Genomic DNA, 72,089 nt, shown 5'->3' on the forward strand with positions numbered 1-72,089 from the left:
TAAGTATTAGTTGGTTTATTGGGACAAGTAGGATAATATCTCGCAAGTCCTTAACTCTGTCTCCACAGCTGAGTGGTCAGCACGGCGGAATGCCATTTGTGGGGCCTGGATTCAATCCCCTGCTGGGCTGGAGATTTTCTCCGTTTGGAGACTGCATGTAGTGTTTTCTTCCCCATCATATCACACTTATCAACAAGCAAGTCACTGAAGTCAAATCACCTGAGACAACTTGCACCAGGTGACCAGTCTACCTGACAGGAGGCCCTAGCCACACAAAATTTCACATTTTATTTCTCAAAATTTGGAAAGCTTAATAGTTCTGAAAATACAATATTAAATGGAAGGACTATAAAATCCCCATGAAAGTCTTTATTTTTAGAGACACTATACAAAATCGTCACATACAATAACAGTGCAAGGAATCAACAAAGATAATATATAACTTTCAGTCTCAATAAGCAAATATCTTCCACTTCAGATCGTATCACATTCACACTACTAAATCTTACGCAACTAGAAAGTTACATTTTACGAAGGGTTCAAACTGGTTCTGTACAGATATCTTCAGAGGGTTGGTATATCAACTGAGAAATGAGTAATTTGTTTCAAATAAAGTATAAAATATGCAGCTGGCATCTCATGGGGTACAAGCTTCACATTACCAAGCTCATAGTTTTGACATTAGGTTTATGTTTTTTTAAGATCACATAATACACAGTTTATCAGCAGAATTTAAGTGGACCAAACTCAAAATAGCATGGAATGATGTAGACATTTGTTGAAGATACTAATGTCAGTTCATTAATAGATAAAATATGCCTTCAGGAATTCTGTTCATGATAACACCTACAACCAAGAGCTTAATTGTTATCGATCTTATTTCCATACTCTAAGGCTGCAAAGTAAAGCCATGGTAAAAACAGTACAGTGGCTTCAAGGAAACTTTTAAATAACATTACTCTAACAATACTAAACGTACATCAAGTGTGAAACTGGAATAAAAAGGAACTTAAAATTTCTTTGAAGAGTACTCAGCTACATCAAAAATATAACCACTGTAACTTTTGTTTTCAAGTCACTGTATAGCACAATATATACTGGCAACTATGACGAGATGATGATCAAGCTGCCTTGTGAAATTATGTTGTTCTGGTTTTACGTCATGTGCTATTATTTGTTTTGGATAGGCAGCTACTTGTCTCAGTTCCAATACTTTCACATACTCAAGTATCCACGTGCTTGAGACCTACGTCGACCAACTAAGTATCCAATCAAAACAACTGCAACCAGACCAACAAGTGCGCACCCGACTGTTATAGGTACTATATCAGTTGACCTCTCACAGTCTTCAACTGTAAAAGAAAGGAAAGATTAACATTGTGCAGCAAACAGCAGATCAAACTAAAATTGAAGTAGTAAATGAAGGAGAATCATAAGCTGTATGCGTACAACCAAAAATCCCTACTTACTTGCACCAAAATCTGTTGAGTTGGTTTCATGAAATGCTTCCAACTGCACTTTACTAACAGTCAACACTCCCACTGTTTCATTGCTGTTCTTCTTAAACAAATCAACTTCCTGAGACTTCATACACCTATAGGACCTCGTCAAACTTGTCGCAAACAAGTTGTGATTGTGGAAAAAGGTCAAGTTTGTAACACCTATAAAAGAATAGAGTATTTCAATCAAATTACGATAACTGAAGGCTTACTGCTTCTAATATAATATTCTACGTTCTCACACAATATGTTTTGTGTTCACCTAAAAAAAAGATTCAAATTTCAGAATTTATGTATTCTGTCACAAGTAATTTCAAAAGTGTCTGATTTTATGTCAAGTTTAGGTTGATTCAAACCCAATATTAGTGTGTTCGAAGTACAAATAACAGTGTTTCATCCCCCCCAACATGTCTAACTTTTAACTTCTGCCTGCATACATACAGCCGCCTGGAGATTGAACACCTGAAGGAACAGAGCACAGAACAAAGCAATGGAGGCAGTTTGTGGAAGCAGCATGTGATCTGCAAGGCCTGTGACCAATGGATTATTTAAATGGTGTTGAGAAAAATGGAAGGAGGGGTGGGGAGGAGAAGTGGGAATATGACAAATATTAATGAACTTAATGACCTGCAGGTAACAAAACATTGGAGAAGGAATAGGAGCAGTTTACACCAACATTTGCATAAACTGCTGTATAATTTTGTGGATAAACTGACAATATTAGAAGTTGGAGTAAACACCTTGGTTTAAGAACAGGACAGGAGGGTCATCCCATGTCAAGTCACAAATTTGGACAAGCTCCCCACTCAACCATCTCCAATTTTGATGAAATTTTTACAGGATCTACATATAGACCTTACATGAAGCACTGCCAAATTACCTTTTCATAAAGGCTCATTTTTTTAATGAGCCGTTTTGTTTTACCATTGTTCAGGATCTGAGAGACCTGTCTTGCTGAATCTGTGATCCTGTTCAACTTTTTGGGTAGAATAGCTTAGCTGTAAAACAAAAGGTCAAACTATGGTAAATTCATCAGTGTGCTATCAAAGTGGCCCATAAATCTTCTCATACCAAATTAACTTACATTTATAAATACATGTACTAGTCTTACACTTTATGGTTCCCAAGCCAAATATTTCAGTTCTTATTAACTCATTTGCTGAAATTTGTTACTAATAGCAATTACAGTTGATTCTAACAAGTTATAATGTCTGCCGATTCTTCTTTGTGATGGAGCTGGAATGACAGAAATAATATGTTGGTTTGGAATCTAACAAGCATCCTGCCTAGCTGGCCAATAGAATGAATGTGCAGGTCCATTGGGATGCATGAAACAAACATTTTCTTCTTCTGAAACTTCAGACACATTACCAATCCACCATTTTCTATCATATATACAGACAATGTATTGGCCTAGTTGTAATGCTGTAATTTTTCTGAATGAAACTGTTGCTCGACTTTGGTCAACATTTGCCACAAAAAATTGGGTCATTGGACACACTTCTAATACAAACTTGCTTTTCATTTAATGGCACAAAATGGTGATTCTCTCTTGTTCCTGATATTGTGCAGCCATTTTTGAACCTTGCTTCCTGCTCAGTTTTTAATGTTTCAATTCCTTCTTTTGAAACAAAAATGGATTCCTCTGATATTCTTTGCACAGTATTTAAACAAATCAGTTGGTGTCAAAATCTGGTCTTTAGTTGGTCTCTGAAGGCTCACTCTTGCTGCCCGGCACTTTACAGTTCCTCCAATTGTATCACATGGAGATTTTCCATGGCTTGTAGCAAAAATGTTCCATTTAGCTGATCATCATTTTGATGGTGGCAGAGATTCAGAAAATTTTTGAAGTTTTTGTACTACACTGCCAACCCATCACTGAAGTAGTAAATGTATGTGATTTTTCCAAGGAGACGCTTTAGACGTATTAATTTCACTATAAAAGCATGCACAGTGATTGCATCATGTTTCAGGCTGTCGCTTATTATACAGTAGCTGATGCTGCTGATGTCGAAGTTATTTCTGAAGTACACAACAAAAGGGTGTAAAGTTGCTTGGCTATTATTCCAGTGAAGCCCTTCAGCTGCATCCTGGACAATGAAGGAATAATTTTCAGAAAAGTCTTAATATGATCAGTTCAGTTTGCTTACAGCTTTCTTTTATGCATTTTAGGTCTTGCTCTGGCGCTTTGCAACATAATGAGTGGAAAGTTTGACAATTTTTGAAATCAGAACTTCATTAAATCCTCTGTGGTCATCTGCTTGGTTTCTAATGTATATCAGTGTGCACCTACTGTTTGAACTCAATGGTATCATCTGGATCACTGTCTTCAAAACTACTTTCTAAAATCTGTTCCAGTAGTTCTTTTCCCAGCCAGACTTCACAGCGATGAAGCATGCAGTCTTTGGATACCAAATCAGACATTGTTTTAGCAATCAGACTTTTACAATCTTCTTCAATTGGAGTGCTTGCAAGCATCAGTTTCGCATTTTGATGTAAAGCGCAAACGCAGACAGAGGGTTCCTTCAGCACCCACAGTGATGCACCATTTTGCCCTCAATGCGCAAAATTTGGAAAATCCAATTTCAGACCCATGCTGAAGTCCATATGCAGCAAACATTTATTTCAAATTATTCATAAGAAGATGTCTGCATCAAAACTTTCTTCCCTTCTATTCTAATTGATACTGTCTTTTTTTACCTGGACAAATTCAATTAAATTCTTCATTCTGAAAAAATGTTATCACTCTTCTTTTATGGCATCTGGAATCTTCTTGCCACACTTGCTCTTTGGCAGGGCTAATACACCATTTTCTGCCTGTAACTTCCTTGCTGCTTTTACCATCCTCTCTAAAACACCAAATTCTCACTTTGTCTCTTTTATAGTCCAGCTTTATGGTACTAATGTCAGTATCTGCAATTTTTTCAGGCTGTCTTGACAATTGCACCTTATCTTTCAATTCTTTAATCAGCTGCTTATAATCTTCACAATCAGGACATGTATTGCTTGTACTAGGTGTTTGAAGATCTTTTTGAGCAAATCCTCCCAGCAGCAGCAGCAACAGCAGCTACAATGTTATTCGCAATTGCCTCTTGAGCTTCGCTTATTTTTCCTTTTGCGTAACCTTCCACACTTTTTTTGATACTCAGAAATTTTAGAGGGGAGACCCCAAAAGCAGTTAGACTTGAATCGATTGATACTTCTGGATATGCTTCATCTTCTGACTGGTTTGAAGTTGGCTGATTTTTCTGCTTTCTTTGTTAAAAATTGTTTTCTGCAAGCTGGACAGATGATCTGACTGGTTTCACATTGCTCTTAGTCACAGCTTGCACTTCTTTTGCCGTTTCCACAATGACAATCCGTAAACCCTTTTTAACAGAATGGTTCTTTGCACCGAAAGGATTACAACAAGATATCTGTAGAAAGTAATATTTGTCCACAAGTATTGCTTTGTGATGAAAGCATATTTGTGTATTTTCAGTAAGACATATCTTACTTCTTTGGTTTATGAATTCCTGTTGCTCTACTGAAAATTCATTGATTGGAATGAAGCCTTCTTGATGTGTGTAGGTTTTCAGATGACATGCAGAATTATCTGCAAGGCCAATGACACATGGTATTGAAACTTCGTTGATATCCATTGCAATCCAATTAAATGTATGCTTCCAATTGCCATTTGTTTCAATATTAGATAAAGTAGAAGTGGTGTATATTTCCTACTGAAAAATATTAAAACAACCATAGATAATGGAACTTCCTTGAGAATACAACAGAAAAAAATTAAATAACCTGATGAACATTTCTAGAGTCACCCCATACTTCGAATAAAATTTTACTTACTGAAAAAAAGATGTTTATCCAGTAATGACAACACACTTTACATCATTTAACACACACACACACACACACACACACACACACACACACACACACACACACACCTGAACACACTTCACTACACAACACACAACAGTGGGCTTCAGATATTGTTAAAACATATTACCAAACTCCGTTGTTGACACTAAACTGGTCTGCCTCCAAAATAAAAACTACTTTCAGATCAGACAAGGTGTGCTCAGATAACTCAGTTATTATTTGAGCAATCTGGATGCCACACACAGAGCTTTATTACATGCTGACAGGTTGCAGATAAAGTATCAGCTTCAGAAAGTTATTCTTTCAGCAGATACAAGGCAATAAAGTATAGTCAAAATCTGGTACGACAAGATTTATGTGCCACTTTGATAGCACACTATGATGAATTTACCATAGTTTGACCTTTTGTTTTACAGCTAAGCTATTGTACCCAAAAGGTTGAACAGGATCACAAAGTTTCAGCACAACAGGTCTCAGATCCTGAATAATGGTAAAACAAAATTGATCATTTATTCGTTTCAGTTACAATGTCAAAAAACAAGCCTTTACAAAAAGGTGGCTAGTGGCCCCACCACACTACTCACGAAGCTGTAATTTGGCAATGCTTCATGTAAGGTCTATACGTCGTCATCGTCGTCGTCAGTCCCGAGACTGGTTTGATGCAGCTCTCCATGCTACTCTATCCTGTGCAAGCTTCTTTATCTCCCAGTACCTACTGCAACTTACACCCTTCTGAATCTGTTTAATGTATTCATCTCTTGGTCTCCCTCTACTATTTTTACCCTCCACACTGCCCTCCAATGCTAAATTTGTGATCCCTTGATGCCTCATAACATGTCCTACCAACCAATCCCTTCTTCTAGTTAAGTTGTACCACAAACTCCTTTTCTCCCCAATTCTATTCAATACCTCCTCATTAGTTATGTGATCTAACCATCTAATCTTCAGCATTCTTCTGTAGCACCACATTTCAAAAGCTTCTATTTTCTTCTTGTCCACACTATTTATCGTTCATGTTTCACTTCCATACATGGCTATACTCCATACAATTACTTTCAGAAGAGACTTCCTGACACTTAAATCTATACTCTATGTTAACAAATTTCTCTTCAGAAACACTTTCCTTGCCATTGCCAGTCTACATTTTGTATCTTCTCTACTTCGACAATCATCAGTTATTTTGTTCCCCAAATAGCAATACTCCTTTACTACTTTAAGTGTCTCATTAACTAATCTAATTCCCTCAGCATCACCCGACTTAATTCGACTACATTCCATTATCATTGTTTTGCTTTTGTTGATGTTCATCTTATATCCTCCTTTTAAGACACTTCTTCATGCAAGGTCTATATGTACGTCCTGTAAAAATTTCATCAAAATTGGAGAGGGTCGAGTGGGGACCCTTAGCCCACTTGACGTGGAATGACCCAGGAGCACTTAGGGCAGGTTGTTATAACTGAAATGCCTGTGCAGATGCAGCCAGGTGCCTCCAGGCATAGGTTGGTAAACAGCTTGCATGCAGTCAGACCTCAGCTACCTGAGTGCACACAATTAGGGGTAGTCAAATAGGTCACAGACATGTCAAACCAAGGCATGAACATGGTGCAATAGGGCCATGTGGTTGGAAGTGTATATTACCTGCACTTGTCTGTAGGCAGCTGTGCCCTATGGAGCACAGTGGGAACAGCCTACCCAGTACAGTATGGTTTCACAGTTGTATACTAGATAAAATAGTCGAGTTCTGTCAAGACCCAAGCTAAGAAGATAAAAGTAAAAGGAAACTACTAAATAAAAACACTACTGTTCAGGATGTAAATGGAAATGTAAAAGATGAAGTACATTTGATGACAGCAATTCAGACACATTTTGTATCAAAATTGGGTAGCTGAGGGGAAAAACTGGAAAGGATTTTATTCAGGCAGACACAGTTATCAGCACTGTGTAGTATGAAAGGACAGGCATAATAGGTAGAGGGATATCAGTAGAAATGCTAAATTCAGTTTGAGTTACAGGGAAGCGGTGGCTATACCACGAGATGAGGGTAGTCTGGAAGCAGATGACGATCCTAGAAAATTGCAAGAGAGGCATAATTGTACCTGTCTTCAATAAAGGTAACAGGGAAGAATTTAAGACCTACAGACAGGTGACACCATTCTGTCCTGGGCAAAAAGCATTCCAAAAATTCAAAGGATTACAAGGGATCAAGTTAAGCAACTTGGCATAAAACATGCAATTGACAATGAACAATGTTTACCTCTACAGTAAAATCCATGCTAAATAGGAGATGAGCTAACAGATTGCATGAAACATACCTAAGATTGCACATTCTTTTAAATGTCATATTTACTTTTTTTGCGACTGATGTGGATGACCAATTCATAGCAAGGCAGAAAGAGTTGGAGATGGTCACAAGTTAATGGCCTATTAAATTTAACATGAGGAAGAAAGATCATTATTGTGACCAGGACAAGTGAAGGACAAGCCAAACCTCATGCTGATGGGGGAGGGGAGAACAGCAGAGAAAAGTCTGGAGCTTGAAATATCATGGAAGCATAGCAGCAACAAATGAAGTCAATACAATACACTGACAAGTAGTAGCCTTTCAGAGAAGTGCCAGGAACTTTCTATTCCCTCAGGGTAGTGTTTGAACAGCTTACACTGTAGACTCCCGAGACAACAATTCAATTGTAAATTTGACATCACGAACTATGAACTTTTACACATCCACCACACTTCCAATACATCTGAAGTCTGCAAACAGCAGTCTATACATTCACTGCACATACTGCATGGTACATAATGAAAACTGATATCAAACTGCTGTACTTTTCACTTACTTTGAGTTGCGTTAGGGAAGTCGTCTGGATTAACTGAAAGTGTTAAATTAATATTGTGAACCACAAATTTCTTTTCCGTTTCGTTTTTCTCAAAGACCATTTCCAGCATGTTACTGTAACTTTTATTATCTTTCTGATGCATCCATTCAAGCCGCAATGTTTGTGTCTCATTGCCACAAGTTCCATTGCCAAATGCATCTTTTGGGATATTCAGCACTGCAAAACCAGTCTGAAACAGAATGTGTGTTGTAAAAATATTTGTCATGGCAGTACAAATAAGAACACAATAAAACAAAAATACAAAAAACAACATTGACACTGAATATTCATTTTGTGTGAATCTTAAAAGTATTTGTAAAATCGCTTCTGACAGACGTTAAAGGAACACTTCAGCTATGCACTGGATACTAAATTTGCAAGGTATAGTAAGTAGGAAACAGAAAAAATGTTCATTATGTAGTTAGGTTACCACAAATGTAACCTATTCAACTCTTAGGCTTACAAAGTTGGCACTGTTTATTAGTTTGAAGACACTGGTGAGCTATTTAGAGGTGAGTAAGTTTATGCCAAATGAGATTGGGCAAAAGCTTTTTCACTTCAAGTTTATTTTCTAGATACCTTTTGAACTCTTAATACAGAATGAAGATGTCTTATACAATCAAGTTTAAGTATGTGTTATCACCACTAATACTACTGTATGAATTTTACATAGTAGTACTTTACAATTGTATGAAAGCAATGAGAAATTGCACATCAACTTTTCTAACACTTTTCAGCTTATCTGTTCCAGTGAATTTTATAATCTGTCATTACAAACTAGTACCCTAACAAATGTGAAAAAATGCTCCTATCTCAGCTGCATATGTGCACTGCATTAGATGCAACAGCAACATGTGAAAACTTGTTCCAGACTGGGACTAAAATGGATGCTCCACAACAGTTCACTTAACCACCTTTGCCATTCAAGAACACCTCCCATCTAGCCCAAATTCCCACATGCCACACACTATAAATTTAGTGTTCTCCATCTATCATCCATTATTTGCTAGCAGCTATTCAGCTTAGTCCCACAACATTTCGAACACACAAATGCATCCGCACGGATATAATTTCATCGTCGACGTGCATATGTGTACATATTTATATAGGGTGTTCAAAAACTCCCATTACAAACTTCTAGGACTTGTAGAGGGGAGTGAGTAGGTAATATTTTGAATTGCAACCCATGTCCAGAAACTTACATTTCTGTGCTACAACCATTTGCAAACACGTTGCTAACATGATCACTTTTACAAGTAATTGATTAGGCGTGACAGAGTACATCACTGTTTTACAATTCCATTCATTAATAGCTAAAGGAATAGGTTGTGTACTCATTGATGGATCCTCTCCAACGTGATTATGTATGGCCTTTTCCAACTCCACTGTGCAGCATCTAGGAGTACCACAGTTACACCTGCTGAAAGTGGAAGTACCCTTTCTTGAAGCCACCGCATAACTGTGGGGAAAAGGATATGCAACAGAAAGAAATTGTTGAGAACAACCTTCAGAAAGGCAACAAGAAGCTCTTCCATTACCATGAGCTTTGCCATTCAGAAGGATCATGCCAGTGTATTCTGCAAATGTGTACTCAACAATGCTGCTGTAACACACAAACAAGTGAATGAGGCTCGAACCAGGTCAGAGAGGTAGGACGGATGTCAAATGATATCAGCACATCCGATGTAGCACCTAGTGCCTCCCGCCCCTTCCCCCTGCACCACAAATACCTTGTTACGTATCTACCTCGCAAACATGTAAAACAAACGGCTGCAGCACAGAAAAACCCCCCCCCCCCCCCCCCCACACACACACACACACACACACACACACACACACACACACACACACACACACACCCTTGACAGCGAAATGGTAACTCCAGTGCAGAGGCTCTCACTCGTAGAAATGCTAGCATGACTCAGTTGAATCGAAACCTCCGAGAAAACAAGGCCAACCAACAGGGGTTGCTACGTCATCGTGACGTCACGACAAGCGGCCCAATATGGCTGTAGTATATTGCTGTGAGTGGATTGCTTTCAAGTGTCGAGCGGTGAGTTGCAGAAACTGTTCTTATTTTGATACATCTCTTTCACCACCGCAAAGTACTTGTCTGTTACACTATGGTGAATAAGTGCTGTGTACCAGGCTGTGCTGGCAACTACTGGACTGGGAAAAAGATTGTGTTCAGATTTCCAAAGGACACTGAACTGAGGAAGAAGTGGACACATGCTATTCGACGGCAGAACTTCACTCCCTCTGAACATTCAGTGGTAAGTAGTAACAAGTCACATTATTAACAAAAAACCAAAGCTAATTTCGTAAGAATAAATTACAACTACGAAGACTCCACTGTTTAAACTATTTTTATTGTTCCAATTTAGAATGTTTCAGTATGTATTTACTGTAAAGTGTGTAAGTTAACGTAAAACTATAGATAACAATGTAAGCAGTTTATTTGATTTAGGCTAGCAGTTATAAATACAAGTCAGGCTACCAAATGCCCTTGCCATAATGTTTTTTTGTTTGATGAGTAGCATTTCTGCATTACTAACAACAAAACATTTTAAGGTAGTGTTAAGTACTTATCTCACATTGTGTCAAAGATGTGCGGCATACTTTTACTAATGTGAAATCTTTATATCCTAAGAACAATTAATTAATTTCGAAATTATTATGAAACAATTTTCTTTTCATTTCCTTTCCAGGTTTGTCAAGAATACTTCAGTCAGAGTGACCTGATTCTTCAAAGCACAGCAGTTGACTGGAAAACAGGGAGAACGTTGGCATTGCCTCTAGAAAAACCAAGACTGAAAGAAAATGCAGTGCCATGTTTCCTCCCAAACTGTCCCAGTTATTTAAGCTCAAGACAAGATGTTCAACGAGAGCCCCAAGTCAAAGAAGACAACAGCTAGAAGCAGATGCCTTAAGTAAAGCTATATCTGAAAGTACAGAAATACCTTTTGCACAAAGGGAAAATGACAGTTTTCAAGATCATAGTGAATTTTTGGGGGAAAAAAAAACAAACAAACAAACAAACAAACAACGTGAGAATGTTACATTAAATCAACAGTGGAGTAAAGTTGTGAAAGAAGACTGTATATTGTTCCTCTACCTTAACTTTGAGAAAACTCCACATGATATTGTGTATTTAACAGTTTGTAGAAACCTCCGTGTTAAATTGTATGTAAATGGTGTTGAGATAGTTGCCAGCACACTTCCACATTACCAGTGAAAGAAGGTAAGAGGAAAATTGTTTCATTCTTGAGGTCACAATGTGCATTATGTCTTCAATCCAAGGCACACCATAAATCTGATCCAGATATTTGATTCTTTGTTCTGTATTGTTTACAATTTCTCCACATGCTTACAAGTTTTTGCAATCATCTGGTTTTTTCATTCTACCACATCCAAACACATTAAGGAAGCTTAGTTGTAATATAAAGGTGAACCCAAGTAATCCAAATTTTTAAAGTCATTTGAAAGATGAAGTTTCAGGTTTGGAACCACATGAACTGTTTGTTACCTTTATGCTAGATGAGATCCACATCAAACCATATGTAGATATTTTAGAACTATATGTTCACCCACAAGAGAAGCTGAGAATTGTAGAGATGCATAGTTGCGTTTTTTTTGTGGTTTTAGGGCGCACAACTACAAAGGTCATTAGCGCCCAGACTAAATTAGGAATGCACCGCGAGGCACAAGGTTAAAACAGCGATGAAAAGGGACAATACTATAAAAGACAGACAGGCATAGGATTAAAAAAACGGCATAATCAAATGTCCTTAGACAGATTTGTCAAGTTGATAAAACGAAGAATGCGAGCAGCTGCTCCGGGATCATCCGCTAAAATGGCATCCAGAGTACATGGCAGGCCAAGATCAACGCGCAGTTTAGTAAAAGTTGGACAGGACGTTAAAATGTGGCATACCGTCAGCAATTGCCCACATGAGCAGAACGACACCGGTGCAGCCGTCAGCAGATGGCGATGGCTGAACCGGCAGTGTCCAATTCGTAACCGGGCCAAAACGACCTCCTCCCGCCGGGAAGGGCGTGAAGAGGTAATCCAAGCTGCGGGAAGAGGTTTCAAGGCCCAAAGCTTGTTGTCCGTAAGTGCAGCCCAATCGGCATGCCACAGCAATAAAATGCGCTGACAAATGACCCTGCTACAATCTGATGAAGGGACAAAGAAGCTGTCCGAGGCTGGAGGACCGCAGCCTTGCCCACGGCATCGGCAGCTTCGTTCCCAGGGATACCGACATGGCCAGGAACCCACATAAAGGTAACCGGAGGACCGGATACGTATCACTGAGGCTCTGGATGGCGCTCAGGGAATCGGAGCAGATGACATAAGCAGAATGTCGGTGGCGGCAGATGTAAAGAACAGCCTGGTAGAGGGCAAATAGCTCAGCTGTGAAGACCGAACAATGGCCATGGAGCCGGTATTTGAAACTGTGTGCCCCGACAATAAAAGAACACCCGACACCGTCATTGGTCTTAGAGCCATCTGTATAAATGAAGGTCATATTAATGACCTTCGAACGAAGTTCGACAAAACAGGAGCGGTATACCGAACCGGGGGTAACCTCCTTTGGGAGCGAGCTGAGGTCAAGGTGAATGCGAACCTGTGCCTGGAGCCAAGGTGGCGTTTGGCTCTCGCCCACTCGAAAGGTTGCAGGGAGTGAAAAATCAAGGTGCTGAAGGAGGCGACGAAAGCGGACTCCAGGGGGTAGCAGGGCAGAGACATACAACCCGTATTGACGGTCAAGAGAGTCGTCAAAAAAGGAATGATAAGACGGGTGGCCGGGCATTGACAACAGCCGACAGGCATACCGACAAAGCAGTGTATCGCGCCGGTAGGTTAGTGGCAATTTACCGGCTTCGGCATGAAGACTCTCGACGGGACTAGTATAAAACGCTCCGATCGCAAGACGTAAACCCCGGCGAGTGTGATTAAAACGCTGACACTGGTAGCAGCGCGTAGGTGTCAGGACATAGGGGCGAACAGAAATAACCTCGGAGCCCACTTTGATGTGCGACGGCAGCTGAACACTATCAAAGGTCAAGAAAAGTGTCCGGGTCAGTACAAGGTCATTGTTTACCTTTTTCATGACCCTATGGACAGCCGTCACACCCTGCTCAGCGAGGAAAGACTGAATCTCATCAGTCAATCCGTCGAGTGATGTAGTATATACCACACCACGCGACGAATTCAAAGTGCGGTGAGCCTCCACCCGGACAGGGAACGTGTACAGGAGTGTGGCCCGAAGCAGTTTTTGTGCCTGAAAGGTGCTCTCAGTTTCTAGTAACAAGGTACCGTTACGCATCCTGGTACAAGACTTGAAAGATCCGGCTACGGCATCTACGCCCTTCTGAATAACTAAAGGGTTGACAGATGAAAAATCCTTTCCGTCCTCAGATCGAGAAATTACGAGGAACTTTGGGGCAGGCGGTAGTACTTTTGTCCCTGGTGGATGGTCGAGTTTCGGTTTTTGGGCAGAAGTCTAGAGAGAAGAAGAAGAGATATCCATATTGGAGGAATCCCCCATGATTGCCAGCGTCTCTGATGGCACGCTCCTTCCTTGTGGGGACCCTCTCAGAGGGCACTCCCGCCTTAGGTGAATGTTTACACCTCAGGTCACACCTCCCGAGAAACAGACGGAGGGACCAATCGGCATGGTCGGAAGGTGTCAGCTCAGGCAATCACCCCTCCCCGGGCCTGGCCTATACCAGGGGGTACGTACATGCCTTACTTGTCTACCCAGGGCAGGGAATTACACATTACCCCGTCACTGGCTACGCATGCGAATGTGTGGGTCGGCCTTCAGGCACGCACAGGGAGGAAAGAAGAAGAAAAGGAGAAAAGGAGAAGGGAGAGAATGGACAGACTGTCTCAAATGCCGAGGCAGAGACCAGAGGGGGACAAGGAGGAGGAGGCAAGGAGGAGGAGGCAAGGGAAAAAGTAAGGAAGACAGTGAGAGGGAGAAGGACAAAGAAAGGAACCAAGCAAAGAAAGGAAGCAACAAGAATAAGTGAAAAACCAAAATGACCACAAAGAGAAGTCGTGGAACCGTCCGTCTCCAGATGCAGGCGCTAACTACCCCCTTAAGGGGGAGGGACTCCTTTTAGTTGCCTCTTACGACAGGCAGGAATACCTCTGGCCTATTCTAACCCCTGGACCCGCAGGGGGAATAGTTGTGATGAAAGTACTGAGAGCAGTGTAAATGATAGTTAATATACCTTTAATGTAAATATCAGTGAAGATGATTTAAAAAATGTTGAATCTGAACTGCCAGTTTTAACTTAGACTGCTGGTTTCTGTTGCCACTCATTGATTAGGAAACTTCAGTGCAGTGACTGCACAGATTTGATACTGGATAGGTCAATGACAACTGAGAAACAGTTTAATTTTATTACACAATTGGACAGAGGAAGTTTGAAATTCCCACATGAATTTCCTGTGACAGTAGTTATGTACAGTTACTTGACTCTCCAAAAGTTGTTGGCAGCATCATCATTCCTGAAGCTGCTGAATCAAAGAGCAGTAGCAGCTGAACTAATTTGGAAAATATGGCTGCTGATCTATTGTGTGAAAGTTCTTGTCCTCAGTACACTGTATCAGAAATGTGAAGAAAATTATATGGACCACTGTAAATACAGTACTAAATAATTTTGTAAAAAGAAAAATGATGAAACTATTGTACAGTCTCTCCAAAGTTCTAAGAAGAGGAAACTTAACACTATGCCACAATTTGAAATAAACTTTTTTAAAATGTAATATCTTTAATCTGTATTTTATTGCTACCTCCTACGGAACTCCTGAAGTCCCCAACACAAAATGTTTTACTCATTGATGAAATGTGTTTTGTGTAAAATCAAATGCAAGTGCTGTACAGTGTCTTCAAAGTACTAACAAGGGAACCTCCCCATCGCAGTCGACTACAGCGCACGGAAGAGAGAGTATTCCTGCTAACGAGACTCCCTGGCTGGCAGTTTACTGTTCGCTACTTTGGACGAGACTGCATTAAATACGTGAGATGTATTCTGTGGGCAATATGAATCCAGCAAATATAGCTCGCGAGTTCAATAATAATCGCACGGTTTTGCAGTGCGATCGCAAAACAGACACTAAACTTATTACAGTGAAAAGGGACGTCAATGAACGAATGGGCAGATCATAACTTTGCGAAAATAAAGAAAGTAAACTTTTCGCTCTAGGGAGGGATTTAATCTAGGCCCTCTCGTTCCACAGCTGCTCACGCTAATCATGGGGCTCCTGAATTCAGATTGCCCTTGATGTTGCACATCTTGCGCATGTACTACTCAGTTTGTATATTTTGCTTATTTTTTCATAGTTCCACACAACTTCTTCCTGTTTTCTCGATTGATCTGTGTTCAGTTTTCTGAGGCCTATCCACTGTGCCAACTTATAACTAAATTTGAGGGGGGTGCGATGGGGAGGTTCCCTTGTAAGAATCAAAAATCTAATTCTTAATGACCACAATTCCACAACATTTTTGTAATATTGCTTAAAATACATTGCTCGCACCCTGTCACTAACCTCCAGATAAGTAAACTGCTTTTACCCTTTAAATGAATGATGTTATGCTCTGTCAAGTGTTAAACCAAATGCAAGTGCTCTACAGTTTCCTGAAAATTGTAAGAAACAAAACAGTCTTTTTGGCAAAGCCTTAACATATTTTATTGCTTAGCATGAATTGATTACTACCTGTCATTAGCTTGCATCTGAACCCACAGTAAAAAAATTCAGAAACTTCTGACTAACAAAGTAAGGAATATGTGGTATAATTTCCTGGATAAGTTCATTACTTGGTTGGACAAATGTAGAAGTTTAAAATTGCAGAATGGTAAATTGCCCCTAGAGGAATATACAGCATTTAGGGTTACCACATATGGCTTAGTGAAGATAAATCATTACTGCTGTGGAGAACTAAGTATGTCATATATCCTGCAAGGTAAATTTCAAACTGACTCACTAGATACTGGTAGCTTGATTTGAACTTTACTGGCAACTGTTCTAGGGAGGCAGGGATGTGAATTCGAGTCCCAGTCCAGCACAAATTTAATTCAGTGCCCATAAACAGCTGATATCTGAAAGTCTTTCATTCTGTATATACAGCTGCTTAATCACCCAAAAAGTGTTTTCTTTCTGACACCTTCAGAAGAACAGACACCAAATGTATGAGAAGGTGCTTTAATATTAGCCATAAAACCAATTACATTTTGTTTGGAAGCCACTGAGCTCTGTTAAATCCACATAAAACTGACCAAGTTATATGTGCTTGCATGAGAAACTAAAATATCTTACCTTATTGTCTGCTTTACTGTATGTAACATTAATCCTTATTGCCATATTGACAATAACACAAGTTACATTTGATGTGTTATTTCTTACTGACCATGAACCTGCAGCAGGTTGAGGCATTGGCGTTGGTGAAGGGGCAGGTGCAGGAGTAGTAGTATTTGGGCTTGGTGTCGTGACAGGGCCAACAGTAGTTGTGTTTGGAGCTACAGTAGTTGTGCTGGTCGTGGTTGTGTTTGGAGCTACAGTAGTTGTGCTGGTCGTGGTTGTGTTTGGAGCTACTGTCGTAGTAGTAGTAGTTGGAGCTACAGTGGTAGTAGTTGTCGCATTTGGGGCCAGTGTAGTGGTAGTGGTAGTACTAGTAGTTGTGTTGGGGTTTGGAGTAGTGGTATTTGGGCTTGGGGATGGTGTGCTTGGGGGAGGCTGTGGTGGTGGTGCAGCAACATCTGTAAAAAATAAAAATGTAACATTAGTGTCAATTCTTTGAAACTACTTTCGTTACTGTTTGACAAAACAAAATGTGCAACATACAGATATTTCAGTTACAAACAACTATTTCAAACAAGTTTTGATGATGATCATAGTCAAGCTTCCAGACTATGGCTGGGTCTGTCTAGGACATAGGTCTCCCCCTGCCTTTTCCTGTCCTCCCAACATTTTTCTTTCCACTTTGTCCCAATCTTCTCTCTTCATCACATATTCCTTCAGTTAAATGATCACTGTTTCCGTCTTCCTCTAGTCTTGCCACCTCCTGTCATTTCGTAGGCCAGCCTCAGTATCCTGCCAAAACTGTTTTAAAATGTCCATAACATCTTTATCTTTACTTTTCTGTGGTCTCTTGCATGAACTTTTCTTTATCTCTCTCAATGTTTCCATTCCAGAAAGCACTATTCTGCTTTTTTGAAGTTTCATCTCTCAAGCCTGTATCCTGTTCACCTGCCTTTTCTCCATTAATCACGTTTCTGGTGCACATGTGAGTAATTGACCATAATACATTTTTGGTACAGATTCTTACTGCAGACCAGGCTTCCCTACACACTGCAGGAAACCTAGGGCTTGCCTTCCCTTTGTATTAATATCCTTGTGATTCCTTCCACTATGTTCTACTGTTCTCCTCAGGTATTTCAAACTTTACACTTTATACTTGCCCTCTAATATTTATATCCATTGCTACTCTCCTACTCCTCACCACAATCACTTCACACTTCTTTGCATTGAATTTCAGTTCATAATATTCCACCATTCTCTCCTACGCATTTAGGCTCTCTCTGAACCTCTCTTCCATTCCCCATCATCAAATCATTTGCAAATTCCACTGCTTTTATATTTTTAAATATTTGCACTGCCCACCCCTGTTACTATCTCACCCTTAATGGTAATGAAAAGTAGAAGCAGTAGGTTCTGTCAATTTTTCTGCTCAAATGGCCTGTTGCCCAACCCCTTCCCCTTCAGCCCCATTTTTATAGAACTCACTCTCTTCAGTACACTTTTAGTTCTCGTAGTCACCCTTCCAATTCCCCTCTCTTTGGACGGTTTGTGGATTTTTCTCCTTTTCGCACCGTCTTACACTTTCTCAATATCCGTGAATACCACCACTACTAAATTCTTACCAATTCTCAGAGTCTATGAGTTGTGTTACATGAGAATGTTAGACTGACTGTACGTTCCTGGTCTAAACCCATATTGTTTATCTCTTAGTCCTGTCAACCTCTTCAAGAATTTAATTTAATATATGACAATTCCGGAGTATAGTTAATTACAATCCATTGCAAAAAATCACTTTTTGTGTATTAAAATAGTATCTAGTCAATCAAAAGAACAGAATCACCTGTAACAATGAATTATGGTGAAGGAACTGTCCACAGTCTATAACAATGCACATGTTGGAAGGGAAGGAGATGGATTAATTCATAACACTAAAAAGTTGTATCTCATGTGCAGCACTTACTATTATCATAATTCTGTGCCTGCTTTTGCCATAACTTTTGGGGCATACATTTACATTAGCACTGATTTTCAAGTTAGTTCATGTGTAACAACTGCTATATTGACAATGTTGTCTTCATTATGCCCAACAAAACCAACAATAACTACTGCATTGAGACACAGTCTATGTACATAATTATTTGAAAGGAGGCTGTATCAACTGTGTTCCCTGTGACACACCACAGCACCATCAGCTGCCCAAGGAGCTAACAGCACAATGATCACTTGGATTAGATCAGATATACTTTTTGTTCCAACAATTCCTAGTGAAGAGCCTTAAGGAAGTAGACTATATCTAAGCAAGAACACATACTGAGTATTTACATACAAGCAAGCTAATGTATCTTCCACAGATACCCCCGTGAAATGAGAATTTATTTATTTTTTTTAAGAAATTTCATTATGAGGTAATAAATACTGAATAGGAGAACCATTTTATAACACTTACTTAAAATTACCACATTACTGCGCACTAAATTTGTACTAAATTGTACTAAAGTCAGACTGCACTAATATTCACATTATTTAATGTTATTAGTGACACCCCCCCCCCCCCCCGAACACCCCCAAATTCTTTCAACTAAAATTCATCAATGGCGTAGTAGCAGTAGTGTGCCACCAATAAATCTTTTAGGCTCCTCAAACTGAACATTATTGGTAGTTAAAACTTATGGCGGCTGGCTTGGAAATGTGTGTTCCTGAATAATGAACACCTTTTTGGACCAAAGTGACAATCTTTGTGAAGAGTATTCTTATTTCTAGTACCGAGTTCCTGAACTGGGCTGTTTGGGGGGGAAAAAAAAAAAAAAAAAAAAAACATACAATAATAATAATAATCCCATATATGACATTGTGCTTCAGCAGTTCTGTAGTGTGTTCCACCTAGTTGAATTTATTATCAAGCTGTAATCCCAAGAATTTAACACTGCCCACGACTTCCATCAGTCATCAGTTTAGACATATACTGGTGGGAAACCACTTACACATTCTAAATGGCATGTAGTGCTTTTTCCTCCCAAAATTGACTGACAAAAGACTTAGCTAGGAACCATTTATTAATGCCCATGAAAATTTAATGCACCGATCTTTATACGACTACACTTTATTTGCTATTCAATGCCATGTTTGTAACATCTGCAAATGAAAAACTTGGCACCTGGTAATGTTACTGACAGGAACCTCCAAAATCTCATTAATTAGTTCCCACATAGCCTGATAGCTTAATACAAGACTCTTTCCTACTGATGCTGTTGCCTGTCAGATACAATATGAACCATTTTGTAACATCTATTATTACACTGTAATAGTCGAATTTACTTCAAACGATAATGTAATTCACACAGTCAAATCCATTTAACAGACCACTAACACACAGTGTACATAAAGTCCGTAAACACTTTCAATTATTTATTGCGCAAGTACTAAACATTGTACAGATGTCATACAATATTGCATTTTGAAGAGAAACTCCTGAAAGTATCTTTCTTTTCTTCTTTTTTTACAAACATTCGATATGAGAACCACGAGTAACTCGGCAGACGTCAATACGGTAATCGAATTCTTGCCATACCCGTACCAGCATGGCGTTGTCGACTGTGGCAGTCACTTACCATGTTCTCTCCCAGAGCTAGGCTACATCAAGTGGTACAGGCAGTACATACACCAGATCTGTAATGTACCTCCATAGAAAGTCACATGGGGTGAGATCTGGTGATCAATGAGGCCATTTTATGAAACAGCTGTCCCCTTCTGTAGCACAGCCGCCATGTTTGCGACTAGCGCTAACTATCGCCAAATTGCCAAACTTTGCTGTGGCAGTATACTTTCAGGGTTTCTCTGCAAAATGAGATGTACGATATCTGTAGAATGTTTGGTTCTTGTGCAATAAATAACTAAAAGTGTTCCCGGACTTTGTGTACACCCTGTATATACCAGTACATGACTGCTTAATGAATTAAGTAAATTCTTGCAATATGTGTAAGTATCTTTTTCAATATCAGAATCTTTCAGAAATCTGAACTGTAGCTCTCATAATAAATTATTTGTAGAAAGACATGTTTACGCCAGTGACTGTCAAACTTCATTTCCACTATTGCAATTTCGGCCTTAGGCCAGTATCAAGTGCAGATGTACTGGCTTTAAGCCATGTCTACTTTATACAAGCTGACATTTATATGTCGTCGTCATTTGCTGTTATATACATTGACAACAGCATATAAATGTGTCAGCTTGTGTAAAGTAGACATTGCTTAAAGCCAAAACATCCGCACTTGATAATGGCCTAAGGCCGAAATTACAACAGTTAAAACAAAAAATCTTTAACAGTAGCTGGCGTAAACATGATGCCTTTCAAGAAATTTCACGTCACTGAATCCCAGTTATGAAAAGTTAATTAAATTATTTGTAGTTAGATGGTTACGAAGACAGTTATCCAATTATATATCACCTTTTCCAACTTTTTCGTGAATGCTGGTAAAAGTGAAATTAGACGGTAATTCTTTCTTTACCTCCTTTCATAAACAAAGGCTTAACTTAGCCTATTCCAAACACTTTGAAAACCTTACACCGATAAATGACTTGTTACATAAATGATTCAATATGTAAACTACAGCCAAGTTGGTGTAAGCTGATCCTTCAAAGTTTCAGAGGGCTAAGCACAGCACCTTCATAGGCCTACCTCAACCAGTAGCTTAACACTTTTTGTTAACATCTCCAAGGCAATGTCTCAGTGTTGTCACAGCCCTACTGATTTCACCTGCAGCCATTAACACTTCACAGTTGAAAGCTGGCATCAGTGCTGCAAACTGTCGGGGAATCTTCCTACACCATCTGCCCATTAGAATTTCCTGATTTTTAAGTATTTATGGTGGTCTTTAACCCTTAAGCGGTCGCGTGGGGTGTTCAGAACATCCCAGTCATCCTTATCGATGGATTATTACATAATGGATAGGAGTATAACGCCATGTTCTTTGGTACCTTTCTAGGACGTAATATGAAAGCTTTGAGTAACAGAATCTACAATGGAAGCACAAGTTGTAAGAAAACATGCAACAATGTGCCTTGGGGTGTTGTCAGCACCCCGCGTGACTTAATATGTTGCAGTGCTGCGACAAAGTGCACAGTTGTGTTCTGTAGCAGCTGCTTGTAATGTCACTCTGTGCAGTTGAAGTAGCTATGGAGTGTTGCAAAACGGAGAAAAAGAGCGCAAAAGCTTCTGGAAGAGGTCGGGGACGAAACTTTTGAAGGAGGAGAAGAGAAAGAGGAGGAAAAAGACAGTTGTGAAGTTGTCTCTCATCACAGTGACACGGAAACAGAGGATGGACAACCTGGGACTGGAATCTCAAGTGTAGCTGATAATGAAAGGAAGCATAGTTTTTTAATTGGAAAGGATAAGGTTACAAAATGGATGAAAAGTTGTCTTAGTCGTAGTGTAAGAACTAGAAGTGTAGACCCTGTTATTCATCTCCCCGGTGTGAAAGTTATCGCAAAATCTGCTGTGGACTGTTTTTCAATATTTATTAATGACATAATAATTAGAACAATTACATTGTGCACAAATACTTACAACACATTGCATCAAATTTCACAAAAGACCATGATGCCAAACCAACATATGAGGAAGAAATCTAATCTCTTCTGGGTCTGATGATGTTGGCTGGGCATTACAGGGCAGGACACCAAAATTTGGAAGACTTATGGGACACAAACGGTTTTGGAATTGCAATATTTCATGCAGAAATGAAATTACAGCACTTTTGTTTCTTTTTTCAACGATATTCCAGACCGACCACAGCATAGAGAACTTTATCGCCTAACTGTGTTCAGAGAAGTGTTTGAACTTTTCATATCAAACTGTGTCAGTAATTATACTGTGTCTGAATATACGACAGTGGATGAACAACTGGTTGCATTTAGAGACAAATGTAGGTTCCGACAGTAGATCCAGCAAGCCTGCAAAATATGGTTTGAAAATTTTCACCCTATGTGACGCAAAAACACAGTGTACTTCGGGGATGGAAACCTATGTTGGGAAACAGCCAGAAGGCCCCTTTGCACTATCAAACTCATCTAAGGAGATAGTAAATAGACTTGTACAGCCTATCGAAGGTACAGGACGCAATGTGACACTGGACAACTGGTTTTGTTCACGCTGGCCCCTATTTTTCCAAATGACCGACATTGCTTGCATTAACGTCTTCATCATATAAGCAAATAATAACAATGAGAGGATTCCTGAAGAATGTTTTTATGTGATGCCGGAAGGTCATTAGTAAATCCCGTAGTGTGCAAGAGAGCAGCCACTCACTCCCTGCCTAAACAAGTTAGACGAAAGCTGCTAAAATTGCGGGAATTGAAGACAGCAACAATGCACCACCTTCTGAACAAAGAATACTTAAGCCCAGGTGCTGCACAGTTTGTCCTCTGAGTAAAGATATAAAAGTTAAATTGCACTGTGCTCGATGTTTGAAAGTTACGTGTTCAGTCATCTCCACTAATCCTTCACTGATCCGACACTATTTTGCTACCTGTAGTTTGTTATCTGGCATGACTCTCTCGCTAACAATGCATTTGCCTTGCTGTCTGTATCACAAACTTTAATATTTTGACGTATGTCTTAAGAAGCTATATAATGAATATCACAGATGTTTCTGACAATCTGTTTTCTTTTTGTATTACAAAATACCTTTATTCCTTGAGTAATCCATCACAGCTTTTTTGTAAAAACTGTTTTTCAAATAAGGCAAGGACTTTTATTAATGTGTTATTTGTCATTCATGCCGTGAGCAATGTATATGACTAGTTCATGCATCTAAGAGTTCCCTGAAACAATTTTTGGCTTCCTGACTACTTTCAAACTAAGATATAGTTCTGATCAGCATTAACATTCAACAAAAGGAAGTGTATATCATGGTATAAGGTGACTGATGGGTGGTTTTGTAATTTTGTTCGTTATGTCTATCTATACAGATCAGCAAATTGTTGAGAATGACCACTGATATCCTTATTGAGAAGTTTACAGTAGGAATTATGTTAAATGATGTTACAGATTGCAATAAATTCTTATTGGATGAAACGTCAAGAACCTACATTAAAAGCTATTTCTTTGTTTCTGCCGTTAAACAGTGAATAAAGCTTAAAGGTGATTTATGAGCAGATTAAAAATCTGCCTGCAAGTGTTTGGTGCATCCTATTATCAGGTATTATGAAACTTTATGCAAGCAAAATTGTGAGTGTCAAAGATCTTAAATTTATGAGAGTTTCTGACGAATGTTGTAACTACTACTTTCTCAGTACAAGTGAGAGGCTAACCTAAATTCTGTAACACTTAACTATTCCAGAAATCACATGGTAAGAGATTATGTCAACTAGGTTCTAGGACTAATTTATCAACACTGGTAAGTAGTTAATTATACTTCAGTCCTCTAATATTTTGATGCCATAAAACATTTCTGGCAATTGCTGAAAAGTGCATGAAAGTTTAGTTTCATTCTTAATCAAAAGTTTGTTTCCATTTCAACCTGGAACTGTGTCATCCCCACAAAAGTTTTCAACTCCCCCCCCCCCCCCCATTTCCTGTGATCTTTTTTTTGTGTGTTTAGGTGAAGGCCATGCCTAGCATAATCTCATCTACTTACAGATTGACTGACTGAGAAGGGTTATGGAACTAAACAATCAGGTCATCAGTTACACGATTCAAAAGTTACTTGTGTAAGATAGAGGTGTCCGCTAAAAGTAGACTGATCCAGTTGGAGGGGTTAAACTATAAAGCGAGAAAGCTAAACACACATACAGCATAAAGTGATAGGCCAAATCTAAAAACATAGGGACAACAGTGTTGTCTTTTCAAGGGACCAGTGTTGACTTTTCAACAAGAGTGGTCATGGGTCTCAGACCCAGAAAACACAAATAGAGGTCCCAACAAGAACCATCCTGCCCCTGCTCTAGAAGTAAAGTAAAACCTCACAACTGAAAATAGAAACTACACTACTGGCCATTAAAATTGCTACACTGAGAAGAATCTTTCACATGGAGAGACATATCATGTCATAGGAATAAGAAATGAGAGAGGTGAACGACTAATTAGTTTCTGTAAAGAAAATTCATTAGCAGTGGGTAACATTATTTGAACACCACAAAAGGAGACGTTACACATGGATATCAAATTTGAATAGGGAAAGATATCAGCTGGACTACATCCTGATACAAAAAAGGTTTAGGAACTGTTTGAAGAATGCTGAAGCTTATCCAGGAGTGGATATAAATTCAGACCACAACCTAGTGATGGGAGAAATAAAGTGAAGTTGAAAAAAGTCTGGAGAGGTAAAGCAAAGGAAAGACTAAACATAGAAAGACTCAAAGGGGTAGGAAAGACATCAAATTTGGAGAACAGATTTATGGAAAAATGGCAAAGAGGTAGTGTTGATGAAAGTGTTAATGACAAGTGGATAAAAATGAGGGAAGGACTCGTGGACTCTGACAAAGAAGTACTAGGAATTAGAGTATCCCAAAGCACCAGGAAAGAATGGATAACAGAAAACATGTTGAAAAAGAGGGAAGAGCGCAGACTGGCTCTGAGCACTATGGGACTTAACATCTATGCTCATCAGTCCCCTAGAACTTAGAACTACTTAAACCTAACTAACCTAAGGACATCACACAACACCCAGTCATCACGAGGTAGAGAAAATCCCTGACCCCACCGGGAATCGAACCCGGGAACCCGGGCGCGGGAAGCGAGAATGCTACCGCACGACCACGAGCTGCGGACTGGAAGAGCGCAGAAAGTGGAGAAGTGTAGAAACTGAAGAAGGCAAAAAGAGGTACAGGAAACTGAATAATGAATTAAGAAGAGAAACTGAAGAAGCAAGAGAAAAAAGGATGAAACAGAAATGTGACGAAATAGAGAAAATGGAGAGAGAGGGAAAGTATGAAATGATGTATAGACTGGCTAGTGAGATAGTTTTTGAACGTAAAAGAAAGAGGAATAACATGGAAATAGAAAGAGCGGATGGTACTCTAGCAGAAGAACCACAGGAGGTTTTGAACAGATGGCAAGAATATATTGAATGTCTGTATAAAGGGGATGAAATGCAAAGCGAAATTAAGGTTGAAGAGGAGCAATATGTGCCGGAAGATGGAAAGGGATTTACCATCTTGGAAGCAGAAGTAGAAAAGGCACTAAGGAGATCAAGAATAGGAAGGCATGTGGAATTGATGATTTGCCAACAGAACTGTTGAAGAGTCTGGGAAACAAGGCAAGAAAAGAAATAGTCTACCTCTGTAACGAGATATATGACAGAGGGGAATGGCCTGAAGACTTCGCTGCAACAGTTATGATACCCATAGAGAAAAAGAGAAATACTAAAAAATGTGAAGAGCACCGGACCATCAGTCTAATTTCTCATGCAGCTAAAGTCTTGCCGAGAGTGTTGAATAGAAGGTTATATGGCAAGCCGGATAGAGGGATTGCAGAGGAGCAGTTCGGATTTAGAAGAGGAAAAGGAACAAGAGATGCTATTGGCCTGCTAAGAACTATAGGGGAAAGATATATGGAAAAGGGTAGAGATATCTTTGTTGTTTTTATAGATTTAGAAAAGGCTTTTGACAGAGTTCAGTGGAACAAGCTGATGGATATCTTGAAGAGGAAAGGATTAGATTGGAAAGAGAGACGACTGATACAGTATCTATATTTATACCAGAAAGTAAGGATAAGGATTGGAAATGAAATGTCAGAAGGAAGCAGCATTGGTCGAGGTGTTAGACCAGGTTGTTGCCTTTCCCCACTGTTGTTTAATGTATACCTTGAAGAGATTATTGTGAAAAGTTTAGATGGGAAAAGAGGAATATGTATTGGTGGAAAGAGAATAGAATGTACAAGATTTGCTGATGACATGGTATTAGTGGCAGAAAGTGAGCGGACAGTGAATAACATGCTCAAAGATTTGAATGAAGCTTGTGTGGAATATGGGACACAAATAAACACAGCAAAAACAAAGAGTATGGTCATCAGTACAAGACGCAGACTGTCCAATATTAAAATAGGACAATCTACCATTAGCCAAGTAAGTGAATTTAAATATCTCAGAAGCACAATAACTGAAGACTTGAGATGTCACTAGGAGGTGAAAACTCGAATTGCCATAGCGAAGGAGGCATTCAACAGTAAGAGGAGACTTATGTGGCAAATTAGATAAAGGACTAAGGAAAGGGCTTGGCAAATGTTTTGTCTGGAGTGTGGCACTATATGGGGCAGAAACATGGACACTGAGACAAGAGGATGAAAAAGGGTTAGAAGCATTTGAGATGCGGATGTGGAGGAGAATGGACAGAATAAGCTGGATGGAAAGAGTGAGTAATAAAAGAGTATTGGAAAGGGTTGGTGAGAGAAGATGTCTGCCGAAGGTTGTAAGAGAAAGGAAAAATAACTGGTTGGGACATTCATTGAGAAGGGAGTGCTTGCTAGTAGATGCTTTGGAAGGATTGGTTTGTGGGAGAAGACTCAGAGGAAGGAGATACAAGGTGATAGACGACAAAGGGAAGAGGAAATTATGCAGACCTGAAGAGGATGGCAGCACAAACGATTAAATTAATGTCAGAGCACTGGCTGATAGGATGACCATAAAGGCATTGCACGTGTAACAATCGTTCCCTTGAGTCACCGCTCTGTGGGTCAATTTAGTTTGGGCGGATAGTACAAATACTTACCATAATTTAGAGCAACTATGTAAATAGTTGTCAGAGGGCAATATTTTTTGCTGGTTATCGCTAGCAGTTACTGCATTTGTTCACAGTTCTTTTTCTCTGGCAGTTAACAGGCTGTCACTACAGGTAACCAGGTAGTTGGTAACTGTGTTCCTGAATCCATTTAAAGGTTGTAGAACCCGGTGATATTTCCAAAGAGGACAGTAACTGGAGTGAACAAAATATTTTTTTTACTGCTACAGAAATAACCGCTGACCATCGGGGGTTCCAGATAGTTGATCAATGGGATTTTATTCTATCAATTTCTTGCAGTTCCCGAAGAGGTGTCAGTCTTTCTGGTCTTCGGTTGTGTTAGAGGGTATTTACTTTCATTTCGCGTTGTTTTCTGTGTTATTGCCACTAGGCTAGTAGTACTAGCAATAATCTTATACATGGAAAGCTATGAAATATTGTACAGAGTATGAAACATGTTAACATTTTTTAGGGGTTTTATACTTTCTGAAATATCTGAGTACTGTAAGTGATATAAAAATGGAAAATAGCCGAGTATCTTCTGAAAGTATACCATATCCCTAATGCTCAGTAGCATCATTCTCATAAAGTGTCAGTGCTGTATCAGATCAATCTCGTTGAAGTATATCTTATCAACTTCAGTACAAAAAAAAAACTGTGTGCACTTCGGTGAAATATTGCTTTGCGGCTTTACTAAGAGAAAAACAAGTTTTGTCAATTTGTACATGTCCGTTACAAATGGCCTCTTTTTATTTAATTATGGCCATTGACTTTCAGGGCAGGAAATTTTGTTACTGAGAAATTTCTGAAAACTTAAAGCAAATTCACATTCCCACCAGCAATACTATTAATTCAGACTCTCACAATCTGGATATCCAAAGAAGAATTAGATGAACAGAGTACAAAAGATATCTTAATGATGTCTGAGAAGTATAAAACTTGTTACCCTTAGGAGGTCAACACAATCGTCCACTGGAATTATGGGTATAATAATGCCATACATAAGAGACACACAACAAACTGAAGGCTTTGAGAAATTAAATTTAGTCATTCTCCCACCAAAAAATGCAGCCCTTCACAGTAGCTGAAGAAATCCAGCAGTTTTCAAATCTCAGATTACTGTACTCACATTTTCCTCAATCTGACTACCTCGTACAAGACTATACAAATCTATCATGTTACGTATGTTTTTGTGTTGCATTATAAGCCCGTAAACTTATTCTTTTAAGTCAACGGCACAAAAACTTTAGCTTCTAATTTTACCTACAGTATTCAGCTTATGTATTAGTTCATAATTAAAAAAAAACACACATTTTTAATATTTCACTTAAACAGGGCTGCAGTGAAGTTCCATGTACTTTCTTCTGTTGCAGCTGTGAGGGCATTATTTCTAATAGTGACTAATAACCTACATACATATAATATGAAACACCAAATAACGTCCAGACATCTACTGAAATGTACTGAACAGTAAATCAGATAGGTTATGGCACGATTCATACAACATTCCTGCCACTTTGCACTACTCGCAGTTATAATTAAACTGATAAGTAAACTGGAGTAGGTATTAAAATTCATGGAGAAGTAAAAACTTTGAGGTTCGCCGATGACATTGTAATTCTGTCAGAGACAGCAAAGGACTTGGAAGAGCAGCTGAACGGAATGGACAGTGTCTTGAAAGGAGGATATAGGATGAACATCAACAAAAGCAAAACGAGGATAATGGAATGTAGTCAAATTAAGTCGGGTGATGCTGAGGGAATTAGATTAGGAAATGAGACACTTAAAGTAGTAAAGGAGTTTTGCTATTTAGGGAGTAAAATAACTGATGATGGTCGAAGTAGAGAGGATATAAAATGTAGACTGGCAATGGCAAGGAAAGCGTTTCTGAAGAAGAGAAATTTGTTAACGTCGAGTATAGATTAAAGTGTCAGGAAGTCGTTTCTGAAAGTATTTGTATGGAGTGTAGCCATGTATGGAAGTGAAACATGGACGATAGCTAGTTTGGACAAGAAGAGAATAGAAGCTTTCGAAATGTGGTGCTACAGAAGAATGCTGAAGATAAGGTGGGTAGATCACGTAACTAATGAGGAGGTATTGAATAGGATTGGAGAGAAGAGAAGTTTGTGGCACAGCTTGACTAGAAGAAGGGACCGGTTCGTAGGACATGTTCTGAGGCATCAAGGGATCACAAATTTAGCATTGGAGGGCACCGTGGAGGGTAAAAATCGTAGAGGGAGACCAAGAGATGAATACACTAAGCAGATTCAGAAGGATGTAGGTTGCAGTAGGTACTAGGAGATGAAGCTTGCACAGGATAGAGTAGCATGGAGAGCTGCATCAAACCAGTCTCAGGACTGAAGACAACAACAACAAGTAAACTGGTGGATTCCACCTACCATTAAAAATAACGATTATAAAAAATAACTAACCGTGAATGGTTACGCCAAAATAATCGTTTGGCCCACCTCTAGCCAGGAGCTAGAGAAGGATTTCTTCTCTGGCCGAGGAGGAGGAGGAGGAGGAGGGGGTGGTTCCTTCAAGGGAAGGGGTAGGAGCTGCCAGGGGATTGGGGGGTGGGGGGGTGGATGGGGGTAAGGAGGCAGGATGGAGTAAGGAGGAAGGGGGAGATCTAACTGAGGCAAAGGTAGATGAGAGATTCAAGGGTTAAGCCTAACCTCTTCCAAGTCTCAAAGTAGCTGAGACAGTCAAGGATCTCTATCTCCTGAATTCTTCCTCCCCCCCCCCCCCCACAGTGTCTACACAGGACACTCCAGTGAGCAGGGAGAATTTAGACCAGAGCAGTTTAGACAGTTAGGCAGTGGGGTATAAGGGGTCCCCATATGCAGAGGGTGGACCGCCACATATGGGAGTTTTCTTGCATTACAAGGAAAGGTGTCCTAACTTTAAATAGAAACAACGCATGGAAGGTGGAATGAATGGATTGATGTTGCATCTGTATACCATTACCTTGACCTTCTCAGGCAGGGTATGCCCCATGGGCAGGATCCAAGCCCATGTGCCTACACGACTGTCTTTACGGGCTGTAGACAAGCCGGATGAAATGAATGCCAAGTTGTTCCAAATTAGCCCTAAGTTCATCATTGAACTGCAGGAGAATGTCAGTGGGCTCAGCCAGATGAGTGCATAACAGCCCCACCACACAGACTGGCTACCAAGCTGGTGACCTAGCAAGGAAGGAAAAGGGTTACGGCAGGCAGGCAGGCAGGGAGGGAGGGCAGTGGAGATGAACCCACACCAAAGACACTATGGAGAGTTCTTCCCCATCTGGCTCAAACAACAGGTTTCAAATTTAGAGATGGAGGTCAGGATTGTATTGTATTGTATTGTTTGAGGGAAGAGACCAAACAGCGAGGTCATCGGTCTCATCAGATTAGGGAAGGAAGTGGGCCGGGCCCTTTCAAAGGAACCATCCCGGCATTTACCTGGAGAAAAACATAAATCAGGATGACCGATGCAGGACTGAACTGTCGTCCTCCCGAACGCAAGTCTAGTGTGCTAACCACTGCACAACATCACTCAGTGAGATGGATGTCAAATACCTAAGGTGGACCAAATGAGAAAAGCTAAAAAGGAGCAACAAAAAGCAAACAAAACCAAAATAACAAGACGAAACAAGTCAGGATGATAGCCAGGCTGACATTAATAAGAACACCAAGAGGGGGAAAGGGGCAGAGAGAAAGGAATAAGGACAGAGAAGGAGAAGGTAAAGCAACCTGGAAAAGAAAAAAGGCTTTAATTGCTTGGGGACCTGTGCATGCCAAATACGTATCCACAAAAGACCTGTGTGCCCCTGTGGAGCATCTACTTACAGAATCAACAGGAACCATCTCCATGTGACCCTGAACAGGCAGAAGCAGCCATTTACTCCAAATTAGCTCTCCTGGCATCAAATGAGGTCTATAATGGTGTTTCCTAACAGATACAAACTCAACATTGTTAAGTCTATGCTGATGTAATGTTTATTAGATTACACTACACTGTTCAGGATCTCTATCAATAATATTGTCCAACCAACCAACTATAACCAGTGTCTTCCTTGGTGAAAATTTTAAAAGCGTGTTATCCTACATTCCTCGCCATCTGATCCACGAAAGCACTAGGTTCAATAAACCTATGCTCCAGAGTTGTGTTCCTACATCATCCTGCAAAAGTTGGTCAACATCTCTATCCTGAGTATTACCTAACGAAGCTCTTACCAGCTTCCCTATATTTTTGATTTTTAATTTATTGCTTACAAGCTTGTTGGGCACTGTCCACACCAACATTCACTCATCCCCATCTAACTGGAGCAATAGGTCAAACTTATTTCTCACCTTCAAAAAAGCTGTCAATTGCCGAAATAATGGGTCCAAATCCAATAATGTTCCTTCACATCAATTTAATTTAATCATGAAATTTTTGTCTTCTTTAAGAGCAATGTTTCTTTGAACTGACATTTTATGGCCAGATCAAGAGTTGGCCCTTGGTTTGCATTTATCATTCCATGCAATACTATATTATCTTTGAAATAAATTTAGCATGCATGTAAATTAACAACAGTGTTGAACTCTACACACCCCGCCCCCAGCCAAGAGTTCATTAACTCAGTGCCCAAACGTACATATGGCAGGACTGGACCAAGCTTTTGGAGAACAATGAACCTGGAGAAAAACATAAATCAGGATGACCGATGCAGGACTGAACTGTCGTCCTCCCGAACGCAAGTCTAGTGTGCTAACCACTGCACAACATTACAGTTTGATTAGTATCTGTTCTTTTAGTTCATTGTTATTAGCTGTTAGCAACAGTCCACCACTGAACAGCTGGAAATTGAAATTAAACCTTTTTATCTGCTGTCTGACTCATTATACCATGGATAGTATATATAACAAAATATTTCATCATTCAGATTCAAAAACTTGACAGTTGATCAATACACCAACAATCACATCATAATTAAACTTATGCAACACCATTTATATCACAGGGGCACACAATACATTTTCAGCACTATGAGAGCACTTTAATTGTTTAACTTTTATTATTACAACTTTTAAATGTTGTAATTTGTTAATTTTTCTTACAGAAAAATTTTTAGGCACTGGCACTATGAGAAAAATCTTGCCCTAAACTGTCCCTTTCCAAAGAAGAGGGAAAGGCAGACAAGAAGATTAGGATTTAACATCCACTGACATCATCAACAGAGATGGAGCACAAGCTCTGATAGTTTCAAGGCTGGGGAAGGAAACCTGTTGTGCCATTTCAAAGGGAACTTCTGTCATTTTATTGGAGTCATTTAGAAGAAATCACAGAGAGCTTAAATCAGAGTGGTCAGGGACCATCCTCCCGAATACAAGTGCTAACCACTGCGCCACAATGCTCAGTCCTTGCAAAGAAATCAGAGGAAGATAGAAGAGATGTTATTCATTCTGCCATACTGAAGGAAAATAACTACTTTGTCTAACAGGCATGACCACTATTTCTGCAGCATATAATACCACTGGTGTGAATCCAGTAACTAATGGTAAAAGTTCCTCAACCCCCATGCTGATAATTACAACAAGCTCATGGGTGGAACTCATTGAATGGATCACAATATATGTACAGGATACATATCTGAATCAGGAAATGGTACTACACTCTTCAGGTGGTTACTGAATATCTGTGTACACTATGCCTGGATATTCTACCACGAAGAAGGAACTAGAATCTCTCATGTAAACTGTCAAAGCGAAATTGTGCTGATGTACTCTATGGTAGGCAATGTCACCAAAAGGACCAGGAACACTGCATTCCAGTACTCTTAGCAGATGAGTTCCAGACTGATGGAATGAACTATCCAATTGTGAAAATTCACCAGCTCAGAAGTAATGTGTTGGAATAAACTGTACATCAGCACATACCTATTGCAAGACACATAATGCAGGTCTGAGCTGAATGTTTTCCTACTAATCATACCAATTCAGTATTTTTATTTATTTTTAATTCATCCTTATGTTTGTTTAATTCAGTACAAAAATGTTTAACTTTTCATTTGAATTCATGATTTGCTCTCAATAATGCTTAGCAATACATGTACGGTATGGTACATTATATTAAATGTAGAAAGATAAAATCAAACAATGGAAAATCTAGGCTCGAATAATGACAATATTATGAAAAAAATAATTGCTACTCACCTTACAGCAGAGATGCTGGGTCACAGACAGGCATAACAAAGACTGTCAAAGCTTTTGGACACACACACACACACACACACACACACACACACGAGGGAATATATCTACTTTATTTCAGTCAATAGTAAGTGGAAAATGCAGAACTGAAAATTTAAAGGGAGAATGTACCTTTGCAGGGGGAAAAATATAAACAAAAATGGTTCATAAACATTCCTTAAGAGTGCATTTTACTAGAGAAACATTTCCTACAGGCATTTTAGCCATTAAAGGCTTTAAATATTCATTTACTTTAAGGGCAGTACGTGTTGCTAAGCCCCTTTTGCCTTCTGTCAAATTCTTAACTTTAAAACCTAATTTGCTGATATGTGAAAATATTTCGTGCTCACAGTTGTCTGACCTGATCGCACACCACATTCACTTTTTTCTCGTGCTTCCGGAGCATTTTCTGTGCTTGTTTACATCGGAAAGTTTGTTTTTGTGACAAGATGCCTTGAATTGGAAGAGTATACAAGAAATGCAAAGGAGGGCTTGGAAGAAACCTGAAATCAAATGTAGCTAATGATGATTAAAGTGTAAATAATAGGGATTTTGTCAGTGATAGTGCTGCAGGCTGTTCTAGGTTAGATTCAACTCCAACTTCCTCAGTGATTGCAAGTGATATTTCTAGCAGTGAAAATACGAGTATTAGGACCAGTGCTTCCAGATGAAAGCTGAACACTATTCAAGTTCAGAATCATTTGTAAGTACTAAATATAATTATGAACAGACAAGTGGCAATATTATAAAAGATATTTAACTATTGTCATCTGCCATATATTCATTTTCAGTTTGTCATGTTAGTGACAGTTTATTTTGTTATGAAGATACCACTGCAAGGTATGGACTTGCAAGTAAACTATTTTTGAACTGCAGAAACTGTAAATCTCAGTATTCATTTCATTTCATATCAGTAGGTAGATTGACAGCAGCGAGTATGAAACTAACATTAGGTTTGTGTATTGACTGTACACTATAGGTAAAGGTGAATTGTCTGGTAAGACACTATGTGCAGTCATGAATGCCCAAAGTGCCCCAACAAAATTTCAGTAGTACACAGGTACATTAAATGAAGCTGCTAAGCATCGAGCTGTTGCCTCTATGAAGGCTGCTGTCAATGAAGCAATTGAAATGAATGACATGTATATCGCTGTGGCTGTTGATGGGACATGGAAGTGTAGAGGGCATCCAAGACTGAATGGTGTAACTACAACAAGCATGGATAATGACAAAGTGCTCAATGCAGAGGTACTGACTAAGTGCTGTGATAAGTACGGATTTATAAAGGACAAAGGAAAACTTAAATCTTGTAAGGAAAGTTCTGATTGTAGTGTAAATTTTGAAGGGTCTAGTGGGAACATTTTTTCCAGATCAGCTGATATATTTGGGGTAAGGCACGTACAATATTTAGGGGATGGAGACAATAAGCTTCAAGAGTGTGGATGAAGCAAAACCATACGGAGATGCCAGTGTGGAAAAGCTGGAATGTATTGGGCATGTCCAGAAAATAACAGGAACCCACCTTTGTGTTGAGAAAAGATATGAAAGGCATAAAATTACCATACAGAAAACCACTATCTGGGAAACGGTAGGCTCACAGACAAGGAGTTCAGACAGTTTGCAGACTTATTATGATATGTCAATTAAAGGAACTGTGACATTGAGATGAAAATGAAGGATATCTGGGCAACTTATTTTCATCAATTATCAACTGATAAGGAACCTTGTCATGTCTTGTGCCCAAAAGAACCAACATCCCGATGCAAATACAATCATGCTCCAGCAGCTGGTCAACAGTACAGTCATATGCACTCATTGCCTGTTGAAATGTGCAATGTAATGAAACCAATTTTGAGAAGTGTCACCGTTCAAAACCCGTTAGGGAAGTGTTTTCATGGAAAAACACAGAACCCAAATGAATCATTTCCCAGTGCCATATGGTCTAGAATTCTTAGAACAGTATTTGTACATTAAGATACATTGAATTTGGGTGTTTATGATGCAATTCTTTCATTTAATGATGGCAATGTGGGGAGAGTTAGGCTGCTTCAAAAGTTAGGCATACAACCTGGTGATGGTATGTTCTGAATTGGATGCTCTCGGTGTGAAGAAAGCAGATTATGAAGTGACTGTGATAGCTAGGAAGGCAAGAATGCACTCAAGGAATGCTAAGAGCCAGGGAGGATAAAGAAAATGCAGATGACCCAGGATATGGTGCAGGTATGTTCTCAGGTCAGTAACAAACTATGTTCATTTTTAAAGCCAGATTCCTGAGATTTTATTTTTTTAATGATTAGGTAGAACTTATATCATAGAACAGTGAAACTCTCATAATTTACAGAAACTGAGCTGAACATCAATGATGCATTTTTAAAGCAGTTCAGTTTCATATTTTAAAAATTATGAATAAAGCTTGAATATGTGGAAAAAATTTTACAACTTGCAAAAAATTCTATAAAAACAAATTATGCAAGCAACTTATCTACAAAAATAGGTAAATGGAGAGACTCTTCCTTCACCGGCCGTTAAAATTTTATAACATTATCATGAACTGTTCAAGAGATAAATGTACCTAAAATTGAGAAAATTAACATTTTAAGTATATAAGGTATAATCTCCCCCCTCAATTTTGCATAACATGAAACTGTTTTCAATGAATAACAATTCTCGAGTGGATAATAGTCAGAAACCTACTGTCAACTGTTGTCCTGTTTCAAACGGCCTGATTCCTAAATAAATAAATAAATAAATAATATAAGCTGGCCCAGTGAACAGATCCATATGAAATTCAAACTGTTTAAAGTTGCAACCTCCCTATCCCCCCCCCCCCAAACTGATTTGTGAAGATACAATCCAAAATTGGGAACTAGATAAAAACGGAAACCACAGTCTTTCCACACCATTATCACAGGACTTAAATGCAACATATAGCACAGCAAGGGAGTCCTCATTCGCCTAGAGCAGTAATTCAAAATGGGCATTGCACTTTAGAAGCACCACAACAGTTCTGTGTTGCAAACTAGATCTACTGAAATACTGATAAATTAACAACTTTCAGTTTTTTAAAACTTAGTGGGAACAGAGCTATAAAATATACTACCAAACAGCAAACAACATGACTGATGCAAGTGCATTAAAAGTTTAAGTTGTCACAAATATTTATTACATTACTATAAGTAAAGAATATTTCCTCACTTTTGTGTGTTTCTATAGTGTAAACGAACTTGTTTACTCGCAGAAATAATCGCCCATTCATTGTTGAATATGCACCATCTGTGCCGAGTTTGTATTTGCACAAAAATGATTCTGCTGCTGGTTTCCTGCTTTCTCTGCTTCAGATTCAGTATACAGCCTCCAAGAAGGGCTCAAATGCAAGGTTAAGTTGTGATGGATGTAGTGTTGGCAGGTGTTTGTGTGTTCAAATATTACACTTTTTGGCATTGTTATAGAATGTGTTCATGTGTCACATTTCTCAGAGTGTTTTATATCAGATTTATGTTCTGGTTACATAATCCATGCTTACGATAAAACTATGAAATTATTCTGTCAGGTCATGGAAAAAAGATATTTTAATTTGAAGTTTTAAGAGCATGTTCAGCTGAGTAGTTTGGATATTTACCTTAGTGACAGCACAGCATGCCAAAGAACCAATAGATGGCACTTTTTTTTTACCTCAGTGACAGAAGTATTTTTGGAATTAAGCACAACAGTCTTACCTTCACAATTACAAACACTGAATTTACCTGGTTAGGATATACAGATTTTGATTTGTGCATTAAAAACTTAACGGAATTGCTTTGCTTCTTTCAATAGGTTTCGTTTCTATCTGACTTCTTGGCTAGGAAAAATGAATTTATTGGCTCCACATGGATTCCATTTTTACTGAATGAGGTACAGAACACTAAAAAGGAATGGCATACAAAGACTAACTTCCATCGCAATGGATGGTTGTATAGCTAGTTGATTATACTTGTGATCTCTTCGTGTAAGCGATTTCCTTCCCAATCATGTATTGAACGAAGTGGCTAAGATAGTGCCAAAGCATTGGTCTCTTATTTGGGAGGAGAGGGATTTGGCCATTCTAACTTGGATTTTCCCAAGTTAGTAAAGTGAATGCTGCTAAGGCCATGGTGAGCTTTTCCTATCCTACTTTTGTACATGTTTTATATAGAGTATACATTACCTCTTATGTGACAACCAATACTGTTTTACTGTATGGCCTAAAGACAAATGAATGAATAAATAAATAAATCACAAAACCATCAAAACCTGTTTTAATGCTATTCTATCAACAACCACTTTTGGTTCAAGCAACTATCAAGTCACAAATATCATTGGATAAGAGTAAATGAACATTCAATGACAAGTACATAACTGCAGTGTGTCATACACATGTCCACTGTCCTACATGTATTTAATATTAGTCACTAAGTGTACAAGTTGACAGCCCAATGCACTAATCTACATGCTGTCACATCAAAGGCATGTAGAACTGATGATTACATACTTTAAGTCAAGGGATCTTCCTTTAACCTGATGCAATTATAACTGCGACTAAGATCTGCGACTTACCAAAACTGATCATCAATATACACACAGTACCTACTTCATGATGGTGCAGGCAGTCCATTGTTAATGATCAAAAAGAAATGTTTTAAATGATTTGTAAGAGTACAGATAATGTGTACAGGAAATGTGAAATAGACAATGGTGCTATGTTAGTTCTTGATTAGAACAACAGACTATATTAATGTCATTACATATGCTGATAGCACTTCTGTTATAATTAGCAAAACACCGAGAGAACTTGAGAAATGGTAGTGCAATGCATGCAACAGTAACAATAGGTTTACAAATGAAGAAATTCAATCACGAAAACTCAGTCCTACAATGGGAAACTTATTTGAATTTGGGTAAATTGCAGGAAATACTCATCAATTATAAAGTACAAGAAACGTTCTTGATGAGTGTCACAACAACAGAGAAATATTGTGGGCTAACACTTATCTACTTATGTTATTAAAGCTTATTTGAAGCCACTGGACACATTTGAAACATCTAAAACACAACCATACAGGAAGTGGGGGAGGGAGAGATGCTGCCTAGTAAATATAAAATTACTGATCTTGAAGGATGTTAACAGCCTCATTCAAAATAAAAAACTTCTAATACTGGATGGATGATTATCCTGTAAATGTAAAAGTGAGTCAATTGTATTTATGCTTTGTCTTTAGGGCCAACTCATGGGTTACAAAATTCTTATGTAAAGATCAATTATTTTCCAATCGAATTTTTCAGCTATAACCTTTGCCATATGATCATTTCAAACATGAAAATATCCTATCACCCCAAACTAAGTGAATGGGTTCTAAATATAACCCCATCCTGCAACCTGATGAGATTTTCTATAGAGCAGTGTAGTGTGAGTTTGCCAAATTTCACATTGCTCAATTTATTCCTATTGTAGACAATCTCAATCATACAGAACTAGTAATAATCTGTGGGATTATCTGGATAAAGAGGATGACTTTTTGAGCTATACACACTTAAAGAGTAAAGGCTCAGTCATTAACTACTTTAATGCCACAAGAGGTTAAAGTCAGGGAAACTCACCTGCAACAATGTTTCACCCATTTTGTAGCTGCAAAACAGTATTGACGAAGTATTTGAGCTTCCTTTGCCAGTTGCGCACATAAGGAGTTCAATGGAGTTGTGTCTTATTTTAAAGCATTCTAGAACTTCAAACGAAAACCTGTCATCTGAAATTTTTGCACAAAATTTGGGCACGCTTTGATATCAGGTTGCTAAATATTATCACCCACAATTTATTTCTGTCATGGTAAGGAAGTGGTTTCTTTGTAATACTAGAAAAGTTTTTTATTGTATTTCTGGATAAGTCTAGTAAAAATGTGAGCTTTCAAATACTATCAAACATGCACAACTGTTACATTTAATTTTTAATAGAATAAGTGATTTAGAAGCTGAAATTTTGTGAATCTGCTAATGTTTTTATTTTTTATGCATCTGATTCCAATGATCTTTTGCAACTGTGGAAATCTATAATGGAAGCAATTATTAAAAGCGCAAGGATTACCACACCTATAAATTTCCAGGCACAAATTCTTACACACACACACACACACACACACACACACACACACACACACACACAGCATTTTAATTGCTATCACCAAATACTAAAACCACAACCATTATCAATCTCTTACATCTACAGGTGATACGTAGTAAAGTTTTTGTTTTACTGAACAAAAAAAAAAAAAGTATATCAAGTCTAGGGACAGTAAGCATTTGTAGCTCCTTTAGTGTTCAAGTCAACAATAAAAAATAAATAAACTGTATACTTATCAGTTTCAAGATGCTATAGAACATAATATTAAATTTTATTTTGTTTAACTCATGAAGCGAACTTGTTTGACAGTTTGCAACGCTATTTCACCTTTTTAGTAATCAAAACATAATTCAGGTCACTTAAAATTTCATGATGGTGGACAAGACAGATGAATGTTCTGGGCGTAACTTTGAAACAGACTGAATAGTGTGCCTCAGTCATTAAGCTTTGCTTCTCAGTTACTGTGAAGGTACTGCTGAGGTCTTGTGTAAACATTTTTTACGTTAAATGGAGTCAAAGTTCTCAAAGCAAAAACAGCTGAAGCTTACAAAATGTGGATTTTATCAAAATATAAATAAGAAAGTTCCATAGTATTGTCAGCAAGGAGACTGCAGAGGTGCAGGTTCAGCCATTTTATCAGAAAGCTTGTTGCCCTCTGTACAACAGCTCCTTTCCTCATGGCAAAAGCTTTGCTATGTACTTTTTGCTGGTATGTGAAGTGTGGTATGTTTGAGTTGCATTGTGAGAAAAAGGAGATGAAACCTAACACTGACATATCTTCCTCCCCCTATAGCAACAAAGGGGGGTATAAATTGTGCCCAACATACTGAAAGGAGTTTCACACAAAACTCGCTGTTGTATTCTCCTCAGAGGCTTCAGACGATGAGCAAATGGAAATTGTCGAAAAGGTCATCAAGATTGCCAATCTCATTTCTTTAAAATACAGATTCCTAAGCAAGATTCACATGGCTACATAAAGTGAATGTTTTATGCGTTTCCAGCAGGTTCAAGTCAAAAACATTTGAAGAGCAAAAGTTAAATGACCAGCAGTGCAAATACATATTGAAAATGGGGCCTACCGAACAATTTGAAGCAAATCCATTAATTTCTCCGAAAGATGAGAAACTGCAAACATTAATATTTTCCGCAAAGTATCACTTAATAGCACAAGTGACTTCCGAATTTTCAGTTTCAATGACAAAGCTTGAAAGCTTCACACAAAGGCATGCATCTTCATAAGGGAAATGTCTTTCACAGAGGATAACAGTAAGTCAGATCTAAGTTCATTACATGGACAATTCTCAAAAAAACTATAGGCCTACTCTATTATGTTAATGAATTTTATTATTTTATTTTTCTCAAATAAAATACACTTTTTAAAGTGACAGTTTGTTAAGGTTCGATGATCTATTTAAGGTCATTTTCTTGACCTTACCTACAACATCTCAATTTTTTTGAATACAAAAAACTTTGCAATGAAAAAATTTAATTGGCTACCATCTTATCATCCAACGTCTAAGTATGCACCAATCTGGTGCAAAACTTTTAGAGACGATGTTTTCCAATAAGAGTATCTACAGTGCCTGAACTGCTGCACTGCAGTAGAACTGATACAACACTACAAAACTACTATATAAGGCCACTACTACTGGCCAAAAATAATTGCTACTGTTGAGCAGAAGAAGTTGCCCACCTAATCCAATATCTCACATTACAATCTACAATTTTCAGCTGTGGTAAATTTAACTTGTCTGCTATATATTTCTGGTGACATTTTTCAGTACCCTATTAAAAACCTAACGCAAAATTTCATTACTAAGTAGATGTTCAGGTGCGAAGCGTGTAATTTTGTGCGTGTGTGTGTTCCAGCCTTCGAGGACATTTTAACGCAGGCTTCTTAACTATAAATCTTCGAACCACATTATTAATTAATTATAGGACAAACTCCAATTGGAAGAATTATTGAAGACTTAGATTGCACGTTAAGTGGGGAAAAACGTTAATTAAATTTACATTATTGGTCAAATAATTCAGCCCTGTAAATCCAGATTATAGCGTTATTAAGTTGTTAGAGCAATGACGAAAATTTGAAACTTACAGCAACTTTGGAAAATCAACAATTTCCCCATGTAGTCCAATACATAACATTAACCCGTACTTACGTAGGACAAGAAATACAAATTGCGAATTAACCGTTAGCACTTTAAAGTCATTTGTATCTTCGTAGAACACTTTAAAATATGTATCTTCGCAGAAGATATAGAAAATCGCAACAATAAGTAGACCAATTGATAATGAACTAGCTAATAAAGTACATATAGCTTTCTACATAGTTCCCTGCAAGAGTTAACCGCACCTCAGTAATAATACAATAAAACTGCGAAACATGGCCACGGAAATTTCTCCGCACCTGTGCATTATCTACAAAGCCGCTTCAATCAGACCGCAAATCTATAATGTATGACATGTTCAGAAAAAAAAACGCAACTGTATGATACAGTCTTACTGTCCTTTTAAACGCTGTCCAACAATTACATCTTACTCGGCACAACAAATCACCAAGTCTGCGGGGGAGGCAATTTCAGTAAATAAAAACACAATGGTAAACGTATTCCGTAGTGTTTTCACAAGTGAATGTCAAGCTGCAGCCATTAAGAACTACCATACTACACTGTATTAAAACAACACTAAATTCACAAATCGCAACAGTAACTCAGCTTACCATTACAGAACACAGCTACTGGTAGTAACAAGAGAAAACACAGAGCCTTCATTTTGTCAAATTTATGAAATCTCCTTCCACTCTCAAGCACCCCGAGACACTGCGACAAAAGAGTCACACAAACCAGTACTGTGACTTCTGAACCACGCAACAACTCGTGACTTGCAGTTCCGGTTTCTTGCCCATAGATTGCGAGACTGTCGCAGCTGTTTCTGGCACTGGTTCGCAGAAGTGTGCATGTCGATATAAATTATTTATAAACTATAAATAAGTATGTTTATTTAATATCAGTGTGGGTACTATGTCAATTCCATTAAATTTCTCCAACAAAATAACGCCCCCAGATATATTAATGCAAAAACAAAAACAAAGAAAGGAGTGCTCCGAAGATCACTTTCGAGAGTGCACATTACGAATATAACTGACCATTCAGACGCTATTAATAACTAAAAGAACTGTCATTTATAATAATTTTACCATAGCGAACTTCTGAAAGGGTTTACCTGCGGATGAAACAAATGAAGGGAATTACCAATAGTGCATATTTACAGTAGTTGGCTATAAAGGAAGCTGAAATCAATTAATTGATTGCACAAAAGAAATAATTGACTGCGTAAACAGTTACTTATATCTGAATTATTCCCTTTTATCGATAAACGGAAATTAACCGTTCAACATGGATTCCATTTTATACATTAATATGTTAATTCTCTATTATACAAAACATCAGAATCTTACTTTCCCCAAAATATTATATAATGACAAACTACTGCAGCGGAGGAATTATATTCTCGTAATACATAATAATCGTTTGAAATACTTTTGAACGTATATATTGCAGCATTTTGTTCATAACTACCTGGCCTTGTACTATTAGTGTACCCATGCGGGATTTTATATTATTTTGTTATTGCTTTAAGTCCATGAGATCATTTTTGTCGTTACTATTATTTATTGTCTCCCAGAAACGGTAAATAACTGGAAAGTACAACTGACTTTCTATTCTCTTGTAAATCAATCTGGAATGGTACCAGATTTTCCAGAGGAATCAGGAAATGGTAAACCTAAGACTAGCGGATTAGTAGTTTCACTATAAAAACAAAAATACTGTGAATAACTGTGATTTACCATTCTCAAAATGATGAATATACCGTCTGACAACATTTCGACAGTTTCTAACAGTCACCTGACTATTGTGAACAAAAAAGAGTGAAGTTCGAAAATGAACAAATACCATAAGAGAGAACCTGTAGATGGAAGTCATGGTTAAGATTGTGAGGATAGCTTGAAAGGTTACCTTAGTTAAATGTTTTCCAAGAAGACGTTCAAGTGCTGAATTTTAACTGATATAAATCAAATCTGTTTAATCAAATGGGAATCGAAAAGTTTTCGTAAATGTCATATCAAAGATAAATTCTGACTGCCTTTTCATGCATCTGACAAAGAAAGAAAAAAATTAACCTGTCTTAGTATGCTCTGCAAATTTTTCCAGCTGCTTCCTCATTTTAAAACCATTTGTGTTACAAATACAACAGAGGGTAACTTGCCATTATGTGCTATTATTTATTTACATATTCATAATTTCTGTAAGTCGTGATTTACTACAAAGCTTGCACAAACGATTTAGGACCAGTCAGGTTTGATGTAGTATTTACAGTTTAAACACACTATGATTTTGAAAAATCATTCATTGCATGTCACACACTGGTGCGATATTTATAAAAGCAGATAAGATGATTGAAAGAATATTATTTTCAAGATTACTTGACTAATTACATTAATATTTATGGTCCTCCAGAAACTCAGAAACAGAATAGAAGCAGAATTAAAGATTACAGAAATGTGACACTGAGACATATTATATGTATATTACCAGTAAGTGTAAAAGACAAAGAGAAAATTTAAGAAAGTACCTCTAAAAACTTACATGTTGTAAAACGAAGTTCATTGTCAGTTGTAATAAAATATATGCCTAAGCGGTGTTTCAACTGCAAGATCCGCGTGGCGTAGCAGCACGATCTAAGGTGTTTTGCCACGGTTTGTGCGGCTCCCCCTGTCAGAGGTTCAAGTCCACCCTTGGACATGGATGTGTGTGTTGTCCTTAGAGTAAGTTAGTATAAGTTAGATTAAGTAGTGTGTAAGCCTAGGGACCGATGACCTCACAAGTTTGGTCCCATAGAAATATACGACTTTTTTTTCAGTTGCAAGGCAGTTAGAAAATTTGTAGAGGTGGTGTTAGGAGAAAGTACACTGCCTTCCATTTTCAGTTCATATATACATATAAAATGATAAAAAATGTTTAAAGGCACAAGATGAAGTGTAAAACATGAATGAAATTGGTGTGATTTCACAACTACAAAAATACCATTACAGATGACAGCATTAATTATATGTGAAGTTTACCTAAATATAACAACGGTTTTTCATTATATCACCTTTACAACCACAAACTTCACATGCACTAAATAATGATGATGGCAGTAGCTCAAACAACTTAATAAATGTAAAAAATTTTAATTGAACCAAACGCCTTTGTTCACAAATATCTCCAAGGATTGCAGACTGATTTAGGAATTTTATTTCCTTTATAAGTTTGGTCCCATGATATTTTTCTGGAAAGAGTTACACATTACAACCAAAAGAGAAGAAAGTTATATTCAATTATCTGAAATCACATTTCTTAGAATAACAAAAGAATGTACAAGGTGAGACAGAAATCGAAACAGTGATATTAAAAATTAGCTGATCATATTTATTTATTTGTGTTCCTTTGATCCAGTAGACAAAAGAACTGCATGGATATGGAATGTGTCAAGCTGAACAAAGTAAAAACACAATAAACAAAAAATCAACAATTGAGATATGTAACCATAAATGTGAACAGTACAATAAATATGCAATCTCTACATATTGTAATATAATGTGAAAATGGGAACAAAATATTAGAATTATTTCAAACTGTAGCTTAAAGTGCAGTGAAACTGAAGTATAAAACAATAAAATCATATTATATAGTTATCATATGTTGAAAGCTGTAAAATTAAAAAATTAAAATACATCATTATACATTTACACAGTGGTAATAATAGATATAACACGTACTGTGTATCATTCCTAAACTGCTTGGAAGAAACATTTACATTAAAAAATCATGAAGCATGTAAAAAGAGTTTTCCTGTATACATTCCTCCAATTTCCTCTTAAACTGTGCAGTATGATAGTAAGATTGTTTTAATGTTTGATGGGAGTGCGTTGAGCACCTTTGTGGTTGAGTAATGTACTCCCTTTTGCACAAGACTCAACAGACTGAAGTTTTGGTTGTTAGTGGTGTAGGTCATATTTAGATCTTGTACCATGATCATGAGGTAGAATATATCATGAGGTAATTGTTAATAGTTTATGTTTTTAGAAAAGATTTCTGCAAGGAAATTGACTCCACTTAGAATTGGGCTTGTTCTTCTATGTGCAACAGTCACTTTCTTTGCCGCTGGCTCAAAAATGGCTCTGAGCACGATGGGACTTAACATCTGAGGTCATCAGTACCCTAGAACTTACAACTACTTAAACCTAACTAACCTAAGGACATCACACACATCCATGCCTGAGGCAGGATTCGAACCTGCGACCGTAGCAGTAGTGCGGTTCCAAACTGAAGCACCTAGAACCACTCAGCCACACCGACTGGCTCTTTGCCGCTGCTTGGTTACCCCAAAATATAATGCTGTAGGACAATAATGAATGAAAATAACCAAAATAAGTAGCCTTAAGAGCATCAGTATCAGTAGTCATTCCTTTAATGCATAGTGCATAAGTTGCTAAATAAGTTTTTTTGTCAAATCCAGAACGTGAAAAGACCAATTGAATCAAATGTCAATGTGTAGGACAAAACGTTTTACAGAATATACATGGTGTACGTCTTGAATATTGCATTTCAATCTTATATCCTCCAGAACTTTATGAAGCCCAAGAAATGGTATGTACTGAGTTTCTTAGCATTTAAAATAGGCCATGCCAACCAAACCACTTCTCAATATCAGAGAAAACAAAGTTAGCAGATGTTGAAAGAACATTGTCAGGTGAGTTTAAAGTAAAAGATGTTTTATCAACAAAGAGAGTAAATTTGCTTTTAGCTTTAACTTTTGTACATAGTGAAGGACCATTAATAAAAATAAGAAAGAGCAAGTGCGTCAGTACAGAACAGTCCTGTACTTACTGTTCCCTAGTCAAACGAAGCTATTGTACCATCTCTATGCTTAAATGAAGCCGCAGTTGCCTATCAAGTAGGTACTGCACCACTTAAGCCATAAAAATCAGCTTTCATAAGGAAGATTTCATGGTTCACACAGTCGAAAGCCTTGGTCAGATCACAAAATGTACCAACAGAAGTCAGTCTATTGTCAAGTGTTTCTAAAACATTATTGGTAAAGGAAGATGTAGTGTCATCAGTTGATAGGCTTGTTTGGAAACTGAATTGTCAATGGATGATTGCCTTGTGGATGTTTAGGTGTTCAACAATTCTCCTATGCAATAGTTTACCCAGAACATTCGAGAAACATGTTAAAAGGGAGATAGGGTGATAGAGAGATGCATTAGTTTTATACTGCCTAAGATAGGAGTTGCAAACTGTGCATCCAGGGGTGTTGCAGCCTTACGTTAGTTGCATCGTGGCGGTTTTGTAAAAATAATAACTTGGTTTATTTGTTTCTGAGCAAAGAAACAATGTGTATACTAGTAGTGATATCTAGAGGGCCAACAAGTAAATCTTATTACTATGGCACTGTGGTAGATAGCAGTTGAATAGTATATGTGACCGGTTGTTTCTATTCAGTAACAATTAGTTTGAAGGTCTGTTTTGTCAAATGCAGATATTTTTAATTTCCTGTTTGTCTTCTGCAATTTGGGTTTCACATTTGGATTCTAATCATAGTAGTTTGGTAAATAAAACATGAGAATACTTTTTCAGCAAGTTAAAAGATATAACAGAACAAAAAAACAAATTCACTAAACAAGCTATGAGTCTTACAAAGGCTATTTTTCGCCTTACAAAGTTGCCTTCTGTGTAACAAAGAGCAAGGAACCTTACACCATAGCGTAAGAATTTATTTTACCAGCTACTCTAGACATGGTACCTGTTATTATAGTCAGCTACCAAGCAACAGACAATTGTGCCTTTGTCACACAACACTATTAGTCCTCAAATATTCGATATGGCTGATGACATTAGTTGTCAGGTGGTTGAAAAACTCGAAGGTAATGGTGATTTCATTATTCAGTTGTATGAAGGTACAGACAGGCACAGTGATGCATATCTAATTTATTAAATGCTGCTCATAAATGAGAACAAATTTCACAAAGATCTTCTGTGCATGAAATTAACTCTTGAAACAAAGGAAATGGAAGTCTTTGAAACACTATCCTCCTTTATCGGAGGAAATGACACTAATTGGGATAACTGTGTATGCAACATTTGGAGGTCATTGTATGGCTGCCTGTTACACCGGATTGCAAGCTCTGATCTGTAAGGAGCTATTTGGACACACTGTTTTATATGCAGAGAAGCACTGACATAAAAAAGCATGAGTCATGTCCAGGGTCAATTTAACCCCTTCAGTCCTGAATTATTTTAAAAATAGAAAAAATTATTTTTTTTGCACTTTATCATGTCTATATGGATCTATTTATTGTATATTAGAGCAAAATTTAAATATTGCATACTAGGTTTAAAACACGAAATGTTGTCCAATAAAATGGACATTGGGTCTCGGAGGTGTTGGTAATATGTAATAGGAAGTCAGTAGTTACAAATTATACAGCAATATTTATTCTGCAAAATCTTTTCAAGAGTGGAATTATATTAATAATTTTAACTACTGGTATTATGATTTACAGAACAGTTAAAAAGTTGAACACTTACAGATGACAGTTTTGTTACAGTCATTTTGTATGAAAGGCCACAAAGCAATTCGCATCTTTTTTTAGGCAAAGGTGAACATCACATTTCACACAGATTATTCTTGATTTCCCTTGACATGGTGTGTTTTTGCATCTGTCTCCATCTTTGCATTGATCTACCACTGGGAGATGGTTAATACCATCATATTGTACATTTGATTGAGGTTGTCTCTCTGCTTTGAATCTTTTGTGTTGAGTCTCTTTTCCAGATTCTTCACTGCTTCGCCTACCTCTTCTTCTCTTTGTGTTTGTCCCTGCTCTCACAAGACTTACAGCTACACTCATTCGAAAATGCAGTAAGTCGAGTACTTCGTTGTCTTGAATTTTATCACTGTAAAGTGTTTTCGATATTCTAACCAGCTGTTGACCAACGCAAAATCAACAGCATGCATCAGCATTCTTAGAGACCATTTTCTGGATGTAATAAAGATTCTATACAGTCAAATCAGCTGATCAAACATGTCTACTCGATCCATTGATTCGTTGTACAATTTAACAACTTCAGGCCGTCTGCTTTTTACGTATGATCTTGAGGTTTTATCTCATCGTTCAACAGTGTCTTCTTTACCTATTCCAACAAAATTTGAACCAAATAATACAGTTCTGTTATCAAGCCACTTTGTCAGCACTAAATTACTGTCTCTACTGACAACCTGGTCAGAAAATCATCTCTCCTTCTTTCTGATATCTTTGTCATTTATCAATGTAGGAGAAAAAAACCTGTTTACACGAACTGTTCCAGCAGCAGAAATATTTCTGTGTTGTAGTACTTGAAGAAGATGATAAGAAGAGAAGTAATTGTCAAAATATAGCTTGTATCCTTCACTTTTTATCCTGTCACACAAATGGAGAACAACAGACGCAACTAAACCGAATATTTTCTTGTTCCGCTCATCAAGCTCAGCCAAACTACCCTGATATATTAGGAAGTCATAAGCAACACCAGATCTTCCAGCCAAAACAAATATTTTAATTCCCCAAGGACATGGCTTGCCTTTCACATACTGCTTGATTGAAAGCTGACCTTTGAATGGAACCATCTGTTCATCAATACATAAAGATTCTTCAAGGGAGATTTCTAAACATCTTCTTCTCATGGCATTGTACAAAGATCGAACTTTATACAATTTGTTTAGATTAGATTAGATTAGATTTACTTTCATTCCAATTGATCCGTTGTGAGGAGGTTCTCCAGGATGTAGAACATTTCAGAAAAACAACAATACATGACAAATATTTACAACTAAAACAAATAAGCTAATGTACCATTCCACAGGTCCGAAGTGGAATTATCGTCATTTTTTAATGAACACTATATGAAAGAGTCATTTTACAAATACTAATGCACTGAATTTAAAATTAAAAAGTTTTTTATTTATTTATAAGGTAATCAACAAGTAATACAACTACTATAAACTTATTTACAATGAACACATTACTGCACTGAGAAGGTGCAGAAGTTAGATTGTACTTACACACACACACACACACACACACACACACACACACACACTTATTTACAATGAACACATTACTACACTGAAATTGTGCAGAAGTTATATATATATATATATATATCAGTTGGTTTTACTGAGAAATTCATCAATGGAGTAGAAGGAGTTGGCCACCAAAAAATCCTTTAGGCTTCTCTTAAACTGAATTTCATTGGTTGTTAAGCTTGTTATGGCTGCTGGCAAGTTATTAAAAATGTGTGCTCCTGAATAATGCACATCTTTTTGTACAAGACCAAGTGACTTTAAATCCTTGTGAAGATTATTCTTATTTCTAGTATTGATTCCATGAATTGAGGTGTTGGTTTGAAAAGTGATATATTTTTAATGACAAATTTCATTAAGGAATAAATATATTGGAAAGCACGAGTTAGTATCCCTACTTCCCTAAACAGGCTTCTGCAGGATGTTCTTGAGTTCACACCACATATAATTCTTACTGCACGTTTTTGTGCCTGGAAAACTTTAGCTTGGCTTGATGAATTACCCCAAAAAATAATCCCATATGACATTATGGAATGAAAGTAAGCATAGCACACCAGCTTTTTCATTTTTATATCCCCTATGTCTGACACAATTCGCAAATAGAGATTTGTTAAGACGCTTCAGCAGTTCTGTGGTGTGCTCCTCCCAGTTGAATTTATTATCAAGCTGTAATCCCAAGAATTTAACACTTTCCACTTCATCTGTCTTCTTGTCATCGTATGTTAGACATATACTCGTGGGACACCCCTTACAAGTTCTGAACTGCATGTCTTTTTTCAAAGTTTAGTGACAAAGAATTGGCTTGAAACCAGTGATTAATGTAGACAAATATTTTATTAGCTGATCTTCCTACGACTACACTTGAGTTGCTATTTATTGCGATGTTTTATCATCAGCAAACAAAACGAACTTGGCATCTGGTATTGTTACTGATGAAAGGTCATTGATATAGACAAGAAAAAGTAAGGGCCCTAAAATGGAACCTTGTGGGACCCCACATGTAATTAGTTCCCAGTTGGATGATGCCTGATAGCTTGATACATGTCTATTTCCTAATAACACCCTTTGTTTCCTGCCAGGGACAGAATATTTGAATCATTTTGCATTATTTCTTATTACTCTATAATATTCTAATTTACTTAAAAGGATATTGTGATTTACACAGTTTGTCACTTGAGTTTGCAGGGCGTTCCAAATTGTTGACAATATGCAGAGCATTTTGCAACTGGAGAAACCTATCTCTAGTCATAGAATCTAAGAATAAACCTATTCCAACAAACTTAACCCAGTAAAGTCTCACTCAAGGGAATTTCAAGTTTCCTATCGCTATATGCAGGCCAATGAGTGCTTTTATTTCATCTGGGTTAATCCGTTTGAAATTTGTGTACACAGACTGTAATGCATATATATTTGTGTTTCTCGAAAACATTTCCCATTCTTGTTCAGTTATGTATTTCATAAAGTAACAGACAGGTTCTTCTTCAACTTCTTGATCAATATAGCACTGATTCCCAAAATGAATAGGAGGCGGTGACCAAGGGTGACGCCATACTTTATTTCTTCTTTCCTAGTGGTATAGTCATATTCTGGTTCACTATTACATACAGTCCCTGCAGGTACAGATAATTCATGTGGCTCTTCATCACCTTCTAGATCATTAGGAACTGACGCTACCTCCACTGCATCTTCTGTGAATTCAAACTGTGTCACGAACAACTCATCTTTCGTTGTCATTTTCTCACTTCCTATCCTTCAAGTTGTGGAAACAGCACCTGGAATATTTTCAAGATGATCTTCATCATCTGAAATATCGATATCGATATCACAAACATCTCCTGCTGCTAAGAGGTCCAGTATCTCCTTGATAAGGTCTGGATTTGTTGTCACATACCTTCCTGTGAACTACAAACAAAAACCGAGTTTTAGCAGACTACCATGTATGTTACAGATGAAAACGTCATAAAATACAAAGCTAATTACTGGATACCACAGATAAAATAATTGCTTAGCTAATATATTATGCTATGAATCCAAAGAGAAACGCAACATTAATTGAAAGAATGTTATAAGACAGTAGTAGGTTGAAAACAACCATTATATCAATGCCTTCACTGCAGCTTATTAGGAAAAAGTATTACCACCGAATCCTGATGTCCAGAATTTTGGGCGACGTAATTTAGTGTCATAATAGCTCAGTTCATAATCTCACATCTCTTACGTTAAATGCAAACTCTACAGATGGTTCTTACCAAATATATTTCTTTTTTGAGCACCAGAAAATGTGTATATTGCAGTATTTAACATGTAAATATGACTTACCTGGAGCATTTCGAAACGGGTCCACCATCTTGATTGTTTTTCGATGTAGTACACAGTTTCAGCAACAGAGGGCAGCAAGATGCATGGAACTTAACGCGAGAGATGTCCAGTAAACAAACTGGGTTCCAATGGTGAATGAAATCGTTTACTGTTATAAAATGTGTATAAAAGTCAGTGACAAATATATTGGACGCCAGGTCTGAAAGGGTTAAGGCCCAAATGATACAAGCTACCACTTGGTGTACCAAGGTGAGAGGGGCACCAGAATCGTCACAAATGTAATATTTATATACAGGACGTATCGTAATTATTAGCGATTGCTTGGGGCTCAAAGCTGAAAGGAGCGTCACAGTACAAGATTTGTTCATACGATGTGACACATTTGATAGCAAAAGCTGACATTGGCCCATTTGTGCAAGGCAAACTGGGGGACGGGAGCCCAATGATAAGTCACTTTGGAAAATGTTCTCGGACCAACTCTGACCAAGTCCTTCATGAGTTTCTTCAACAAGCGATCAAAGTGGTAAACTTCATTAAAAATCAGCCACTTAAGTCGAGTTGGTTCCAACAAATGTGCATAAATATGGAGGATGAAAACATTCCCCTAATTTATTACAGTAATTCTCTCTGGCTTTCATGTGGAAATCTCTTGAAAAGGCTGTATGAACTAAGGCACGAAGTTCACTCTAACCTTGTTCAAGACAAACAGATGAGTTCCAAGAAGTTCGTAGACAGTGGTTTTGTTTTGAAGCTAGTGTATCTTTGTGACGTCTCTGAAAAACACAATTCCTTGACTGTAGCCCTTTAAGGTAAAGAGACCAACATTCTGCGACTGTCATCCAAAATTTCAGCCTGCAGAGAGAAACTACTATTATGGAAGGAAGAGTTGGATGATAAAAATGTACATTATGTTTTCCCTGGTCTTCACACGGTTTTAAAAGACAAAGATCTTCAGCTGAGTGGAGAACTGAAATCTGTTGTTGTAGATCATTCAACAGAACTCAGTGACTACTTTCTAAAATACTTTACAGAACAAGTTCATCAACACAACTGCATGAAAGGTGTGTTAAGAGTGGACCGTCCATCAACACTTACCACTAAAGAACAAGAGTAATTTATTATTTCTGCATACTCTAGATTGAAATCGAAGTTCCTGTTCCCGTCTCTGCTTGAGTTTTGGAGCTTTGTGGAGCAGGAGTGTGTAGAAATACATAACAAGCCCCTACGAGTTTTGATATCTTCTGTTATACTATGCTAACCTGTAGCAGGTTTCTCCACATTGGCAGCCATCAACACGAAATATAGATCGCGAATGACTGAGGAGAAAGAGAGATGAGTCGCAATTTTCAATCTTCTGCCGATAAGGACTGACGATAAAAAAGGAAACTTATCCTTCCCATTGATTTCCCATTTATTTTTCCCACGCTTCGAGTCGGATGTCATGTCTGAAAGGAGCTGTGGATGTTAGTGTTCAGGTCAAAGAAGCCATGGACTCATGAAATTTGAAAATCATTGGCCTAACACAAAATTGAAGCACTTTAATAATCACATTTATGTTTTATTTTTATTTGTTTACTTGTCTTTTGACCATTCCGATAACATAAATGTAAAATTTATTTAAATAATGTTTGGAGTATCCCCCTCCATTCATCTCTCTCTCCCTACACCACCCCATCTCTCTCTCTCTCTCTCTTTCTCTCTCTCTCTCTCACTCACTCACTCACACACACACACACACACACACACACACACACACACACACACACACACACATCTTTCCAATGAAACCATCATAGCATAATCATTAGTCTCTTCAGGAAACTATGAAAGATCTAATTCTGGATAGCTGAGTGGGAGGTTGACCCCCAGTCCTCCTTAATGGGAATCAAATTATTGCTGCCTTGATTGCATTAGGAAACAACAAAATGGGTGGAATGTTTACCTCATACAAGGAACAGAGCTTCATCTAACTCACAAGACCACAATAAATTTCTGGAAACTTTTTATACAGCAACTACACAAACAGCATAAAAAAGGCAGATGGAATCACAGATCAGAAATTAATTAAAATATTATTTCAGATAATTGTAGTCATACACTAGTAAAGACAACACAGGAGCTATACATTAACCTTCAAAATAAACTTCAAAAATTAGTAAAGGTGAGGTCTTACTTATTACAGTTTTCTGGTTCAGTATGTGAATATTTCAAATTTTCGTTTGTTTTGCTTCTCTGTTTCATGCAGCTCTGGAAACTAATATCTTTAGGAAGTAAGAATGGAAGGGCAAGAACAGTGCTGAGTATGTGGAAGCAAGAATGTACAGTTTGAGCAGAAAACTATGTTTCTTGTAATGTGTGTTAATGTTAATTCAGTTAAAAATAGTGTCTCCAGTTTATACAAATCTGCTTCTTAATGGTTCATAAGTATAGAATTCTTCCATATTTTGTTGTATGCTTTGGTTATATCTGTTAGATTTTGCGTTACTGATGTTGATTAATAGTGCAGGTTTATATAAATTAGTCCTTCCATTACCTACTTTTTTGTTATGGTATACAACGAGATTATTCTGTAAGCAATTTGGTCTGCTTGTTTAAAATTGTTTTAACTTGATGTAATATTGCAACAAAATAGAAACCAAAAATAATTACAACTACACTCCTGGAAATGGAAAAAAGAACACATTGACACCGGTGTCTCAGACCCACCATACTTTCTCTGGACACTGCAAGAGGGCTGTACAAGCAATGATCACACGCACGGCACAGCGGACACACCAGGAACCGCGGTGTTGGCCGTCGAATGGCGCTAGCTGCGCAGCATTTGTGCACCGCCGCCGTCAGTGTCAGCCAGTTTGCCGTGGCATATGGAGCTCCATCGCAGTCTTTAACACTGGTAGCATGCCGCGACAGCGTGGACGTGAACCGTATGTGCAGTTGACGGACTTTGAGCGAGGGCGTATAGTGGACATGCGGGAGGCCGGGTGGACGTACCGCCGAATTGCTCAACACGTGGGGCGTGAGGTCTCCACAGTACATCGATGTTGTCGCCAGTGGTCGGCGGAAGGTGCACGTGTCCGTCGACCTGGGACCGGACCGCAGCGACGCACGGATCCACGCCAAGACCGTAGGATCCTACGCAGTGCCGTAGGGGACCGCACCGCCACTTCCCAGCAAATCAGGGACACTGTTGCTCCTGGGGTATCGGCGAGGACCATTCGCAACCGTCTCCATGAAGCTGGGCTACGGTCCCGCACACCGTTAGGCCGTCTTCCGCTCACGCCCCAACATCGTGCAGCCCGCCTCCAGTGGTGTCGCGACAGGCGTGAATGGAGGGACGAATGGAGACGTGTCGTCTTCAGCGATGAGAGTCGCTTCTGCCTTGGTGCTAATGATGGTCGTATGCGTGTTTGGCGCCGTGCAGGTAAGCGCCACAATCAGGACTGCATACGACCGAGGCACACAGGGCCAACACCCGGCATCATGGTGTGGGGAGCGATCTCCTACACTGGCCGTACACCACTGGTGATCGTCGAGGGGACACTGAATAGTGCACGGTACATCCAAACCGTCATCGAACCCATCGTTCTACCATTCCTAGACCGACAAGGGAACTTGCTGTTCCACCAGGACAATGCACGTCCGCATGTATCCCGTGCCACCCAATGTGCTCTAGAAGGTGTAAGTCAACTACCCTGGCGAGCAAGATCTCCGGATCTGTCCCCCATTGAGCATGTTTGGGACTGGATGAAGCGTCGTCTCACGCGGTCTGCACGTCCAGCACGAACGCTGGTCCAACTGAGGCGCCAGGTGGAAATGGCATGGCAAGCCGTTCCACAGGACTACATCCAGCATCTCTACGATCGTCTCCATGGGAGAATAGCAGCCTGCATTGCTGCGAAAGGTGGATATACACTGTACTAGTGCCGACATTGTGCATGCTCTGTTGCCTGTGTCTATGTGCCTGTGGTTCTGTCAGTGTGATCATGTGATGTATCTGACCCCAGGAATGTGTCAATAAAGTTTCCCCTTCCTGGGACAATGAATTCACGGTGTTCTTATTTCAATTTCCAGGAGTGTATTACTATGTGTACAGGGAAGTACTGTAACTATACACAATTTTTCCAATAAAGGTTTGCAGTGTGCCTATTTAGGATTTTATTACATGATTAGACCAATTCTTTCTACAATAGTATAAATGTTCCTTGTAGATGGCTGTTACTTTTACCCCATAATACTATCCCACATAAAGGAATTGCAAATACCGAAAATGTATCAGTTTGGTATCAACTGTGGTGCATATTTCTCACATGATGATCAGAACAAAATGGGCCAAATTGAATCTCTGAGGCCGTCTCATTAAATAGTCAGTCTAATTTTTGTCTTTGTATGTATGTATAGCTATTCTGTACTTAATATTTCTAAATTTTGATTTCATACCACTTCCAGCTATTTTTTAGTTATTTGTTGTACAATTGCACAATTTCAGTTCTGGGCTATCATTAGAATCTAAGACAGAAGTATCATATACACACTGTATTAGCCCAGATCATGAAAGTCTATCATATGATCTTGAGTATCAGTATCAGTTAATAATTAAACATAAATTATGTCAGCCCTCAGGATAAGTTAAAAATTATAACTTTTTGCACAGAAAATTGTCAATGGTACATTATGCCATAAAGTTTTTGCTTAAATTTATATTTAATATAATTCGTTATTGTGTTTTTGAGTACACTGAAGAGTCAAAGAAACTGGTGCACCTGCGTAATGTCACGTACGGCCCCTGCGAGAATGCAGAAATGCTCCAACAGACATGGTATGAACTCGACTAAAGTCTGAAGTAGGGAACTGATACCATGAATCCTGCAGGGATGTCCATAAATACGTAAGATTACGAGGGGGTGGAGATCTCTTCTGAACAGCACGTTGCAAGGCATCCCTGATATGCACAATAATGTTCATTTCTAGCGAGTTTGGTGGCAAACGGAAGTGTTTAAACTCAGAAGAGGAAGAGTGTTTCTGGAGCCTCTCTGTAGGAATCTGGACGTGTGGCGTGTCACATTGTCCTGCTGGAATTGCCAAACTCCGTCGGAATGCACAATGGACATGAACGGCTGCAGGTGATGAGACAGGATGCTTATGTACATGTCATCTGTCAGAGTCATATCTAGATGTATCAAGCGTCCCACATCACTCCAACTGCAAACACACCACACCATTACAGAGCATCCACCAACTTGAACAGTCCCCTGCTGACATGCTGGATCTACGGATTCATGAGGCTGTCTTCATACCCATACACGTCCATTCGCTTGATACAATTTTAAACGAGATTCGTCCGACCAGGCAACATGATTCAGTCATCAACAGGCCAAAGCCAGTGCTGACAGGCCGAGGTGAGGCGTAAAGCTTTGTGTTGAGCAGTCACAAGGGTACATGAGAGGGCCTTCAGCTCCAAAAGCCCATATCGATGATGTTCCGTTGAATGTTTTGCACGCTCACACTCCACTGAAATCTGCAGCAATTTTCAGAAGGGTTGCACTTTTGTCATGTTGAACGATTCTCTTCAGTCATTGTTGGTCTCATTCTTACAGGTTCATTTTCTGGCCACAGTGCTGTTGGCGATTTGATGTTATAGTGGATTCCTGATATTCATGGTACACTCTTGATATGGTTGTGTGGGAAAATCCCCACTTCATCGCTACTTTGAAGTAGCTGTGTCCTATCGCTCATGCACCGACTCTATAACACCGCATTCAAACTCACTTAAATCTTAATAACCTGCCATTATAGCAGCAGTAACCGATCTAACAACTGCTCCAGACACTTGTCGTCTTATATAGGCGTTGCCGACTGCAGTGCGGTATTCTGCTTGTGTACATATCTCTGTATTTAAATACATCTGTCTATACCAGTTTCTTTGGCGCTTCAGTGTATATGAAACTGTCATAAAATTGGCAATGTTAGCTTAGTCATTATTGAATCAAATCACTATTAGACAGTTGTTATTATGACAGTAACATACAGCCATAAACACAACATCAAAGAATGCTAATTAAGTATACTGTGTCATATAACAGGCCACTGACAATCTTTTGTGAAATAAGCTATAATTCCTAGCATATCTTCAGGTCTGAAATACTCTTGTTTAATTTTGGACTCATGCTAATGCATTGTGTGTATGATACTTCTATTTTAGATACATGATCTTGGACAAAAATTGTACAACAAATAAATAAAAATTATAGCTGAAGGTAGTGTGGAATAATTTGAACAACATATCACAGCTAGACATCCAGTATGAATGAAGATCTTAATTTTGATTAAATTTCTGAGTTTAATGTAAAAATATGTATGTGAAGTGTCAATTGGGCACATTTAACCATTAATGTATGTGTCTGAGGATTTGATCAGTTTCCGAATATGTTGTTGTTGTTGTTGTGGTCTTCAGTCCTGAGTCTGGTTTGATGCAGCTCTCCATGCTACTCTATCCTGTGCAAGCTTCTACATCTCCCAGTATCTACTGCAACCTACATCCTTCTGAATCTGCTTAGTGTATTCATCTCTTGGTTTCCCTCTACGATTTTTACCCTCCACGCTGCCCTCCAATGCTAAATTTGTGATCCCTTGATGCCTCAAAACATGTCCTACCAACCGATCCCTTCTTCTAGTCAAGTTGTGCCACAAACTTCTCTTCTCCCCAATCCTATTCAATACCTCCTCATTAGTTACGTGATCTACCCACCTTATCTTCAGCATTCTTCTGCAGTACCACATTTCGAAAGCTTCTATTCTCTTCTTGTCCAAACTAGTTATCATCCATGTTTCACTTCCATACATGGCTACACTCCATACAAATACTTTCAGAAACGACTTCCTGACACTTAAATCTATACTCGACGTTAACAAATTTCTCTTGTTCAGAAACGATTTCCTTGCCATTGCCAGTCTACATTTTATATCCTCTCTACTTCCACCATCATCAGTTATTTTACTCCCCAAATAGCAAAACTCCTTTGCTACTTTAAGTGTCTCATTTCCTAATTTAATTCCCTCAGCATCACCCGATTTAATTTGACTACATTCCATTATCCTCGTTTTGCTTTTGTTGATGTTCATCTTATATCCTCCTTTCAAGACACCATCCATTCCGTTCAACTGCTCTTCCAAGTCCTTTGCTGTCTCTGACACAATTACAATGTCATCGGCGAACCTCAAAGTTTTTACTTCTTCTCCATGAATTTTAATACCTACACCAAATTTTTCTTTTGTTTCCTTTACTGCTTGCTCAATATACAGATTGAATAACATCGGGGAGAGGCTACAACCCTGTCTCACTCCTTTCCCAACCACTGCTTCCCTTTCATGCCCCTCGACTCTTATAACTGCCACCTGGTTGCTGTACAAATTGTAAATAGCCTTTCGCTCCCTGTATTTTACCCCTGCCACCTTCAGAATTTGAAAGAGAGTATTCCAGTTAACATTGTCAAAAGCTTTCTCTAAGTCTACAAATGCTAGAAACGTAGGTTTGCCTTTTCTTAATCTTTCTTCTAAGATAAGTCGTAAGGTTAGTATTGCCTCACGTGTTCCAACATTTCTACGGAATCCAAACTGATCTTCCCCGAGGTCCGCTTCTACCAGTTTTTCCATTCGTCTGTAAAGAATTCGCGTTAGTATTTTGCAGCCATGACTTATTAAACTGATAGTTCGGTAATTTTCACATCTGTCAACACCTGCTTTCTTTGGGATTGGAATTATTATATTCTTCTTGCAGTCTGAGGGTATTTCGCCTGTCTCATACATCTTGCTCACCAGATGGTAGAGTTTTGTCATAACTGGCTCTCCCAAGGCCATCAGTAGTTCTAATGGAATGTTGTCTACTCCTGGGACCTTGTTTCGACTCAGGTCTTTCAGTGCTCTGTCAAACTCTTCACGCAGTATCTTATCTCCCATTTCGTCTTCATCTACATCCTCTTCCATTTCCATAATATTGTCCTCAAGTACATCGCCCTTGTATAAACCCTCTATATACTCCTTCCACCTTTCTGCCTTCCCTTCTTTGCTTAGAACTGGGTTGCCATCTGAGCTCTTGATATTCATACAAGTGGTTCTCTTCTCTCCAAAGGTCTCTTTAATTTTCCTGTAGGCAGTATCTATCTTACCCCTAGTGAGACAAGCCTCTACATCCTTACATTTGGCCTCTAGCCATCCTTGCTTAGCCATTTTGCACTTCGTGTCAATCCCATTTTTGAGACGTTTGTATTCCTTTTTGCCTGCTTCATTTACTGCATTTTTATATTTTCTCCGAATATAAAGACTCATTTACATCACAAACTATTAACCTAGAGTCATCTGCAAACAACATGATCTTGGTGGTCACAAACAGACTGAAAAGCTTGTAAGAGTGTTGCAGGGGAGATAATGCTCAGAAATAATTATTAAGAAAAAATATGGATGTACTGCACTGTTTCTGAGTTATTTACCATTGGAGTTAGATAATTGGACCGTTGAGCGCTCAAATTAAAGAACTTGGAAACTCTAAAATGTGGCAACGCAAAGACTTCTGTGGGTCTGTGAGTTACCACTTGTTCAAATGCTCATTACCAGTTATATTTTGCCTTTTCTGGAAATGATAAATTGGAACTAGGTGAGCAAAAGCTACGTTTGTTTGGTTTGAGGAAACCAAATGAAGGACAAGTTTGGCGACACTGTCTCTGGCAAGCTGCTTGAACTCGCACGCAGAACAACCTGATTGGGTAACTTCAGTGCTAAATAACTCAGAAAAGATGCAACATATCGAATTTTTTCTTAAAAGTTGTTTCTCAGCGCAACCTCCCCTGTAACAGCCTTACAAGCTTTTCAGACTGTTTCTAATCCCCCGATACATGGGATTTATTTAAATTAGGAATAATAGTGAACCAAGTATGCTGCCTTTTGGTACATTTCCTTACATCAAATACCACTCCGACTTTGTGATAAGAATGATTTGATTTGTTTCACAACATGTGTTCAAATTTACAGAGATGATCTGAGTCACATTTATACTACTTCTTGAATTTTTATCGCTTTGAGCTTGTGTTGCATAATTTTATGACTGCTAGGCTAAAAACCTAAGAAAAGTTCATAGTTGACTCCAATCACACATTATTTCCCAAGTTTTTGATTGTATCTTTAGTGTAGTACACTACTGATGGTTCTTTGCTTCTATCTGTCTGAAAGCCATGCGGATTACTACTCAGTGTTATGAAATCAGTGAAGTATTTAATGACGATGAGCCAGAGAATAATGTGTTTGGCATAGCCAGGTAAAATGAAGACACCTCCCCCACCAATAAAAGAAGCCACAGATGGAGATAAGGTCACAACAGATGGGCGGAATTGTATTAGGGAATGCCTGCTGGTGGTGCAAGTGTTACTGTCACACAACCAAGACAGTTGCTTCACAGTTTCGTCAAGCTGAGTGGCCAGAGGTACAGAAATACTGACATAGCAAAAAGACAGAGCGACCACAGAGCAGACAGCTTGATTACCTCATGCACAGGCCGAGGTTGTGTTATGACTTGAGTTGAAGGAAGAAGTGCTGCAGCAAAACAAGCAGAATCAGGCCCAAATAATTATTCCTCTTTAGCAACTATAGGTAGCTCATTCTGCTACCATCAAACTACAAGATGGGATCTATGACAGTTTGCCGTCTTTGCACCTACCAATCTATAGTCCCATGGGTCTACACGTCTTCTCCTGTGGTCTTAGATGCTTCAAGCCACGGCGCTGTGCTCACCAGTGTCCACGCTTGGGGACTCGGCACTCTGCAACTGAACTGTCACCTAGTGACCACTGATTCAGGGGGGTACAGCTGCTAGTCTGCCTCCACTGGTACAAGCGAATTACCTGCTGCCTCCACCGTTTGCTTGGGCTGACTCCACCACTGGGGGACCCTTCTTCTACGTGCACTCTACGACGAAGTCATGCTCTCCCCTGTCACCTACTCTAGCAGACGATGGGTCATGTGAGTGACACAGTGTGATGGCTCTGTGGGGTTAGCTGCCTTGTCGCATTGTCCAGAATCCATTCACTTCGCCATTACTCACTCTAACCTGAGGTGTCGGTAAATCGACCTCCTGGCCTCGATTTCACCCCACCACTAGCCATCTTGACAGCTGACTAATCTGGCCTTGCAGTGGCTTGCTAGTTCATTAGTTTCTCAAAACTCTGAAGAATGCTGAGAAGAATGTTGCAGTTTAATAATTTTTAATTTTGTACCTGTTATGACTTTGTAATACAGTATTAGTTCTGAAATTTTTAATGTCATGGAAGCACTCCTTCATTAGATGGTAATTAGAAATGTATGCTAAGGGTTATGCAAACTATCGAATAGTTTTGGGTGTAAATTACACAGATGCTTCATCTACACTTACTGACACTTTGCGTTTTAGACTTTTAAATCTTCAGTACTTCATGTTTGTTTATTGCAACCATCCTAGTGCTATAAAGTAGGTCTTTGGTGTTTAATATTTCCTGTTTTATACATGTTCAAGATCAAAATATGTGAAGCATTTGCAAAGTAATTATCACTACCGTTTGGTAGGTATGTTTTGTCCACTAATAATGTCTTATGACCCTTTGAGTGTTTTTTCTTATGTTTCCACATTTCACTTTTTGAACTTTTCCACATAACTTTTAATTTATTCACTGACCATATTAATAAGCTCTCATTTCTTAGGAATTTTACTTTTGCTATAATCTTTTGATTGAGGGGCCAGCTCAGATGTCAACTCTGTCCCAAGGACTAGTTACAACAATTGGCAGCGACATTGCCTTTCAGGAGGACGACAGTTGAAACTTGTGCCTGGCCATCCTGATTTGTTTTCTGTGATTTTCCTACAATTACTTCAGGCAAATTTTGGGATGGTTTCTTTAAAAGAGCAGAGACAATTTCCTGCCCCATCTTTTTCTGAAGCACCAAGCTGAGAGCAGAATCACTCACCTCGGATGTTTTCGACAGAGGGGCAGTGGAAGTGGGTGCGTCAATGTCGTAAGCTCAGGGGAACTCTCTTTAATCTGGTCAAATGCTCATTGCAACTGCAGGCTCTATACAAGACCTCACTTGCCGAATTTGTGTTTGCCCACCTGAGCATTCATTAATGGTGTGAATGGCAGCTGTGTGAAGCAAGTGCCGACGATAAAATCTTACCATTCGGAAAAATTTGTAGCTGCAACAGCTGGGTTTCCACAGCTGACGCTTGTCGTCATTGACCACAACGCCAAAATGTTGCAGTGTTTCGAAAAAGAGTTTGAGATGCTCCTTTTGTTGGTGTGCTAGAATGAAAAAGACGGATATATCGTTGTAGTGTGCATAGCAGAAGGTGAACTTGATGAGAGTACTTGTCTATGAATCCCTAACAGGTCTGCACCGCATTTTTCAGGCTGTAGGGCATAAAAGAAATTCATAAAGACCAAATGGAGTTATAATTGCTGTCTTGGGTACATCCTTCTTCTCCATAGGAATCTGGATGTAGGCTTTTTTACAATCCAAAACACTGAACACAGAGGCACACACTAAGGTATAGGTGACGTACTGAACTTTTGGGATCAGATACCTGTACAGAATCGTGTGGGGGTTGAGAGCTGAGTAATTGCCACACAGCCTATATGTGCCATCGTTTTTCGGGACGAGGTGGTTGGGTGAAGCCCAGGGACTATAGACTCTCAGATGATTCTTACTTGTACTAATTCGTCTATAGCCGACTTGGCTGGACAAAGTCTATCTGGGGCTAGTCACTGCACTTTGTAGCGAACCAGAAGGCCCGGCATGGTATTAATCTTATGCACAGTAAACTCTGTCATAACGTAACATGCGAGTCATGAAGGTAAAGTAGTCATGGACAGGGAATTTGTTCGAAATGTGAGAAAAATGCACTGGACTGACCTGTATTGGCGGTGGTACATGTCATGTAGGCTGCCCTGATGGCGTGTCTGTGCCTGCCTCCAGCACTCATTTCTGATGACAATGTTGGAACAATATGACTGCTCGTGTGTAATGGGTTGCAGGTAAAAGCATGCAGAGTTAAGCAAATCTGCAGTCAAACGAATGCTGGCGCACAGTTCTCTTCGTGTAAGTTCAGCATCCCTTGTATGATGTCGTGATGTCGGATGATCTTCTGTAATTCCAATTCCAGCTCACGGCAGTCTTGGAGAATCTGTCACAGTTATTGTGTGCATCGATGGGGTGCGATGGCTGCAGGTCAGTATTCATCAAAGGCCATAGCGGTAGCGTGCCAAAGATGCTGGTAACAAACTCTCTGCCGCTGTGGCATAGGAGGGTTCCCATGCCAAGTCAGAAAGTGGAAATTTCCCTGCAGCACAGGCTCTCTGATGTCGGCGATGAGAACGTGACCTTCAATGCAACGTCCACAGATCAACAGGCAGTTCCATAAATTGTGATGGAGGAGTCGTTTGCAGTACAAAAATGGGTGGGCTGTAGAGTGCACTCAGTCAGTGGTTCCTTCCCAGGAGTGGCACTCATTTCTGACCTTGTGTCGATGTGAAAGTATTGGTTGTTCGAATGATATAGCACAAACCATCTGTTACCACAGGATGGAATTGGAGCAAAACTAGTTTAATGTTGTAGGCCACATGTATTAGTGCAGCGATCTGGGGCGCCGATTGTGGATCGCCATTCTCATTAGGATGATCACACGGTGCCACACAGTTGTGCACTTTGTCGCCGAAGTCGGCCTGGAACCAACAAAGGGGTGACGAAGACTGCCTGCCTGAGTGCATAGTATAACTGACAGCTGGGTGCATGTTTGGTTTGACTGGCAGAAGGTCGCTGCTCACACAGCAGTTGCGAGTGACATCATCCATGGTGTCACCTGTATTTGCTCAAGGCAGCTCGGATGACTGCGGTTGCTGGCCGCAGGGTGATCCCTGGCTGTACTGGACATCAGTCGATGTCCAAGAAATCCATGTATTGGCTAGAAGCTCATCAGCTACAAATATTTTTCGTTCTATCGTTTCATTCTAATGCGAAATCATGGTCATTCGTACATATGACGGTAATGTGACGAATCACAGTGTCCATAACGGGCCTTCTGGCATGAGGACTGAGTCGATTTATATTCACAGGCTTCTCAAAAGTTGAATTTGCTCATTGTAAATGATTTGACATAATTGTTGCTCTGGTGTTCTGGCTAACCAGTCAAGCAATGCTGCCTTTGCTGTACCATATTCGTTGGACGTCAGAGGTGTCTCAATGATTTCACTGATGATGTCAGCGTGCTTGCCTACATGGCTCAGTTGTGTGACGAACTTGAAGCTGTCATTGAAAATGCCGAGAAAACACTTGGTGATAGCGAACCACACTGCCAGTCGTTCCAGGTGAAAGACTGTTAGTTTAGGGTGGGTTCCTGGTCGAATAGCCTGCCGCTGTGGCCGAGCGGTTCTAGGCGTTTCAGTATGGAAAACGCGCTGCTGCTACGGTCGCAGGTTTGAATCCTGCCTCGGGTATGGATGTGTGTGATGTCCTTAGGTTGTTTAGGTTTAAGTAGTTCTAGGTCTAGGGGACTGATGACCTCAGATGTTAAGTCCCATAATGCTTAGAGCCATTTGAACCTGGTCGAACAGCAGTTCCACAACAATTTCAGCATGGCTATGGTGGCAAGAGAAGTCGGAGAGCAAGGGCAGACAAGCTCACCTGATCCAAGCACTGCATGGAAGGAAGTCCCACGAGAGTGTTGTAATGGTTCAAAAAATGGTTCAAAGGCTCTGAGCACTATGGGACTTAACTTCTGAGGTCATCACTCCCCTAGAATTTAGAAATACTTAAATCTAACTAACCTAAGGACATCATACACATCCATGCCCGAGGAATGATTCGAACCTGCGACCGTAGCGGTCGCGCGGCTCCAGGCTGTAGCGCCTAGAACCGCTCGGCCACCCCTGCGACAGTCTGACGTTGCTAGGAAAATGTGTTAAACTCATTACCGAAATCATCCAGAATATCGGCAACCACTACACATTGTTCATGTAGACTAGGGTCACTTTTGCTACTAGCAGTACGACACAGAAAAGCGTCAGTTTCGCGTTTCAAAGGAACTGTAAATTGTTCCCACTGATTTGTGGCACTAAAGGAAGTCTTGCACTTGAAGTACACCAAAACTGTAAACGCAGTGTTGTCCCACTGTTAGGGCGCAGGTGATGAGATGCAGCAAACTGATCAATCTGTAGTAGGTGCTGACGTTTGTCACTGGCTCACCAGTGTGGGGAGGATCCAGCTAGGGTTATTCATAGCGAATAATGTATGCAGTAAGTGCAGATAATATACACCTTATTTGCTTACACTGTGGCAAACAAGATAGTGCGTGCACACACACAGATATTGTTTAGAGTGAACTGTCAGTTAGAGACAGTGCCTTATTGGAGCCCTGCCCTGCTGACCAGAGTTTGCTAAGGCGGCAGATAGCTGAGTCGCCACAGACTAATTTGTAAAACATTCCATGTAACATGTGTCCCTGTCATTTGTTACAGAGATACCGCTTGTTACAGTGATAAGTTTACATTTTGTGTGTTGATACCCCAGTTACTGTAGGTACAATTATTATTTTTGGGGCGCTGATGACCTCGATGTTGAGTGCCCATAAACCCCAACACACACACACACATTATTTTTGGTTTGTAAATTCAATTTGTTAAGTTGTGCTTGAGTTTACATAGTTGAAGTTTTCAACTGTGATTGTGATTGTTGTTTGTTGGACCATTCTATAGTATCATTTAATTGTGTCACCCTTACGATCTGTCACACGTTTTTACAAGTACCGAGTGTCCCAATGTAGCACTTGTGTGTGGGTTTTGTAATGAAACGCTACTTCTGCTTATACATAATATGGTATCTGCTTTCCTAACCACAGAGTATCCCATTAAAGAGTGTTTACTTGTGTTTTCATTGAATTGAATAAGACTGTTGCAGTACCCACCAGTATTATCTCATCTGAACATGCAGATGAAAATTGTGGATGAAGCAGAACGCAGTCCTTCAACAAGCACACACACAATTTCCACATTTACCAATGTTCCACATACAAGAATATGGCAGACATTAAATAGTTAATTAGTTAGTTCCTTGTTTATGAGATCAAATTCGCGATAAACACGATGATATGGAATGTTTCAACAGAACCAACAAAGAGCACTTGTACGACTTTAAAAAAGAATAATATTTATAGGGCTACATACTATCCGTTTACTGTCTTAATGACTAAATAGCTGGAGCTGGTAAGAAGAAACATCTTTAATCTACATCTGAACACACTTCTGCTACCCAACAATAGTTTTATTTGCATGGGTAGATTGTCAAAGAATTATATAGGTGCATATTTCACCCTTTCTTGTGACAAAGTTAGACTCATTAGAGGGTAATGCAGAACATGTTTCCTTTCATTTTTGTACTTCTGAATATCTCTGTTACTGTCAGACTTGTACATAGTGTTGATAACAAATTTCATATATGAATAAATGTACAACCAGTTTGTAGTTAATATTCACAGCTGATGTCAATTTATGAACTCCATACATAATTCTAATTGCTTTCTTTTGTGCAATGAATACTTTTCACCTAAGCGACGAGTTAGCCCAAAGCATTATCCCACAAAACATCAATGAATGAAAGTATGCAAAATATAGTAACTTACTGACTTCTGTATTTCAAGACCTTGGTAATTTTTCTCATGACAAAGGTAGATGAACATAAAAGTTTTAGCAGATCTGCTATACAGTTTATCTGGTTTACGTTTTTATCAATATACACAACTGCTATACAGTTTATCTGGTTTACGTTTTTATCAATATACACAACTAGGAACTTATAATTTTCTACCCTAGTTATTACTTCTCACCGATATGAGGTTAATAGGGGGTGGGATCTTTTTGATAGTACAAGCTGAGTGAACTAAGTTTTTCACAGCTTAAAGCTAGTCTATTTGTGTAAATTCGTTCAGTAACTTCTATAAAAACATCATTTACTAGCGTTTATGTTGATGCTTCCTTGCTAAGCTTCACAAAATTGCTTGTATCATATGCCAATACAGTTAATTCTACCTCCTGATTCAAATAAAGTGGCAGGTCACTAACATAAAGCAAGAACAGTAGTGGGTCAACGATCAAACCTTGTGAAACCCCCAGTGTGATTTTTCCTCTTGGTGATGATGTGACATCCTTCTTTATACTATTCAAACAGCCTTGGGTAACTTTCTGCATTCAGTATGTTAAATAAGAACTAATTCAGGAATTTACTGAACTATAAATTCCATAAAAACTTAACTTCTCGAATAGAATATTATGATTGATACAATCATATTCCTTCGATAAGTCACAGAAGATCCCAGATGAATATATTTTAATCATTAAAAGTTTTTAATATGAGCTCAGTAAATTTATAAATAGCTGATTCAGTAGAATGGTCTTTTTGAAATCCAAACTGTGATTGGCTAAGTATACTATTAATTTACAGGTGGATTACAATCATGCAGTACATTAACTTCTCAAAAATTTTGACAAATGATCTTGGGAGTGGAACTGGGTGGTAGTCACTGACATATGTGGAGTCACCCTTTTTATAGAGAGGTCTAACGATGGCGTATTTCAATATTTCTGGGAAAACACCCTGAGGTAATGATGCATGATATAAGTGACTAACACCATGACATGTTAGAGAGATACAACATTATAGTGTCTAGTTGGATATACATCCACCACATACAAACTTTTACTTTATAGAGTGATGATGATCTTTCCTTCAGATGGGGATGTGGGGTTAATTTTTAATTCACTAAATGTTTCTGTATTGCTTCTTCAGTGCACTGTTCTGCTTCTCCTCTAAACTATTTGGACTCATTCTCTTACCTACTTTTAAGAAGTAGTTATTAGAAATATCTGCTACACATGAATTGTCTTTTACAGCACTTCCATTCTCTTTAACAGTAGTTAAGTCAGATTCTATGGCTTCTTTCCCTGTCTCTCTTTTCACAATATTCCATCTTGATTTTATCCTTTCTATGTCATGAAGAGACTCTGATAACCATAGTGAACCAAGGTTTCTTTAATGATTTGCCATTCATCATCATCAGCAGCAGCAGCCAATTCAATTATTAAATGATGTGGCCTCTTCGAGTCATGGATTCAGGTAGGCTTTGAGCAGCCTTCTCCAAGTGGGATGGTCTTGGGCAGTTCTCTGCCAGGTGTTACCAGCGATCTTCTTGATGTCTTTGTCCCATCTGTCTGGTGGTCTTCCTCTAGGCCTCCGATGCTCTCTCGGACTCCACTCCAGTATTAGCTTCGTCCATCTGTTGTCTTTTCTTCTTGCGACATGGCCAGCCCACTGCCATTTCAAGGAACCTACTGTCTCTAAGATGTCATTAACCTTCGTCACAGACCGGATGTCATCCGCCCTTTTCCTGTCCTTTCTTGTATAGCCCAGCATTGATCTCTCCATGGCTCTCTGTACTGTCCTAAGTTTCCCTTTTGTAAATGAGTTCAGTGTCCATGTCTCGTAGCCATACGTCATCACAGGAAGAATGCATTGATCAAATATTGCTTTCTTCAAATTTACTGGCATTTTTGATCTGAATACTTTCGAATTCTTCCCAAATGCTTGCCAGCCAAACTTGATGCGTCAATAGATTTCTGGCCTTATGTCTCCCTTCATACACTCCTGGAAATGGAAAAAAGAACACATTGACACCGGTGTGTCAGACCCACCATACTTGCTCTGGACACTGCGAGAGGGCTGTACAAGCAATGATCACACGCACGGCACAGCGGACACACCAGGAACCGCGGTGTTGGCCGTCGAATGGCGCTAGCTGCGCAGCATTTGTGCACCGCCGCCGTCAGTGTCAGCCAGTTTGCCGTGGCATACGGAGCTCCATCGCAGTCTTTAACACTGGTAGCATGCCGCGACAGCGTGGACGTGAACCGTATGTGCAGTTGACGGACTTTGAGCGAGGGCGTATAGTGGGCATGGGGGAGGCCGGGTGGACGTACCGCCGAATTGCTCAACACGTGGGGCGTGAGGTCTCCACAGTACATCGATGTTGTCGCCAGTGGTCGGCGGAAGGTGCACGTGCCCGTCGACCTGGGACCGGACCGCAGCGACGCACGGATGCACGCCAAGACCGTAGGATCCTACGCAGTGCCGTAGGGGACCGCACCGCCACTTCCCAGCAAATTAGGGACACTGTTGCTCCTGGGGTATCGGCGAGGACCATTCGCAACCGTCTCCATGAAGCTGGGCTACGGTCCCGCACACCGTTAGGCCGTCTTCCGCTCACGCCCCAACATCGTGCAGCCCGCCTCCAGTGGTGTCGCGACAGGCGTGAATGGAGGGACGAATGGAGATGTGTCGTCTTCAGCGATGAGAGTCGCTTCTGCCTTGGTGCCAATGATGGTCGTATGCGTGTTTGGCGCCGTGCAGGTGAGCGCCACAATCAGGACTGCATACGACCGAGGCACACAGGGCCAACACCCGGCATCATGGTGTGGGGAGCGATCTCCTACACTGGCCGTACACCACTGGTGATCGTCGAGGGGACACTGAATAGTGCACGGTACATCCAAACCGTCATCGAACCCATGGTTCTACCATTCCTAGACCGGCAAGGGAACTTGCTGTTCCAACAGGACAATGCACGTCCGCATGTATCCCGTGCCACCCAACGTGCTCTAGAAGGTGTAAGTCAACTACCCTGGCCAGCAAGATCTCCGGATCTGTCCCCCATTGAGCATGTTTGGGACTGGATGAAGCGTCGTCTCACGCGGTCTGCACGTCCAGCACGAACGCTGGTCCAACTGAGGTGCCAGGTGGAAATGGCATGGCAAGCCGTTCCACAGGACTACATCCAGCATCTCTACGATCGTGTCCATGGGAGAATAGCAGCCTGCATTGCTGCGAAAGGTGGATATACACTGTACTAGTGCCGACATTGTGCATGCTCTGTTGCCTGTGTCTATGTGCCTGTGGTTCTGTCAGTGTGATCATGTGATGTATCTTACCCCAGGAATGTGTCAATAAAGTTTCCCCTTCCTGGGACAATGAATTCACGGTGTTCTTATTTCAATTTCCAGGAGTGTATTTATAATCTGGCCAAGGTAGACATATTCACTGACCTCTTCTAGCAGACTGTCCTTGACCTTCACATCTCCAGCTGGGACCCATTTGTTGGACATTAATCTTGTTTTGGAAAGGTTCATGTTCAAGCCAACCAGCTGACATTCCAATGCAAGATCTGTAACTAAGTTTTGGAGCTCTGCGAAGTCTTTGGCCAGTAAGGCAATATCATCGGGAAATTTCAAGTTGGTAAGCCTTCTTCCATTAACTCTAATTCCCTTACCTTCCCACCTCAACTTTGACATAGGCATTTCCAATACAGCAGAGAACAGTTTTGGGGAGGTGGGATCGCCTTGCTTGACACCCCTCATGATGCGGAATTCTTGAGTTGATTCGCCGAAGTTAACATAAGCTGAAGAATTCTTGTAGATTTTCCTGAGCACTTCAATGTATGCTGCTCCCACTCCTTGTTCACTCAAAGCTTGGAGGACAGCTACATGGCTAACGGAGTCAAATGCCTTTTCAAAGTCAACAAAGGCAATGCAGAGAGGCAGTTGGTATTCATTCGCTCTGCTTATCACTTCACTAACGGTCAGAATGTGGTCAATAGTGCTAAAATGGCTTCGGAATCCTGCTTGTTCTATAGGTTGGTCTGAGTCTAGGGTGGAACTAATTATCTTTTTAGGAAAGCTAATTTGAAACAGGTACAAACTCAATAAGACATATGTTGAATATAGAGTTAGCACTAGGCTCATTGTAAACTTCATACCAGTCGACATTTGTAAAGCTTTTTTCAAAATCTTCAGTAATCTTGTCATTACTCAGTCTCACTGTTTTCTTAGACTGTTTGTGAACTGCACATGGAGCCAATTTACG

The 72,089-nt window shown here is 39.2% G+C and overlaps 1 protein-coding gene across 1 annotated transcript; it reads right to left on the bottom strand.

The window, feature by feature from the left end:
- Window positions 1-333: 333 nt before the first annotated feature.
- Window positions 334-42,509, bottom strand: LOC126235801 (lysosome-associated membrane glycoprotein 1-like). Its single transcript, XM_049944621.1, has 5 exons — window positions 42,349-42,509; window positions 16,584-17,023; window positions 8,213-8,441; window positions 1,470-1,661; window positions 334-1,352 (listed from the first exon to the last, which is right to left on the bottom strand). The coding sequence occupies exons 1-5, from the start codon at window positions 42,398-42,400 to the stop codon at window positions 1,216-1,218; spliced, it is 1,050 nt and encodes a 349-aa protein (XP_049800578.1). The 5' UTR covers window positions 42,401-42,509; the 3' UTR covers window positions 334-1,215.
- Window positions 42,510-72,089: the final 29,580 nt, after the last annotated feature.

Source organism: Schistocerca nitens, chromosome 2, assembly GCF_023898315.1.
Source record: "Schistocerca nitens isolate TAMUIC-IGC-003100 chromosome 2, iqSchNite1.1, whole genome shotgun sequence".
Lineage (NCBI taxonomy): Eukaryota > Metazoa > Arthropoda > Insecta > Orthoptera > Acrididae > Schistocerca > Schistocerca nitens.

Excerpts from the sequence above, each read along its gene's own strand:
- LOC126235801 (XM_049944621.1), bottom strand. The coding sequence starts at position 42,400 with ATGAAGGCTCTGTGTTTTCTCTTGTTACTACCAGTAGCTGTGTTCTGT. Across the intron at positions 17,024-42,348 it reads AGTAGCTGTGTTCTGTAATG|ATGTTGCTGCACCACCACCA; the intron begins GTAAGCTGAGTT and ends TATTTTTTACAG. Across the intron at positions 1,353-1,469 it reads CTCAACAGATTTTGGTGCAA|TTGAAGACTGTGAGAGGTCA; the intron begins GTAAGTAGGGAT and ends TTTCTTTTACAG.